General features: G+C 34.9%; 1 protein-coding gene, 1 long non-coding RNA gene and 1 pseudogene across 2 annotated transcripts; all 3 read right to left on the bottom strand.

The window, feature by feature from the left end:
* Positions 1-13,743: 13,743 nt before the first annotated feature.
* LOC113778661 lies at positions 13,744-16,352 on the bottom strand. The gene is made up of 3 exons (XR_003469305.1): positions 16,267-16,352; positions 14,831-14,894; positions 13,744-14,003 (listed from the first exon to the last, which is right to left on the bottom strand). It is a non-coding gene; the product is annotated as an uncharacterized LOC113778661 (long non-coding RNA).
* Positions 16,353-28,194: 11,842 nt separating this feature from the next.
* On the bottom strand, positions 28,195-28,848 carry LOC113777200. The gene has a single exon (XM_027322233.1). It carries the CDS (start codon positions 28,846-28,848, stop codon positions 28,195-28,197), a length of 654 nt encoding a protein of 217 aa, XP_027178034.1.
* A 16,756-nt stretch (positions 28,849-45,604) lies between these two features.
* On the bottom strand, positions 45,605-48,800 carry LOC113777199 (annotated as a pseudogene).
* Between the last annotated feature and the right edge of the window lie 18,178 nt (positions 48,801-66,978).

The raw sequence follows: 66,978 nt of genomic DNA, 5'->3' as shown, positions 1-66,978 counted from the left end.
GCATCTTAGAGTCTATGGTGATTCAAAATTGGTGATAAATCAACTTCTTGGAATTTATGATGTTAAGAAACCTGAATTAGTCCCATATTATAAGTATGCAAGACAACTCATGGGATATCTGGGCAATGTCACTATAGAACATATCCCTAGAAATTTCAACCAACAAGCTGATTCTTTGGCAAGGGTGGCGTCCATGATCACTCTACCTTCTCATCGAAATCAGATTTCAATATGTCAAAATTGGGTCATACCTCCGATGTTTGATGAAAATGATGATGGTGAGGAAGAAAATACTTATCATATTTTTGTCCATGAGATCGAAAAGGAGGATTGGCGTCATCTCATAGTAGATTACCTTAATCATGGGAAGTTGCCAGAATATTCCAAGAAAAGGGTTGATATACGTCGTCGAGCACCACGTTTCATTTACTACAAAGGGACGCTTTACCGAAGGTCATTCGATGGGGTGTTTCTACGATGTCTTGGAGAAGATGAGGCCATGCAAGCAATGGAGGAGGCTTACTCTGGGATATGTGGTGCTCACCAATCTGGCCCGAAATTACACTTTCGCATTAAAAGAATGGGATACTACTGGCCAACAATGGTGAAGGACTGTATCGATTTTGCTAGAAGATGTCAAGCTTGTCAATTCCATGGCAATTTCATCCGTCAACCTCCTGAACCATTGCATCCAACTGTGGCGTCTTGGCCATTCGATGCCTGGGGTTTGGATATAGTTGGACCACTTCCAAAATCTTCTGGCGGACACATTTTCATTTTGGCGGCGACAGATTACTTTTCAAAATGGGCTGAAGCGGTTCCTCTAAGAGAGGTCAAAAAGGAGAATGTAGTAGATTTCATTCGCTTGCACATCATTTATCGGTATGGAGTCCCGCGGTATATCATCACCGATAATGGTAAGCCTTTTTGCAATGTAGCAATGAACAAACTTTGCGAAAAGTTTCATTTCAAACAATACAATTCGTCCATGTACTACGCTGCCGCAAATGGACTCGCTGAAGCATTCAACAAGACCTTATGTAATCTGTTGAAGAAAATCGTCGATAAATCGAAAAGGGATTGGTATCTTCGGATTGGAGAAGCGCTTTGGGCATACCGAACCACTTTTCGAACTCCCACACAAGCAACCCCATATGCGCTTGTTTACGGTGTTGAAGCTGTTCTTCCACTTGAGTGTCAAATACCTTCGCTAAGAATTGCAATTCAAGAAGGGCTCAGTGGAGAAGATAATGTTCGCCTTCGCCTTGAGGAATTAGAAGCACTCGACGAAAAGAGATTGGAAGCTCAGCAACGGATTGAGTGTTATCAGGCTCGCCTTTCAAAGGCATTCAATAAGCACGTTCGACCCCGCTCTTTTCAAATTGGAGAGTTAGTGCTCGCCGTTCGGAGACCAATCATTCTCACTCATTGGGGACAAAGAAAGTTTACTCCTAAGTGGGATGGTCCATATGTCGTTCGAGAAATATATACAAATGGCTCATACAAGTTGGTTGCTGAAGATGGATTAATGGTTGGCCCCATCAATGGCAAGTACCTAAAAAGGTACTATGCATAATCGGAACCGCGCGATGCTCCTGGCCCGCATGAGCTAAAACTGTGGATGGCAACCACCAATAGTGTAGTATGTGGTTAAACTGCTGAAACACCCCACCAAATCTAAGGTGGTAAACAAATAGATGCTCCTGGCCCGCATGAGCTAAAACTGTGGATGGCAACCACCAATAGTGTAGTATGTGGTTAAACTGCTGAAACACCCCACCAAATCTAAGGTGGTAAACAAATAGATGCTCCTGGCCCGCATGAGCTAAAACTGTGGATGGCAACCACCAATAGTGTAGTATGTGGTTAAACTGTTGAAACACCCCACCAAATCTAAGGTGGTAAACAAATAGATACTCCTGGCCCGCATGAGATTAAAATGTGAACGGCAGGAACTACGTGTGACTTGATTCTCTTGTTGGGATACGTAGGCAGCTTGGAGGGCATCCTCTAAGTTCAGTTACACCGCTCTAAATCAAATCCTTGTCCCGTACAAAAAAAAAATGAAAAAGAATTTTCTCTTTCCAAAAAATAAAAAAATAAAAAAAAATGCTCCATTTGAGTTCTTTTCTCTTTAAAAAAAAAAAAACAAGAGATAAGAAATGAAAAGCATTTTATTATTCAAAAGAAAAACTCATTACATGGAAAAAATGAGTGATAAAATAATTCAAGGAAAAGAAGAACATGGTGGAAAGTCTAAATATCAAATTTGTATTCCACTACAGCTACTTTATATGATTCAAGTGCAGATTTCATGTCTTCAAGTTCCTTCATTGCGTCATCAGTCATGATGCTAGTATTTTCAATGGAAGATAGCTCATCATGCGCTTGGGTTATTTCAGCCTGGATCTCCTTGAAGGTCTCATGCTTTTGATCGATAGTCGAACTGATTTCCAGGCCTTGTTTCTCCAAACTGATGAGTTCCTGTTGCAGAACCTTCTTCCTGTCTTCAATGGACTGCAACTTTTCTTCAAGACTTTGCAAGTGACAAGTTAGTCCTTCTTCCTTTGCCTTAATTTTCTCGAGTTGGACGGTCGCGTTAGAAAGGAGTTCTGCATGTGTTTCTTTGCTCATCCTTTCCCACGATGAGGATGCCAGAACATCATATGCCTCCGCCTTGGCAAACAATTCCATCAAGTGATCTTTTAAAGGGAGACCATTGGTAGGATCCGTTCTTGTGATTTTCGCAATGATTTCCTCTGCACACTCTTTTAAAGAAGAGATCTGCTCAGTTGGAGTGTCAAGAATCTGTCAGCGAAAATCCATCCACAAACTCTGCAAGTACTTCCTTCGATGCGCCTGGATCAATTTTTGACCATGAAATTCTGAAACCAATGCTACCTTAGGTTTTTTCCGGATTTCGTGCAAATTAGTCAGCTCTTTCTTTGACAAAGCGCCTCCACTGGGGGCAAGTTGCTTTGGGATGCTGATAACGACTCCGTCACCTTTCTTGTTTGGAATTATAGCATCGGTCTCAAGTTCAATTGGTGAGTTGGTACCATCTTCTTGGTGGAATTCAAGAAGTGGGGGCTGAAGAAAAAAAAAAGTGTTATGAAGGTTTAAAAAAGAAAAAAAAGAAAAAAAAAAAGGAAGATATGATTACCTTAAGCGGCGACACTCCAACCGACGGTGGTGAAAAGGAAATTTCCTCCAAATCAGAAGATGTCCTCTTCTTCGATCGGTTCCAATGACGGTCTTGACTACTACTGCCACTCGCCAACGAATGGGCTTCTCTTTGGGTAGATTCGATGCCCCGAGCTTGAGTCCCTTCCTGTTCTATAGCCTCGAGAGAATCACGATCGTCCATCGTTTCAATTTCGACATCTTCTTCTATGTGAGTCACTGATAAAGATTTTGAAACCTTGGGCGGCATCTTCTCTGAGGGAATCACTGGTTGCGCCTCTTTGATGACCTGTCGAGAGTCCTTGGAAGACTTATTTCTTGTAACAACGTTTTCCAAGGGGCCGCTAATGGTTTTGTTCTTCCGCAAAGTGGATGAGGTAAGATCCGTTACAATCTCTATAACTCCATCATGATGCACTGGCTCATTGGCGGAGGTAACCTTACCCTTCTTCACTGATTGCTGAGGGATCTTAACGGTGAATTTTAAGGGAGTTGAAGAGACACTATTTGACCGAGTCGACCACCAGGCATCATAGTCTTTTGTGATCAATGGATGCTTCCTGTGCATGGGTATAGTCATCCGAGACCGCGTCTGAGTGCGAACTGAGGAATCCCATAGTTGAATAGCTTCACCTAAGGTATAAGTGTGAGTGATCTCTTTCAAGTTGTTGGGGATGTCCTGACAAAAATCGAATTGCCTGCTGAACCTGCAAGGATTATATTTTTCAGTAATGAAAGTATTGTCCTTACGTAGAGTTAAATGGCAAGAGCGTTGACTAATGAAGTAGCTCGTGAGTCTTGATGATAAGGATCCGTCATCGATCAACGCCTTTTCTTCATTCTCAGTCCAGCACGATTTAGGAAGCATCAAAGGATTCGTTTCTTTGAAAATTTCCTCAGCTTCCAATTGGCCATAAAATATTGCCATTTTCTCACCACTAAATCTTGTCATGCGCGCGTGGTGGCTACTCACTTGATGGTTTTCGTAGTATACATCGAAGTATTGGCCAATCCAAGCATAGACGTAATGGATTGGAAAAGTTACCCCACATTCTCCAAGGTTAGGGGCGTGGACGATCTCCCTCAACCCATGATATATGCTCGCAAGGACGGGAATTGCAAGACAAAATCTTTTCCCTGTAGCCATTAAGCATGCAACCTTGAAAACACTTGGGCGAATACGGTCGACCTTTTTGCTTGGCAAAAGGAACTTGCAAATCCAACACGCTATGAATGCCGCAATATAGGTTTCCTTTCTTAGAGACCCTGGGATACCCAGGGTGTCAAAAGGGACATTGAAGTCATTCGTATCGGCGAGGTCGTAAGGCTCCACGCTTCCAGAAGGGTTGTAAGTCATTTTTGGTTTAGATGTAGTCTTTCTTCTATTTGCTCTACTCGGAGGAGCCCTATACCTAGCCTCTCCTTTGAACCAGAAGCGAATCCAGTCCTTCATCCATACCCCTTGGTCATTCGTCCAGAGGTGGTAGTAAGCCGAAAAAAGATGCCTGCAACTCTCAGGGAGAAGTGGTTTCCCTTCTTTGTCACGAGTGAGGAGCTCCCGCGCCGAAGGAACGACTTCATCGAAAAACGTGCCATCGATTGAAAGGCCACCAAGTCGATAAAGGTCCCAAAGTGTGATGGACAACTCCCCAACGGGCGTATGAAGTGTGTTCGTCAAGGGACACCAATATTTGAAGAAGGCTCGCAAGATATTTTCACAGCGGTCGTAGGAGTATCTCGACGCGTAGACGGCTTCAAATATGCCAGCGCGTGTGAGTATGTCTTTATACCTTCCAAGCATGTCCTCAACCCACTCCCAATAATGGGAGGTGAAGCACGCCTCACCGAAGAATGACGAAGGGGTTTTCCATGTAGTTTTGTCAACATTGAAGCCCACGAACGGAAGCGTGAATTTGGCTATTTCTGGATCTCCATTGTGAAGTGACGAGTTTAATACGACCACTTCATCTTCCCTCGATGTAGTGGAGAAAGTCGACGGTGCCACCACTTCCTTGGTCCACTTGCTAGTCCAATCTTCGAGATGAAAGCATCCTTCAAGGGGAATGAAGGATTCAGCAAGCGGGCCGATTGCTGGTTTGTAAACATGTAGTGACAAGCTCTTTGATTGAGTTCTTCCCCGTTCATCCGTCAGTGAAATATGCGGCACTGGCACGGCGTAGTCCTTGATTTGCATGCTTGCTGAAATAGTGTAAGAGAAAATATTAGGTGACGAAAGGAAATCCTTACAAGACTTTGGTAATTAAATTACCTAATTGGTTGCTTTCTTCAAATCTCCGAAATGGTTCCAAGCTCCTTTTCAGGCACGAGGTGGGTTGTCTACAAGGGAGCAAGTTGGTAAAGTTGGGATATTGGCATGGACTGGTGAAAAAAAAAAAAAAAAAAAACTTTTGCTCAAATATCGTATTTAGTGTTAAGAAAAAAAGGGGGATTCAAATATCATATTTGGTATTGTCCTAATAGATTAGCAAAAACAAAAAAAACAAAAAAAAATGATTCAAAACAAAACAAACAAAAGGAAAAAAAAAAAACAAAACAAAAAAAAATGGTACGAAAATTGAGATTAAATTTTCAGCCCTGGGGAATAGCTCAAAACTAATATTTTGAGACAATCTTCATTCTCAAAGAAAAAAAAAAAGAGAAGAAAAGGAGCTTCAGGTACCTGGTAAGCAAGGAAAATATTTTTTGGAGCACAATCAACTTCGCAGCAACGGCTTGCACAGCAACTTCTGGTCAATGCAGGGGAGGCTATTTACGAGTCGTGGAGATCAAATTCTTGAATGTGATGTTTTAGCTGGTAGGAGGAGCAAGCAGATCAAATACGATGCTAAGTATTGGATCTGAAACAAATTGAAACCATGCCGCGAGATGACTGGAAGCTTATGTTAATCCTACGGGTTCAACATGCAACATGCGTAAGGTTGAAGCTTCATGCAAGAGCAATAAAAAGAGATGCATGTGATGCTTAGTATCTGGCATGAAGACAGAAGGAAAAAAAAAAGCAAAAGGGAAAGCATAGAAAGTGCAGTGCAAGTACCTCCAAGTCAACAATGGTGACTAGTTGTTGCGGGAAGACAACAAATTGGGGCGAATTAGCAGACAACGAATAGCTACAACAGTGAAGAAAGAAAGCGGCGGCAACCTTTGCTGAGTAAACTACAAAGTACCGGAGACAAGCAATAACTGAAGCTTCACAATTTTGGCCTTAGTCTTGCGTATTTTATAGTAGGGGTCTCACTGAAGGCTGACAAAAATTCAAGTCCAAACGCAAGTAGAGTTATGGTCTGTTCATGGGTTTTCTTCAATCTCGACTCCTCTACTAATAAGAGTTTGTCGCGGGCAGGTCAGATAATTCTTTTAGGTCGCACAGGAAGATGTGGCTATGGGAATTACACAGGCTTATTAGAACTCCAGTGAATAGAATTCAAGTCCAACATGTAGTCCTCCGGGTCAACTACAGTATGAGGTGGACACTTGCATGGAAAATCGAGTACTGATATAGCTCATATTTTTGAGGGATGAAGGAATACAAATTCCTTTTATAATTGAAAGTTTGCACCTTATCGGAGATGAGAATCCTGGTCAAGCCTTGAGCTGTCATGCGTGTATCCTCAGGAGCAAAGGAGAACCTGGCAGGTTAATATAAAGATATCACTTGGTCTTGGAAATTTAAAGTGTTGGCCCTACCAGATGATGCATGCACTTAATACTATAGCCGTGGGACTTAAAATGCCTTACATGACAATCTTATATTGGTTCAAAAGCCATGGCATGCAAAGCTTTAAGTAAATCCATCCGTGGGTTTTATTCCAACAATAGACACAAGGCTTTGGCATGAATTAATCCGGCCTCGGGATTAATTGGTGGTATTCCACGTAACTATCATATGTGATACAAGTAATTGATATGAAGTTTGCAAAGTTTGAAGTTTAGCCCGTTTATGGGTTTTACTTGAAAACAAATATGTCAACGGTGTTCAAATTAAAGCAAAAAATATACGTCAAAACTTGTCCGTTAAAAAATTTGCTCCGATATCCAGCATTCACGCACAAGTTTCGAGGGGGCATTTGTAGACAATGGAATTTTAATTAAATTCTAAAAAATACCATTGGTCTATAAATTATTTTCATGGCTTATTTTTATCCAATTGGATATTGCCATATGTCATGTACACTTGGAAAATTTGGTTGTTAAATAACCAATTATATTTCACCATGTGTTAAGCTGAGGTGTCCCAGATTAATTCAAATTGCAGGGATATCTCCACCAACCAAATCATATCATGTTTATTGGATAAATATCTAAATATTTATTTCTTATTAAAGGGATAATATTTAGAGTTGTTCAGTCCAAGTCTATTTCTTATATACTGCAACAGCCTGGCCAGTCAAACGGTGCCACGTCACGTGTCCCCACGAGTTTGGCCAATCGAGAAATTACTTATCTCTTTATTAATAAATATAAAATGAAGAGATAATATTTAACCGGCACAGTCCTAATATGACTGCACGTCTTGCAAGTAAAGTGGTACACAGGTCTTCAACCTCTACCCCTTGCTACAGCTATAAATAGAGGTCTCTCAACCAAATCAAGGACACACAGAGATATCAAGAAGCATCTCATACACTCAAGTATTGAAGTTTCAAGCTACGAAGGTCTGGGTCTCAAAGCTCCTCAAGTCTTCTGCATATCAAGGCTTGAGCCTCCAAATATTCTCAAATTCTTCAAATCTTCCATATCAAGATTTGAAAGAATCGGTGGTGGATCCAAGAACAAGCTGCGAAGCCCTTGGATTGGCGTTCGAGGAGAAGAATCGAGGGAAACTCTCCACAAGTTCGAGAAAACCCCAGAGATTGTACCTACATTCTTTTCTAAATTTATATATCATATATTTGTCGTGTATTTTTCGTGTCGTTTTGCAGACTCGAAATTTTTATCGCGTACAGTGAGATTATTGGATGTTTTATGAATAGGTGGCTCAAATGAGGAGGGAACGGGGTCAGAAATTATTGAGGATGTAATAGGGACAATAGCTTGTAATTGGTTACTCTTAGGTTGAGTGAGAGTCATATTTGGCAACTGGCTTGAGGTAGCTAGAAAAGCAAAGAATTTGTCGTGGAATATTTCATTTTCTGGTTGAACTGTTGGAGTGAAAGAAGCATTAGATGCTTGGTTTCGGGTGTTGGTTTGAACTGGTATGTTGTTATCCAAAGGGGCAGACGGTTTGGGTTTATTGCATGGGGTAACGGGGAGGAGAAAAGAGTCATCGGTGGGTTGGGTTGAAAAACAGAGGGTTTACTGGTTGTCCATTTAGATGTTGTACTCTTTGATTTGGGTTGGATAAGAACCAAATTATTAGAGGTAGAGGCAGAAGATTTACCTTTGACTGGGTCTTGATGTCTCTCCAGATCATTATCCAAAGCTTCAGATTGGATATGCTCAGACTTTGAAAATTCAAAACAGTCACGTGATGAAGATTCAGGTGATCTCTTTCCCTTATCCGTTCCTTGTGGCACGTGACTCCCATTATCGGTTACCGTTGCAGCTGGCCGTGAACCAATTTCATAGGTTGCTGCATCAAGCTTCAATTCACAATCCCGATCGCCATGGCCAATCCTTCCATAGTAGAAGCATAATATAGGGAGCCTTTGATATTGAAAAGACACCTTGTGTACTTTGCCTTCAATGAACAGATGCATTACTCGCTTAAGAGGAGATTCAAGGTGAATCTTCACATGGATACGAAGGAATTTTCCCCAGGCAAACAAGTCACCTTTTGATTCAAAGCCTTCATAGACCCCTAACTTATTGCCAAGGTATTCTGCTGTTTTGGCATTCATCCAACTCAATGGAAGATTATATACACGCACCCAAAAGGAGCAGGTGTCAAGCTTAATGTTGGTTGGCTGAACGTTGCCGATATAATCATTGATGACCAATAGATTATCATCAAAACACCATGGACCACTGGAGAAAACTTTTTTCTTATCAAGCATGTCATTAAATTTAAAAAGAAAAAGGTTATCTCCTAATGAAGTGTGGGTGAGACCTTTGGGTGGGTTCCAAACCTTCTTCATAGTAGCCATCAGCGCTTCACCATTGAATTGCTTTCTGGCAAAAAGTTTGCCTAAGATGCACAACTCGCTTAAGGAATCTTCAATATCATCCGCATCGCCAAGCAATAAATTTACTTCCTCTTCATCATCACGAAGACACAGTTTTTCACACATTCTTTCCAGTTCTTCAACCATGGAAGCCGAGACAAAAGATACAATCTCAAAAGGAGCACAAAACGTATAAGACTGCTGAATGAATCACGTTCTGTAAACCTGCATGATCCAAAGAAAATGAAAGACTTTATTTTTGAAAAAATAAAACAAGAACAGAGATAAAAGACATATCTATATGTATTAGAGAGCAGGTTTTTGACGAGAAGCTTCCACAAGTGTCAGAAATTTGAATGCCTTTTTACTATAATTTTAGATTTATTTTAATTCAATAACTCTTATCTTCTTCTTATCCCTTTTCACTCTTCAATTTACATGACCCACTAACCCACAAAATTAAAACTCCTAAATTTTAACTAATAAATAATAACCACCTCTACAAAATGATATCTGCAAATTCCAATTCATGTCTAACATTTACTACTGACACTTACCACATCACTGATAGCAACACTCACACTTGCCACATCACTGATAGCAATAACTAACTATTAATTTAAGAAACTCACAACTACGAAAGTCACATATCCAAAATTTAGGAACTTGTTTGAATTACAATTTTCACAATTCTACGTATCTTATTGTCATAATGTATCTACTCTCATAATCATTCACAAAATTGATGATCACTAACCCATTTTACTCATTTTCATTTGTCATCACACAAATTAAATACAGTGAAAACAAAGACTATGTATCATACTCTCACCATGGATGAATTCCACTTACAAGCATTTCAATCAATGACAAAGCCAAGATTTTTTTTCCTAGAGGGGCTAAAATTTTTCCTAATGTAATGATTTTTATGTGTTATGTTCAAAATAATTTTCATCTATTTAAATATATGACATCTAAAAATATCAAAATTTAATTTTAATTATAAACGGATGTAAAAAATAAATAACTTTTTTAAGCAAAAAATTAATTCAAGGGTAGTTAATTCACAAACACGCGCGCACACATATATACATATATATATTCTCATAATATAAACTAAAATTGTAAAAAATTAAGAGGGCCAATTCCAATTCACGTCTTACAATTACTACTGACACTTACCACATCACTGATAACAATAACTAACTGTTAATTTAAGAAACTCGCAACTACGAAAGTCACATATCCAAAATTTAGGAGTTTGTTTGAATTACAATTTTCAGAATTCTACGTATCTTATTGTCATAATGTATTTTACTCTCATAATCATTCACAAAACTGATGATCACTAACCCATTTTACTCATTTTCATTTGTCATCACACAAATTAAATACAGTAAAAAAAAAGACTGTATCGTACTCTCACCATGGATGATCCCACTTACAAGCATTTCAATTAATGGCAAAGCCAAGATTTTTTTTCTATAAGGGCTAAAATTTTTCCTAACATAATTATTTTTATGTGTTATGTTCAAAATAATTTTCATCTATTTAAATATATGACATTTAAAAATATCAAATATTAATTTTAATTATAAAGGGATATAAAAAATAAATAACTTTTCAAGAAAAAAAATTAATTCAAAGGTAGTTAATTTACACTCACACACACACGCACACATATATACATGTACATATATATATATATTCTCATAATATAAACTAAAATTATAAAAAATTAGGAGGGCCAACTATGTTTTACACAAATATTTAGACAATATGAATTAAAGCTTCTAGAACTTGGGGAGGGCTATGGTCCCTATTTGCCCCCATTGGTTCCATCATTGATTTCAATGACGTCTTAATTCCAAACCTGCAAGATTATAAAGGAAAAAATAACTAATCATAAAATGAATTTTATACCAGAGTGATTCCACTGAAATATTTTAGAAAGGTTCAATAAGTTCACTTCCAAGAAATACAAGTCTCACTGAACATTTTTTTTGTAGTATGAACTCCACAAAATTCAACAAAATCAATTAAACCATCAATATTGATTTTCATACTAAAAGTTGATTGATGTAAAAAATGTTTGCATCTTTGTGCAAAATTCTTAAACCGACTGCAAAATAACTTTAATTATAAAAAATGTTGCATCAATTAAACCACCAATATTGTAAAAAATGTTTGCATCTTTGAAATAATTTTCATCTATTTAAATAGATGACATCTAAAAATGTCAACTATTAACTTTAATTATAAAGGGATGTAAAAAATAAATAACTTTTTTAAGAAAAAAATTAATTCAAATGTAGTTAATTCACACACGCGCGCACGCACATATATACACATATATATATTCTCATAATATAAACTAAAATTGTAAAAAAATTAGGAGGGCCAACTTTGTTTTACACAAATATTTACACAATATGAATTAAAATTTTTAAAACTTGGGGGATGGGCTATGGCCCCCATTAGCCCCCATTGGTTACATAATTGATTTCAATGGCGTCTTAATTCCAAACCTACAAGATTACAAAGAAGAAAACAACTGATCACAAAACGAATCTTACACTATAGCAAGTTTTAAAACCCACTGAAATATTTTAAAAAGGTTTAGCAAGTTCACTTCCAAGAAATACAAGTCTCGTTGAACATTTTTTGTAGAACAAACTCTACAAAATTCAATAGAATTAATTAAACCACCAATATTAATTTTCATACTAAAAGTTGATTGGCATAAAAAATGTTTGCACTTTTGTACACGATTATCAAATTGATTGCATAATGTTTGTAAGTATTTCATTTTGAAATCAAATAAAACATGCAATTACATTATTTCTTTCCATATATCACTCATTTTCTAATATGAATTCTATTATTATTTCAATATCCATCTTCCGCAAAAACGCAATTCTTAAATGATCTACATATTTTGTCATACTTTGAACTATTATTAGATGAATCTTAAATTTTAATTATGTTGGTATAATTTTTTTAATTTTTTTCAAATTTACCAGCTCTTTTAATTTCTTTCAATAACGTAAGCACCGTGCGTTGCGTAGGTTTCCTAAGTCACTTGAACTTGTTTCATTGACTGAATTAGGAGGATCATATTTGTCTATATAGCACTTGCCCTATGTTGGCATAAAGTTGTCACAAAAGTAGAAATTTATGCTAGATTTGCCACCTTCAAATGCCCAAAAAAATCTCTTGGTTGGCCGAACTTTTTCAAACATTGCTTCGGACACTAATCTTGCACTCAGCCTATCCGAAAGGAATGCACTCTACTATCCAAACTCTGACTTTTCTTGGCCATTCGTTCATCTACTCGTGAAGATTATCAGCAGTTCGAAGGTCTCAATTAACAAAGGCTTATCTGGAGTTTTTGGCCAACTGTTTAGACACTTGATAAACATGTGGCCATCCAAAGCTAATGCTTAAGGCCTGTATGCAAATGTTTTTTTGATTGTTTGTCTAAATTTTTACTATGACTCATTTTGGAATTTGTAGAGTGTGTACAACCTTTTTTTTCTTTCTTTCTTTTTTCTTTTCTTTCCTCACTTCCTCTCCCTCACCCCACCACTGATCTTACTCTCCCTACCGTCGATTGCCGGTGCCGGAACCTCCACCGACGAATAGACAACAGCTGAATTTTTTTTTTTTAACTTTTTTCCCTCTTCCCCTCTTCTCCTATCTTCTCCCTCCTCTCCTTTCCCCTGCCACAAGATCGTGAGGGGAAGGGAGGGGGAAGGTGGCAAGGGGAGGTGGTGGGGATGAGGGGAGGAGAGGGGGAGAGGGAGGGAGAAGGAAGGAGGAAAGGGAGAAGAAAGACAGAGAGAGGAAAGGGGAAAAAAAAAAGAGGAGTCGTCGGCCAGTGTCGGTAGAGGTGCCGGCTGGCACTGGACACTACAAGAAAATTGCGTTTCTGTGACAGGCGAAAGTCGTCACTAAAAATTCAGAAGTCGTCACAAAAAAAGTCAGTGACGACTTTTACTGCTGTCACAGAGCTGTCACTAGTTCTATGTCACAAAAGGGGGTCCATGTGACGACTGTTGAAAGTCGTCACAAACGATTTCGCTTTTGTGATGACTCTTGTCATCACTCATTGTTGTACATTGTGTGACGACTTTTATTGTCACTAAGCTGGCTAAATTCTTGTCATAGTCAACCCTTGGAGTTGTCACATTATGCTTCCGTTCAGTGACGACTTTTGTTGTCATTGTTTTCCATCCATAAAAAGTGACGACTTTCTGATGTCACTAGTGAAACTTGTTGGCAGTGACAACTTTTTTATTGTCATTTATTTTTTTGTAAAAAGCAATAATCTAATGTTAATTACGCAACATAGCTGCCAACAATCACAAAACGTTCATTGAGTAGCAAGGAGAAAAAAAAGCCAACATACGAAAAGAAAGCCAACATTCATTTCCAATAGAAGATCAACCCAAATACATATATATATAAATGTTGCCTCAAATGAGTCATAAACCATGCACCATCCAAAATAAGCCATTCAGTTACAATACTAGTGATTTCCCATCCACAATAGAGAGTAGTAAAGTTCTATACAAAAATATGAGCACGATTCCCATCTAGAACAAAACATGAGCACGATAGGCCTTGTAGTCTTCAATTCAAAAACCATATTCACAGCAATGACTGGCTTCTTCTTCTTGGGAATCGTGTTAGAACCTACACGTTACCAAAATTGAAGCAATGAGCACTGGTGTTAAAACTGGAACTACACTTCTAGATAGGCACCATATTATAAAAACTAATGTCACTCTAATTTGAAATTATAGCAATCTAAGTAAATTGATTAACACAAAAATAAAGTGAAATTATAGCAAATAAGACATTGAATGTATATTCTGTGAAATATAGAATAACAATACAAACACAATAAATATCTGCATGTTCACAAATATATATGCAATAACAATAACAATAACAACAATGAAATCCCAAAATCATTGAGAGCCTAGATGATTGTGAACCACACAGTATATCAAGAAAAAAAAAACACACACACACACACAATCACAGGTGCCTCTTTTTCCTTAGCACAAAAAAAAAATTCTGATACAGAAAAATTTAGATGAGTTCGACAAAGAAAAAAGTGGAATACATCCCAACGTTCAAACACATTTGCTTTAAAAACACTAAAGTTTTGGTTGCAACATCCAGCACCTCAATGGCTGTAATTAAACATGAACAAGATTTCAAGCACCTAAATCAGCCTCAAGCAACTCAATTGCATTAAACAGGAATCAGATTTGGTGGAATCAGATTTGGTGGAACCAGATTTCAAGTGCCATCAAGCAACTAAATTGACATCAAGCAACCCAATTGTATTAAAAATGAATCTCTATTTTGTAGAACCAGAATTCAAGTGCCTCAATTGTAATAACTATGAAGAGCAAACAATTTATTTATACCACAAAAGAAATTAGACATCCAGGCAAATGATGAAATACATTCCTAAGCACAATATGCCAAAGTAAAGACCATATTCATACCTCTTGAACCAGCAATAAACAAAGCAGACTGAACAAAGAAAATCATGTACCCAGGATACAATCCCTGCGACACAACAGATACATTTAATTATGTAATGAGGTGATATTCAGATTATTTATTATCTAAAAAAAGGGGGAAAATGAAAGGTCATATGGCTAGTGGACATGTTGCGTCTCAAGGGAAGGGAGAAGTATTATCACCAAAATTGGGGTAACAAAGATGCATTTGCTTTCAGATGGCAATAATACAAAGGATAATGCAATTAGGAAGAAAATGACCTGGGGACTATTATCAAAGAATATAAGCATCAAACACAGGTCATCATAACAGCCCGAGATCAGAGCATCAAAGATATAAAGGAATGTGGAAACACATATTAAATACAAATATAAATTGAAAACATGCCTTCTTCTCTTTATTGCATTTGACAAAGTTTCCATGATGTTAAACATGGTGATAATCAGGAAGCCAAGAACACAACCAAGGCTTTATCCCATTCAATCTCACCCTTGTACATCAGCCCTTTACTTCTATTCTACCCTTTTTTGGTCATGCTCTTCCATAAGCAGCAAGACCACATATTAATTAAATTACTAACATTCCACTGTGGTTTTAGTCCATCTTTTCCTCCAGCCTGCAATTGTCGTCCTATAACTCTTTCCAACATTGCAACTTTTGATTATATGGAAACATCCGGATTTCCATATCAATTTGTTAAGTTATCTTCCAAAGATAACAACTATATTCTTTTCTTATATCACAATAAAATCAGTAAATAGGACCAAATGGATGGCACCAAAATGTGCTCCATGCAGCTCAAGAAACAACAACATATTGCATCGACCAATATTCCTGATTCAGGAAAGCCAAGTATATAGCCAAATCATAGAAGATGGCCAACACAAGCAATCACGTTTTATTTGCCAGTACCCTACAGAATCATGTTGTTGAAATTGTTAGCATGCACAGGTTATCAAAACTAATTAAACCATGCAAGAAAAATAAGTTGCCCTTGTTCGATTCAGCTTTTCTGAAGCTGATTAGAAAAGGTGAACTCCAAAAATTTGGAATTACGTTTCACTTTTTAAATTTCTCCAACCTAAAAAGCTGTTTTCAAAACTAACTAGAAGACTGCTCCTCATAAATAGCCTTTCTGCATAAAATCGATTCTGTTACTCAGATGCTTTTAGCTTAAAAGAAACTATAATTAGCTGATTTTAAGAAACCAAGAAGAGAACCTGTATTTAGCTAATTAATATATATTTTACAATAAGGACCCATGCACCTGTTAGGAACATAAATGTTTAACTTCCATGAAGACAACTACTACCAATTCCGATAGTGATATATGATCAGAAATATAATACTAAACTAATGAAACCATGTCTTCTCAAAAGAAAGGAAATGAAAGAAAAAAACTATAGCTCATACTTACATGCCATACAGCACTGACAGTTTGCGTAGCCAGCAACTGAAAGAAACCAGCTTTCTTACCATCCTGGACAAGCCGCTCATATACATCTAAAAAACAAAATGGAGATCAGGCACCAATGTTGCTTCTAGCTTTGCTTCCAAATTTGTGTAATACAAGATGGAAAGCATGACATGCATGATAATATGAGCTTATACATAGAGGAATTAGCTTACGAGATGGATATCAAGCTCATAAATTTGGTTCTTGCAGCAGCGAGCAAAAGAGTAGTTCCTTAATACTTGTGACCTCTCCAGAGGTCTAATTACCATGGCCTTGAAAAGTTATGTTCACTTAAAATGTTGTTGCATTTAACTCTAGTAAGGAGGAAAATTAAGGCATTATATTCTTATCATTGATGAAGTTCCTTGACTCTCATAGATGGTATTGAAGCCGATAACATGAGGAACAAGAACAGTAATCTGCTCTCAAGCGAAGCAGATAGCTCAAATATCCAACTCAATTGCAGATGATAAGAGTGCCTTTCTAAAATGTATCATTCAATCTCAACTAACCACATGATTCTTCATGACTAAAATTTAAGATATATCTACAATTTCAGCTCCAAACCCTTAGATAAAATAACTTTGTATATTAAGCATGTCTTCTTAAGTATCATAACCATGTAATTTATTAGATAAGTGCTACAAACTCCTTTCTCGATCTGGTTAAGTTAATAAAGTTCCAGATATAGTTATAAAGCCCTCCCTTTGATTTGCGCACTTCAAACCCCTTGCCAGCCTCCCAAAACCCCACGCCTCCTAAAATGCCCATGTAGATATATCATATGTCATATATGTCAAATGTGGGTCAACAGTAAGCCATAAGCTAGCTTTACTTCCACAACATAATACACAAGGTCTAGAAGAAAATTTAACTCACAACGCCCTAACACTGTTCATACTCCAGATCGCAAGTGTTTCGGATGCGATTTGGCCAAGAGTATTACCTTCCCCACTGCTAATTAACAATCTAGTTCATAAATTAGTCTTTACAATAGAAGGCTGAGCAGCTTTTGAAAGCAAAAAAAAAACACATACCGCACAATTAGCTGAAGAGGGGGTCGGAGAAAAGTCTAAGCTGAAGTCGCGGAACGAGGAGGGAGCTTGGAAGTGTTCTGACTTCGCTTCTTCGGCGAGCTTGACCTGAAGATTGGCACTCGTCAATGGTGCTTTAGAGGAGCATTTTGCGGAAGCAGAAGGTGTTTGAGGTCCAGAGTTTTTCGGTGTTCACCATAGGAAGGAAAGACTGAGAATGAAATTTGTCTAAGTGTTGGAAGAGAGAAGCGGCGAGACTTTTGTTTGTCTGTGAACAACCAAAAACGACGTCGTTTTGTAGAGATTTCAGCCACCCGCCTCGCGCCTCTTTCAGATTTCAGACTGGCGCTCTTTTTTTTTTGGCATCTAAGCACATCTTTGAGATTCCAGGATTCACACCTTTAGCTTCATACATTTTTTTTCTTTTTTTTTTCCCTGGTCAAATTTTTTTTTCAGGTTTCTTTTTTCATACTTAATCTCTTTTTTTTTTCCTTAATCTCATCTATAAATATCAAATAAATTATTTGATATTGGTTTCTTTTTTGTGCATGTATATATATATATATGTGTGCTTGTTTGTGTCTATATACATCTTTTTGGGTTTGGACAACTCAATATACAAATTATTTAAGAAATTACCTTACAATAAAACTTACACAATAAAACATGTTTCAAAAATTTAACATGCATAGAATTGCTTATATACAGTATAGCACTTCTTACTCATGCTTATCCTACTCTTTGTCTATTACTTAGTTTTTATAATAAATTAAAAGAAACATGTAATCAAATATTCTGTTAAATGTGTTACAACTCTCAATCTTATTGCACGACAAATATTTTACTGAATAATTTTAATTTTGTATATACCCATTCCATATGAAAATAATTATTACTTATGATGTATTACACGTTATACTAATCTTTCACAGTGCTAACATTAGACTACAAATTATATTCAATTACACATTTTCAAATTATTTCAGTTATTGATTTTTGGGGGTTGTTATAAGTAATAATAAACAATTCATGAAAAATTTTTTATGCTCAGACATGTCTATTATGTCAACTTAGCAAAAATTACAAATATCTAAAACTAGTTTGTTATTATATCATTTGCATTTTGCTAATACGTACTGAATAGGGGCTAAATTATAAAATTAGGGTGTCATATCTTCTGTGCTTTTGCTCATATAAAAGAATTGGGGGCTAAATAATAAAATTAGGGTGCCATAGTAGAATTAGTGAAATTTGATGAAAATACTATAGAATTGCTTATATACAGTATAGCACTTCTTACTCATGCTTATCCTACTCTTTGTCTATTACTTAGTTTTTATAATAAATTAAAAGAAACATGTAATCAAATATTCTGTTAAATGTATTACAACTCTCAATCTTATTGCACGACAGATATTTTACTGAATAATTTTAATTTCGTAAATACCCATTCCATATGAAAATAATTATTACTTATGATGTATTACACGTTATACTAATCTTTCACAGTGCTAACATTAGACTACAAATTATATTCAATTACACATTTTCAAATTATTTCAGTTATTGATTTTTGGCGGTTGTTATAAGTAATAATAAACAATTCATGAAAAAAAATTTATGCTCAGACATGTCTATTATGTCAACTTAGCAAAAATTACAAATATCTACAACTAGTTTGTTATTATATCATTTGCATTTTGCTAATACGTAATGAATAGGGGCTAAATTATAAAATTAGGGTGTCATATCTTCTGTGCTTTTGCTCATATAAAAGAATTGGGGGCTAAATAATAAAATTAGGGTGCCATAGTAGAATTAGTGAAATTTGATGAAAATACTATAGAATTGCTTATATACAGTATAGCACTTCTTACTCATGCTTATCCTACTCTTTGTCTATTACTTAGTTTTTATAATAAATTAAAAGAAACATGTAATCAAATATTCTGTTAAATGTGTTACAACTCTCAATCTTATTGCACGACAGATATTTTACTGAATAATTTTAATTTCGTATATACCCATTCCATATGAAAATAATTATTACTTATGATGTATTACACGTTATACTAATCTTTCACAGTGCTAACATTAGACTACAAATTATATTCAATTACACATTTTCAAATTATTTCAGTTATTGATTTTTGGCGGTTGTTATAAGTAATAATAAACAATTCATGAAAAAAAATTTATGCTCAGACATGTCTATTATGTCAACTTAGCAAAAATTACAAATATCTACAACTAGTTTGTTATTATATCATTTGCATTTTGCTAATACGTAATGAATAGGGGCTAAATTATAAAATTAGGGTGTCATATCTTCTGTGCTTTTGCTCATATAAAAGAATTGGGGGCTAAATAATAAAATTAGGGTGCCATAGTAGAATTAGTGAAATTTGATGAAAATACTATAGAATTGCTTATATACAGTATAGCACTTCTTACTCATGCTTATCCTACTCTTTGTCTATTACTTAGTTTTTATAATAAATTAAAAGAAACATGTAATCAAATATTCTGTTAAATGTGTTACAACTCTCAATCTTATTGCACGACAGATATTTTACTGAATAATTTTAATTTCGTATATACCCATTCCATATGAAAATAATTATTACTTATGATGTATTACACGTTATACTAATCTTTCACAGTGCTAACATTAGACTACAAATTATATTCAATTACACTTTTTCAAATTATTTCAGTTATTGATTTTTGGGGGTTGTTATAAGTAATAATAAACAATTCATGAAAAAATTTTTATGCTCAGACATGTCTATTATGTCAACTTAGCAAAAATTACAAATATCTAAAAATAGTTTGTTATTATATCATTTGCATTTTGTTAATACATAATGAATAGGGGCTAAATTATAAAATTAGGGTGTCATATCTTCGGTGCTTTTGCTAATATAAAAGAATTGGGGGCTAAAAAATAAAATTAGGGTGTCATAGTACAATTAGTGAAAGTTGATGAAAATACTGTAGTATACAGTGATGCAAAAAGTTGTCACAAAATTGGAACCGGGTAGACTTTCAATGACAAGAAGTTATGTTGTCACTGTAGAGAGAGCGTTTGTGACGACTTTACTTGAGTTGTCATAAAATCATTTCCCGCGGCATCAAATGAGATGCGCGCCAACTATTTCGTGACGAGTTGAGAATGACAACTTCCAATGTTGTCACTGATTATGCTTGTGATGTACTCATCTGTGATGACACCTAATGTCGTCACTGAATTAGGTTATCTGTAACAAGATTTTTGTTGTCACATAAATTTTTGTCACTGAAAAATATATTTCTTGTAGTGGGAGATGGTGGTGGGGGAGGAAGAAGAAGAAGAAAGGAAGGAAGATACTTTTTTTGTGCTTTTGGACATTTTGAAATAGGTACTTTTAAAATGTTTAGAAATTTTTTGAAATTACTGTAGTTAAAGTTGTTAAAAAACTTGTGGAGATTGTTGAAGTGAGTTGACAAGATATATACATACTTTAAATTTCAATAATTGGTTTTCAATTTGGGATTAGATTAGAGTAGTTATGGATTTAAATATTGTAAGTTCGTTGCACCTTATTTCAATATAAGTCTATATATATATAGGTCTTGTGACATAATAAAATGTTGATATGTATAGAAAATATTTCATCCCATATTTGTCTTCTATGTCATGTACAAGTATAGGTGTCAAACAAATCCATTTAGATAAATTTATCCATACCAACTTATGAATAATTGGATGTAGGTATCTTAAATTTTTATATATGGGAATGAATGGGTTACTCAATTATACCCATTTTACCAACATCAATTAACACATTTAGAATTATCTTCAACAATAGTATCCTAATTTCTTCATCACCTTTTGACTAAACATAGCATCAGAAAGTGGAGAACCTAATGAAAAGGTGGGAGAATCCATTGCCCAGTTTTCAACTTAAAGATAAAGAATAACTATAGACTTGGAGATTTTTCTATCATGTTTTCATTAGTATTTTCCTGATATCTAGTTTCAAATTCATAAGTTGGTCAATCATTGTTCAATCTCTCTTTTTCATGGTTCGGAATCCTTTCCCTATTGCATAGCAAAAATACCTAGATCTGTCAAAAGGTGCTGCTGAAAATTATCATCATTCTTGGTAGAAGAGACAAGAATTAATTGGTTCTTTTCTTTTTCTAGGCTCAATTATTCTCTTAATAAAAGAGACTATAGTCATTTTGTCATGATGTCCTACTTAATTTTTTTTCTCGAATTCTTCATTTTGTCATATTATTAACTACTTTTGTTTAAGTTATTATTATTATTTGTTAGTTTTATTTTATCATTTTACTTTCTCATAGTTTGTTAACGTGCTCATTTCTCATAGTTTCCTACCTTTCCAAAATAAAATTTTAAATTTACACACAAAAAAAATGCTAGGGGTTAAAAGTTTTTGGATTAAGTTTTTATTTAACTTTCATATTATTTAGTCCAAAATTTTATATTCTTATTGTTCAATTATTAAATAGTATGTAATTTTGCGACATAGCGCACGGATGGAAAATGATAATTAGACTTATTGGGTATTATAAATAAATATTTAAAATTAATAATGGGTGAAAACTATAAAGGGTGAATTGATAATTTAGTTTACAAAATGAATTTAGATGAGTTTGTAAAAAGTTAGAATAAATGGGCTGTAAATGAGTAATCTGGTTACTCAACTTATTTTTTGATTTATCCATTTACATCCATCTAATTAAATGAATATAAATGGATTGATTCACTTATATATATTACTCATTTTAACCAATCCAAACCCGTTCAAATCACCTATTTTGACACCTTTATGTACAAGCAAAAACAAACGTGGTCATATAAATATATATTAGTGGAATACCAAAATACCATAGATTTCTACACATCTTTGTTCATCAAGCAGCTCCTTCCATGCTCCGGAGACATCAGACGATGGGCACGTTGGATGGCCTACAGCTAGTATACTGACTTTTACAATTGCTCGTAATGTACTTTAATGTTTTGACAAAGTTTCTTAACCTTTTCATTTTTAACTTCATAAAACAATCATCATTCAAGAACTATTTTACAGCTCATTTATTCATCACTATGTCAACTCGTCAACTATAAAATTTCATGAAAACAAAATGGCAGCTTTATGCTCTAAAACAAAAGCTAACGATGCAAGAATTAGAATAACAAATAATGACGCTCTTTGACTTAATTTCGATAATCAATTGATGCTTCAAAAATAAAAGCCAAGAAATCGAGAATAAGCACACAAGTGCAGGTGGTCATATCAAATGATATTTAACTACTATATAAGATCGAGTTGCGCTTTGCTGTGGCAGCTCCAAGACCAACCATGTGGTGCAATGAGAGGCATGAGGAGCGTTCTTTGTTTCATTCTTTTGCTTTTAAGATTTTTGGGTCAATCTGACGTATAAACATTTTTCCTCCCCTCTAATTATTATCTATAGCAAATTAACTAGCCTATTCAAGGAACATTCAGGTCCATAATGGCTGATTGTTTATTACCTCTTTGGTAAAAAACAAACAATTAATTGAAAAATATTTGATACTAATATATTTTATTCGAAAAATAAATTTATGAATTATTACTTTGGATAAATATATAAGCATAACAGATTTAAGTGCAAATGCAAAGTTAATTATTCAAAGTGAAACCTCATTTATTTTTTATAGTTTTTTAAAATTATTTGGATTTAAGAGAAAATAAAATATGAAAAATGATTTTCTTTCAATAAAAGTAGAAACATCATGGAAGAGATTTAAGTGGTACGTTAATTATTGAGAAATCAAAAATATCTACATCGCCTAGTTGAAGGAGCATTTGGTTGAATAGCAACGGAATGTTTATTACTTCTTTAGTCATGAATAAACAATTAATTGAGAAGTATTTGATACCAATATATTTTTTTGAAAAATAAATTTTTGATTATTACTTCAAATAAATGTATAGGTGTAACAGATTTGAGTATAAATGCAAGGTTAATATTCAAAATACAACCTTATTTATTTCGTATAGATTTTTAAAATTATTTATACTTTAAGGGAAAATAAAATGCCAAAAATGATATTTTTTGCTAATGAGAGTAGAAACATCATGAGAAGGGGTTTAAATGCTAGGTTAATTATTTACAAAGAATTTATAAGTGTATCTCCTACTGGAATATGTAATTTATTTAATTTTATAAACATCCTCCTTATTCTTTGGGATTAGTGATAGGAAGAGATACAAAAAATTGATAAATTTTTCATAATACAGAGAGATTGGGTAAGAGATAACTGATGGCATAAAAATAAAAACAAATATGCTAGTTATGAGCTTTATTTGTTTTTAAAGTAATTTTTTTAGATTTTTATTTGTCTAGGATTTATTAGAAAAGACATGTTAAAACTTATATTTTACAGCGTGGGAAAAATATTAAGATGTATAAATCATATCTCTAATAAATACTGAAAAAGGAATATGGAGAAAACGATACTTTTTGCAATAAGACCACAAGTGTTGTGCTAGGAAAGATGTATATATTCTATTTTACATAATTAAAATGTAATAGTCAGTCTAAGAATTATCATCTTTAGCTAAGCCATATTTAATCACAAAGCAACTTTTAAGTTTTTTATTTATTTGAGATTTTTGCTTTTTTAAAATATTTTTAATATCTTGCTTAACTTTGGGTCACTGGATTTGCAGAGGTTAATTGCTTTCCTTTTGTAACCATTAGATCATTGAATGGTAAAATTCAAACAATCTTTGGAAGTCATAGGCCATTGTTTTACCTCCTTCTATGACTTGCTATGATTGGATGCTTATTATTTGCTAATAGTTTGGTTGTCCTTTGTATAAATTTTATACACTTGATCAATTGTTCATTGTACTTTCATCATACATTCACCATTAGATTGGACTATAAATCAATGGAGCAGTTTACTTACCATGAACTATTTTTTTAGATGAAATTTTTGACAACAGTAAACAGGAAGGCTACATTTGACGGAGCAGATCAAAGCTCAAAAGCTTTTATTTATTTTGTTTGTTCTCGTAGCTTCCTTCCTGGTGATTTCCGTAAAACCGAGAACAAAAGGTCTGCAGCTTCTCCTTTTCCTATTGCTTGGTTGTCTGCATTTCTCTTCTGTTTAGTTAGTTATTTAGTTATTTGTTGGTTTTGTAATATGCTTCTTTGTATGTATGTTTAATGCTTTATGTTTGTACATTCCAGCTCATTATTCTGCACCTTGAATTTCCTGACTGTTTACTACCAAGGAGTACATCCAATGGGCACTGGATGCTGCCATTTTGCAAAGGGAATCCGGAAGGACGGCTGTGTTTGGATTGCATTTTCTAGGATTTTTTGTAAAAAGATTATTATAGCGATTTGATATATGTGAGAAAAAAAGATAATAGAGATATATAATCACGAAAAACGACGCAATTTTCTAGCGAAAAATGACTGTCCAAACGAGGCTGAAAATTTTATTTTCAAATGAAACAAGTCCTCTCGGCTTTATTTGAATAGTTACTATCGTGGACCACCTCTGAAACAAGTCTGCAATATATCTTGGGGCCCAATTGTGAGAGCTTGTCTTTGGGGATATTTGTTGTGCTAATTCTCCGTGGAGAATTCTTTGTTAGAGCCCATATAAACACACTAAATTCTCCGTAGGAGGGATGCCTCCAGCCTCCTCTGTATGAGTTCAGAATTCTTACATAAATATCTCTGCAGCGTCAATTAATTTTTCCTTCGGAAAATGGGACGAGCTCGGTTGAAGTTGGTGGCCTTGTTTCGTTTATTGTCAAGAAGTAGGTGAACTGCATTTACAGTTCATTGCGCACAATAGTTGAGTTTTTATATTCCATTAGAAAGTTGTTGAAGATGAATTACACCTTATTGAAAATGTAATACCACATTTTTTTTGAGGGATAATACTACATTATTTCACAATGATTGTATTAATAATCATTTTGGTCCTTACTCCCAAACTTTGTGAGGCACCTAACATACTTGCCTAAACGAACAATTGTATTTCTGGTCCATATAACACTTTTTTGAACAATTTATAGTTTTATGTAAATTATTTATAAAACTTCGTAACAAATATGTACTCCCTCCGTCCCATTGTTAATGTCATGTTTTCACTTTTTTATTGTCCCAAAATAAGAGTCTTATGGCAAAAGTCAAACAACTTTCACTACTACTTTCCTTTTATACCCTTAGTAATAATGACAAGATTCCATCAATTAATAATAAACAATTACATATGACCCACCACAACACATGCACACTTTCACCATTCCTGTGACCTTTTGCTTTTAGATGGCTATTTCCGTGTGTCAGACAAGGGGTAAAACTGGAAGAATATGAAAAGTGCAGTCCACCATTTTACTGTGCATAAAAAGTGCTACTCCCGAAAAACGTCCCAAATTTTGGGACGGAGGGAGTAATTATTATATATGAGACCCACAAACAGTTATAAAATATCATGCTTTTGTTGTAATATTGTGCATGTAGTTAAGAAGAAATTACAAGTTATTTAGACGGTGTTACACTGCTCAAGAATGGTTGTGCTCACCACCGTTATTGTCCTTGGTCCTTTGAGAGTAGGGATGGCCAATTGAAGTAGTTTACATTTATTAACTGGATGGGCTTCTGATTCGGCCGGCATTTAGCTTGTTTTGAATATCAAGTCTAACCAGTTCCAGCTAATTTCAATCTAGGTCTGTAATGAATTAAGATCACCAAGTACCAATTTCACAATATTTTGTTAGTTTTGAATAACGTTTAATTCACCCTTTAATTGACAAACAGTTTTAAATCATAGCGGATGAGACGCGCTAATCGCACAAGAACATGATTCTGGACAATTAATTGGGCTCAGATGGCACTATCACTTGGAAAAACGTTACTACGGGACAACTCTTTTAAAAAGTGGCTAAGAAACTTTTAAAATCCGTTTTGGTTAATTATTTTTTGGGGTGCTTTTACAAAATTTTACTGTAATTGTATATATAAAAAACATTACCGTTGATATTGTTAGGAGTATTTTTGCAGTATTTTTAGGGATTTTTTTTGAATATATTTTAAGGTACCTTCAGAATTTATAAAATCTTGGTATATTTTTTTAAAAATTTGCACAACCGATCACCATTACCCATTGGCACCACCCCTCCCTCCTCTCTTCTCTCTCCTTCTCTCCCTCTCTCTCTCCTACTCCTCCTCCTCTCTTGGTCTCCTTCTCCCTCCCCTCTCCTCCCCTCTCCTCCCCCAACCCCAGACCCTCCCTTAACCTCAAATCTGGTTGATTGCAACTAGAAAGGCAGCAACCAGTAGAGGTGGATGGGGGTCTAGGGGCGAGGAAGGGGAGGGAAGCAGAGTGGCAAAGGAGGGGAGGGGAAGAGGGAGAAAAGAGAGGAGGAAAGAGAAGGAGAGGGAGGAGGAGGGAGGAAGGAGAGAAGAGGAGGAGAAGAGAGAAGGAGGGCAGAGGGTGGTGGCGGTGGTGGAGGAGGGGGGTGGTGGCAGTGGCAGTGGAGGGTGATGGTAGAGGTGGCAATTTGTCCCAAATTTCAATGGGCTACCCATGCCCAAAAGGACATTGGGCGAGATGTGTATTGTAATTTGATATTGGGTTTAATATGGGATGCATCCCAATTGTATCCATTATTTGATGGGAAATGTTAGGAAATACTTGGGTACCCATTATGTCCAAATATCTTTCCAAAAAATTTCATTTATCCAAAAATTCACCTCTGATTTTTTTTTTTCTAAAAATCTGATTTTTTTTCACTTCCATTTTCTTTCTTCACTTTCCTACAAAAGAAAACCAATTAAATAAAAATGATTTCATTTAAACAACTTTAAAAAAATAAAGATAACAATAAAAATAAAATGAATTGATAAAATTTTGGTGTCTACAAGAATCAATGCTTTACTAACAACTGTTGGCACCCTTTATGTTGATTTTATGCTAATTGTTGAACTATCTACATAGATTTCTATATGCAACCCTGTTATCAATTTTTAATCAGTTTCTTCGTTTCTATGCTAGCTTTATTTAGCATTTAATGAGAATTTCTTTTGTATCAAATTTTGGAAATTTTAAGAATGTCAGTAAGAATGAATTTGGTGTTAAAAAATCTTGTTTCTAGTCCTTGTGTCAGACAACATTATGGGTAAGGTTGGAATATGACTGTATATCTATCTTTTCCTTTATTTGTTAATCCAATTTTTGGTTTAATCCAGGGAGAAGATATGTTCATTCTTACCAAAATGTTATGTCTTTTTAAAGTAACCGTTGATCGTTTTAGAGTGTAAATGAATTTAGGAAAATATAAATTCACAATAAGATCAAAAGAAATTTAACAAATAAAAATATTAAAGTTATATAAAAAATAAAAAAGAATTAAAGAAAAAAATATAGAAAATAGATTTAGGTATTGTGTGGGATCAATCTAAACCCATTCCAAAGTGATCCCGTCTAAGTTAGTCCCAAAGCACATATGGGTAAGGTTAAACCCAAACCCATATGATTCGGTTCCATTTCGAACCCAAATAAATCCCGCTCATCCCGTCCATTTTGCCACCTCTAGGTGATGGATGGTGGCTGTATATAATTTGTGGAAGGAAGATGAAATTTTTTTCATAGTTGTTGTTTTTAAAACTGTTTTTGGAGTTTATTACTGTAGCTGTAAAACATAAAAACAGTTTTTCAAAAACTTGTTAAATCCAAACAAAAAATATAACTGAAAAAAGAATCAACTACTATCCCATATAGTTGAACCCAAAACAGGGTGATAGAAAAAGAAACGGATAATCAATTACTATTTTAGAATGCTAAAAATAAGGCATCTTTCTTTGAGGAGGCATTTCTGCTGCTGGAAAGACTCCACTGATCCGAAAAACCAATGGAAGAGGTAGAGAAGCCATTCCTGCATTTAGCCACAGTTCTGACACTCTCGATCAACTCTTGGGTACGAGCCTCTTGTGCCAAAATCTCCAACAAGTGTTGGGGGCTAATGACCAGCTTAACTTTCCAAAAACCACCAAGCTGATCATTATTGGTTCGTGGAAATACTTCGGTATGTGACCTCTTCAGAAATCCTTGGCTATCAAACGACATCCTATACGGCACTGCAGGCATCGATTGGGGAACGCTGTTTGACCTTATGTGCCCTATCTGAGCAACCTGCCCAATTATACTGTTGTACACGCTACCTTTCTTCTTGTCGTTGTCCTTGTCATCCAGCGGCAGGAGGTAGTACTCACCTGCTTGCAAGACTTCGTGGTGAGCCAACGGCTTCCAGAAGAGATCATGGCTTCTGAAAATGCCGTGTCCCGGGAACTCATCGGTGATGAATTCCACTGTGATGGGAGCACAAAACTCCATGATGCCACCATTCCCAGTTACCACTTTGATTAGCACTTCATTCACCTCTCCTACACCTATACCTATACCTCCTCCAAACAAGCAATTCCCCATTTCCTGGCTAGCTAGTTACCACAGACAAGTACTAGAAAGAACTTGTACTACCCATTGACAGGATCCCTTTGCCTGCCCTTTAAAGCTTAAAAGAACACTTGGTCGTCGGTGTTACGAGTCTTTTACTCTTTATTTACAACTTTGCTTTTCTTGATGCTCCAGCCAGAAGTTCAAAAAGACAAGTATTAAATAGTAGTAGTATAAAGAAATTCGTATTCGCGTTACCTCAATACTGCTAGCTATTACCATTTCTTTACATGCCAAACTAAAGCAACAAAGAAACCAAACGATATATGGTCCAACTTGCCCATTCCATGGGGTCCATTCGACATTTATAGATTTCCAAAAAGAAAAATTGCTGCCCCATGATTTCACAGTCATATTGCTCCAGTCAAATGGAAAATGCTTAAAGTGCAATGAGATTATAGTTTAGTATAGGGAGAGGCGCCTTTAGCTTTTTTTGCTTTGTTGGTGGCCCAATTATTTTGCCAGTTTACATATATCTTTTGCTTTTTTTTTCCTCCCTTTTTAAGAATGGAAACTCGAAGGTTCAAAGCATATCGATAATGAGAATTAACTCTAGTTCTTGCAAAAGTGAGGCTTTCAATTGGTCAAGTGGAGTTTCATTAGGGAAAAACATTTACAGCATCCTTTACATTTTGCCAAATAAATATTCATTTTTCACTTTTAAATAGTAATTTTATATCCCTTGTAAAATCAAGTCAGTAAAATTTGGTTCCAACTTAAATTTTCGACCATTATTTACTCTGAATCCATCACGTGATCCACACATGATTATTTTTTTATGGGCAAAAATGTTAGATCCCATTTATAGTTAAACAAATGACTAGATTCATTTTATTTTTGTCCCTAAAAAAGTAGAATCTGATTAGAACTACAGTCATTTTTCCCTAAAGTAGAATCTGATCCAAACTACAGTCATTTTTCCCTAAAAAAGTGAGATTTGACCTAATCTATATTTGTTTTTGCCACTAAAAAAAGTGAAACTTGACCTTTTTGTACATAAAAATTATTGCATGTGGGTCTCATGGTGATTGCATACTCAAAAAGTGGTAAAAAATTTAGGTTGAAACAAAATTTTACAAACTTGAATTTGTGATGGACATAAAGTTAACATTTTAATAGTGAAGGATTGAAAATTTTATTTGGCAAAATGTGAAGGATGTTTTAAACAATTTTCCGTCCATATTATACCTTCTTTTCGTATGGAAATACAATTGATGTAGATACTAAAACAACGAACTATCATCTGCAAGGAGAGCCTGGCATCTTCAATTAATGTAGATACTCAAACAATTAAATAAACTGTCTGCTATGGAGAGCCTGTCATAACTCATTGGCATCAAATGATAATCTCATGAAGTGTGGGATAACTTTGGATCTTACTTGCGCTGTTTGCAAGGAGATCTATGGAGATTTGTCCCACATTTTCTTTTGCCATCCATCATCGATACAAATCTAGGCTCTTGCTTTCCTAGAGCGAAAAATTCAAAGATGCCACCATTCCAGCTATGAGCCATGGCATAAAAAGGTTATTTGCTCACTATCATCTGTAGATTGTGAAACTTTTGCTGCATTATTGATAAGTGATTATTTTGTGTACTTTTTTGCATTTAAATATGTATGTTTTAGTGTGTTTTTAATCATTTTAAAGTTTAATAAATAGGTTTATAGTCAAAAGTTGCATTTTGTAAGAGAGTTTATGGTGCTAAGTGGAGAAAACTTCATGTTTTTGCAGGTTTTAATATTTCAATCATCAAATGGAGTTACATATGGAGTGTTTGTATAAAACTTGATGATTTGAAGATAATTTCAAGTAGACATGAAGTACAAATGATGATATAATGCAGAAGCAAAACGAAGAAAGATTGGAGGACATTACATTTTGAATTTTTTGCCATAACTTGAGTTACAAAGATTGGATTGAAATGATTTTTGATTCATTTTGAAGATAAGACAGTGTTCCACAATTCTTATGAAGATATCAAAACCCAGTCCTTTTGATTTCATAGCCAAATATCTGAATTACTGAAGCAAATTTTTGTCGCAATGCTCATCCAACCAGTCTCAGTATTTTGAGCATATCTTAGCATCTAGAACCAATTGACCTGATTGTTACACCATTGGAAAGCTATCTCAGAGAGCTACAAGTTTCGTGTTTTGCATAAAAGCTGATTCGACCGTTTTCAAGGGTTAAAATATAAGGGATTGAGCGGTTGTATGGAGGTAGAATGGTTTTGAAGCTAATTGAGATTTCTTGCCAAAGAAGAAATCACTTCTCTAGACCAATTCTTGTTCAAAGTGCAGTGTCAAGGTCTATTTTTGATAAGTATATATTTTACATGTTTTAAGTGTGTTTTATTAGTTAGTTTCGGTGTGTTTTAACTACTTTTATATCTAATTAACTAGGATTTTAGTGAAAATATGCATTTTGTGGTTTAAAGTGTGAAAATTGCATTTTTATAGATTTTAAGGGTAAAAACTTCATGTTTTTGTAGATTTAAGGATTCAATCATCAATTGGAGAGATTTGAGAAGATAATTGGATGATTATTGATGATTTGAAGTGGTTTAAAGAAGACATGTAGTGCAAAACATTCAAAGGAAGAAGTGCAAAACATTCAAAGGAAGAAATGCAAGTGAAGATAGTTTCAACATCTTGTGGTATTTCGGCTATGTTTGGAGCTACAAGCAATGGATTCAGGTGATTCTTATACCATTTTGAAGCTAAGAGATAGATCTACATTTGGTATGAGAACATTGAAATCCATTTCAGTCGTTTTCATTGTCAAAAAGTCGAAATACAGAAGTGCAACTCTGTTGTCAAAAGCTGAAATAGAGATCTGACCAGGCGAGAGTAGTTTGGTCATTGCTTGGTCCACAGAGCTCCAAAATGGGATGATTCTTGAGGTATTGAAAATCTAACTCAACGGGCTACAATTTTCATGTTTTGCAAAAGAGCTAGTTCGGTCTCTATCATTGAGAAAATAGCAATTGACGTGGTGCCAAATGCACAGAAGCAAAAATGCGACTTGATGAATATGTGGCTTGAAGTCGCGTATTCCTCAATTTTGGCTGTAACTTGCTCTACAACTTGTGTTTTGTTCACACAAGCTTTTTGTCCCATTTTCCTGCAAGAATATCGGTGGAAATAGCCCAAGACAGCTGCAAAAGAAGCTTTACAACTCACTTCTAGCTTGTTTATGGGCTCAAGGCATGATTAAACACTTTGTTTCCTACATGAATTCTCTCTATCAATAGCAGCCTTGGAGGATATTTTCACATCTTTGGAAGGCTAGAGAAACTCCACAAAAATGTAGTCTTCACTAGTTTTTCTTAGTTCATTAGTTAGGGTAGATTAGTATAGTTAATGTAGCTTTTCCTTCTTGTATTTGTAGTTAGATTTAGATGAAGATTTGAAGAGCAAAGATGGAGAGTTATAGCACATGTGACAAGGGTGACTTCTCTCATAACACTTTTTCTTTTGTATTTAAGTTCATATTTAACTATAATGCAAGTTTGGATCTTGTTCTTTATGTTTAGTTAAAGTGTATGCCTAGAGTATGGATGAACTTTCTACATCTTGTTAGTGATGTTTATTTGGTTATTTGATGATATTATTTTGAGCAAGTTATTTATCACTTTTGCTTTTCTAATCATGATTAACCGGCCATTAGTTGTGATTATCTAAAGGTGTTAAGTTTGTAATGAGAATTGGAATTTAACACTAGTTCAAGGAAGTGATAAACTTAGGGAGTTCACTCATGAGAGTAGAGGAGCACCTTTGTGGCTTAAGTGACTTGTTTCATGTAATTTCATAGAAGAAATGTACTTGTAGTTAATTTCATAACGACGAGAGTAAGTATGGTTTTGCTACAAGTATAGTTGATTCACTACGAGAGTAGGTTTCACATACATTAGGAAATTACACCATAACTAACTAAGATAATAGCATTCACTTAACTTGTAATGTCATTTGCAAGAGTAGTAAGGAATTCCATATCTCTAGGAGCTTTCTAGTGTTATTTTCATTACTTTATGTTTATGATAATCTAGATAATAAAGGAGTTCGAAAATCACCAGTAATTGAAAATCTTCCCTGTGGGATCGACTCTTAATACCCTATACTCGCTCTCGACTCGTATACTTGCAAAAAATCATGTGTGGGGTATTTAGGATGTTATAAATGTAAAACTTGATTGTGGATAAACTAATTGTATATGTATACCCTGTGCGTGTTAGTTTTCTTATCCGAAATGCTATAATGTAACTTGCACAACTTGTGCAACTTGATCCATCTTGATGCATCTTTCTTCATTTCAATTTGAGCTGGAAAATCAACTTGAAAGAAAGGTTTAAAGCTCAAGCCAATCACTTTTGTCAACATTTAATAACTTTCATCAATTGGAATAAACTTTTAGCAACTTTCGTGGATTTTTTTGGAGATTTTTTATCAATCTTTCACATTGGAGATGAAGACTTTTTGGTGTATGAAATGTTGGAAGCTTGTAAAGAAATTCTTCTATAAATAGGGGCTTGTTGCATCATTTAGGAGCTAAGTTTAGAGGTGTAACAACGCTTCTTCACTTCAAGATGTAGTTCTTATATTTTAGATAGTGTAGGATAGTTTAGGTTAGTGAGTTTATCCTTCTGTATTTATTATCTAGGAAAAGATGAAAATAGAGGAGTTGAACTCATGTGACAAGAGTTCCATTTCTTTCCAAACTTTTTGTTTTTTGTATTAGATTCTAGTGTTTAGTTATTATATAAATTTGGATTTTATGTTTATTATGTATTGCTAGAGTGTATGCCTAGAATTATGAATGAACTTTCTATATCTTGTTTGTGATATTTACATGGTTATTTGATACTATGATTGTGAACAACTTATTTAGCACTTTTGCTTAATCTAATCATGATTAACTAGCTATTAATTGTGATAATCTCAAGGTGTTAGATTTGTAATGAGAATTAGAATTTAATACTAAGTGTTAAACTTAGAGATTACACTTATGAAAGTAGAGGTGCATGTTTGTGGCTTTGGTGGCATTGTTCCATGTAATTTTATAGAAGAAATGAACTTGTACTTAATTTCATAACCACAAGAGTAGGTATGGTTTAGCTACGAGGATAGTTGATTCACTACGAGAGTAGATTTCATATGTATAAGGAAATTACATCATTTTTAGCCAAGATAATAATATTCAATTAACTATTAATTTCACTTGTAAGAGTAGTAAGGAATTTCATAATTCTAGATGCTTTTTATTGCCATTTTTACTTCATTTATTTTCATGCTTGTAGCTTAGACTTACTTGATTTAACTTGTGGTCGTTTAAATAATAAAAGAGTTTGAAAATCACAGGTAATTGACAATCTTTCCTATGGTATTGACACCTAATATCCCCCATGCTTAATAAACAATTTGTATCTTTGCCGAAAATGGGGTATTTGGTTTTTTAAAATTTAGTGTGAAGTAAAATTCTCGTCAAGTTTTTGGCGCTATTGCCGAGGAAGATTTGAGTCAATGTCAGTGCTAAAAAAGACACTATTAGTTTAGCTATTTTATTTATATTTTTGTGTTTCTTTTGTGTGTTTGATTTTAGCTTTTGTTTGTGTCTTATTACGTATTCTTCTTGACTGATAGTGCTTTTGAGTTTGTCTGAAAGCATGTTTAGCGATTCAAGAAGGATAGCTCAAATGGTGAGGGAAGGAAACTCAACAATGGATCCCTATTACTTTCAAAGTTTCAACAATACAGGTAACCGAGCAAGACCCATAGGTACAAATGACTTTGGTGCATTAAATGCTAATTTGGACATGTTGACATCTATGTGTGAACAAAAAAGAAATGTTAATACTTTTAAATCTAATCATGTGAGTTGTGGCTTGTATTGAGGATATCATACTACTTATGAATGTATGCAAGCACAAAATATGGATTATTAGTGAATTTGGGCATTATAATTCTTGTTTTGATCAATGCAATCCTAGTTGGGATAATTCTTATGAATATTGTTGGAATAATCAATGTAGTGAATCTTTAATTTGTTATGATTACCAACCCTACTATGTCCAATATGAATTAAAGTCATCTTGGGAGTTTGCTATTGAAAAGTTCGCTAATGAGATTTCCGATCGTCATGATGTTATAATGGGTGAATTCACTTCATGCTATGATAAAATACAAGATCATTTGAATGTTATACATGAAGCTATTTCATGCAAGAATAGTGAATTCAATCTAAACATGAATGATTGGAATGTCACATGTGAAAATAGAATGCATTTTGATGATAATGAAGCATCTAATGTGAGCTCTAATGAGGAAATGTCTATTTCACATGATAATGCCTTTGGAATGGATCTTGAACCTCAAGAGGCATGCATGAATGATTCATATATAATCCCTTTTGAGGAGTATGTTGAAAATGAAAGTTCTAAGAACATTATTGCCCAAGAAAGTCATGCGGAGATTCCTTTGGTAGGTTCTCAAGTGATGCAATTGCATGGTAAGCTAATTTGTGACGCCCCCACTTCTCCCTAAGGCGAATCAGAGGGTATCCGCAGGACGCCTGCCCAGTTGTCGCCAGGACTCATGGCAATATCCGTTCAAGCTTAGCACAATACTATTCAACAACACTAGATAAGTAAGAAAGTGCGGAAAACTTCCAAACTTAACAATATATATAACGATTATCCAATCCTTACATCAAATTTCCAAAAGTTACATCAATACCCAAAATATACAACATCCAGGTACATCAAATATCCAAATCATACATTAGGTTCCCAAAAGTACAACCAATAAGAGGTCTAGCCCAAAATACATTACAAACCCTAAGCCAAAAGTGCATCAAAAGGGTTCCTCCAAGTCTCATTCCATGCCCAATCCTGTTAAGGAAAACAAATCTACAGGGTGAGCAAAACGCTCATGAGGCCAAGAACACACATGCAAGCACATAGTCCAAATAACAAACCCAAATAACAGGTCAAAGGATAAAGTACAAGTAATTGACAATTCCAATGAAATGTAAACTGAAACAATTCAAGGATATGGTAGCTCTCAGGAGCTAAGTTCCACATGCTTTGTCAGGGTCATTCGTATACCTTCCCGTGATGACTCTTCGTCAACCGGGTCGGTATTTCCAATCCGTAGATCTCCACTTACTTCTCATGTCCGTCCACCGTATATACCACACCGGGCCCGCACGATATTTATAGGGCGATACTCCACGAGTATGCCAAGTGAGATCTTTCAAATAGATCAAACTTATCATGTAATCTCATGGCTCACCGAGGTTCCCGACCAAGCCCATGCCAGCTCGAGTCCCAAGGTCGGCCTATGAGTTTGGGCGTCCCCCATGTATCATGTGAGCGTCGAGGAGATTCACTCCAACGACGTATGCAGCCATAGCATATTATTTCATGTTATTCAAGCATTTGATAAATCCAAGCATTTGATAATTTCAAGCATTTGATATATTCCAGCATTTCAAGTATGAGTTATTCATTTCAAATGAGAACGAGTGCGATAAAGTACACACTCGACTCCATTTTCAAAATTTCAAGTCATGGATAACAAGTAAGCATGTATCAAGTTCACAGGAGTTCAAGTAATCATGCACTTGACACTCACCAAGTAAACAAGGAAGAAGCGTCACTTGAAGTTAGGCGTTCACCGTGGGATCATCTTGAAGGTCCTCGTGCTAGCCTGAGCAATTAATTGTGAACTATCATGTATATATCCCAATTATCACGAATGATCGTACACTTGTACAATTTAAAAAAATTTCACGAAAATGAGCTTAAATTACTCGCGAATCAAGGTTCAAAAGTGGGGTTTTTAAAGCACAAGAGAAATCGAGTTTTCATCTTTGAAATCAAGTGTAAAATGTTTAAGTGATATCGAGGGAAGAAGGAGAATTCGAAAAACTCCATTTCCTTAAGTTTCGAAAATTTCAGTTTTGGTATGAGATCTTTGAAAAATCGTATCTCACTCTTTACAAGTCCAAAATTGGAAAACTTGGTACCGTTGGAAACTTCTTCCAATGTACTAAAAGTCCTAGAATACACTTTCCCATGATTCCAAATGGAAGGTATTCAAGAATTGTCTCAAAGTTGCTGTTTTAAGCTTGCTAGACAGTTTCGGAGTTGGTTTTTTGCCAACTTTGGAAATTTAGTAAAATTCACAGAATTTGAATTAGCCTGTCAAATTTGAAACTCAATTAGAGTTTCATTCAAAGTTTAAAACAAATAAGCGGAACAAGAATCGAAGTTTTGAGCACCAAGTTATAGTAGCTCAAAGTTGCTGAAAAATTGAGACGTTTGGGCAAATTTCCAGATTTAAGTTACAAACTTTGGGACTTTGTTTGAGCATCGAAATGGACTCAGAATGGCACCAAATTTGGTATGATTATATTACCATATAAGGCTATTCCTCTATCAAATTTCATAGAAAAATAAGCACGGGAAGTTGGTTAACCAAATCACTAAAGTTTAAAAAAATTCCAAGGCAAATCTGCCTTGTACATTCTGTTTTCAGTTTTCAAAACGTTTGGCCAACAAAGTGTCTCAAACACGGTCCATCTATGTAGGTAATGTCTAGAAAACATCCAAGATACATTTGGTAGGTGATTAACACCAAGAATTTCAAATTAACAAGTCCCAACCAAGATTTAGGCTTTTACTAGCAAAAAAGAGGGTTTTCAAACACCGAGTCAGTTTCGAAATACGGCCACAATTCACTCAATTCAACTTGGAATTGAGCGTGGTTGGTGGCGTTAAAAACTAGATTCATAAAGCTACAATTTCTCAGAAGAAATCGGTTTCAAAATCTGTCCAAAACTAGCTCATATTTGAGCATCAAATTGCTGCTAAAAACAGAGCTTCCAGTGAACTAGCGAAACAGAACAGTCATGTTCAAACAATTGGTATGGATTACTCAAGTGGAATCAGGACATGCATTTTATACCGTGAGAAATTTGGGAATGTTTAGTTTCCAGTTCCGCAAACGGCGCTCGATTTCGACGCGGAGCAAAAAGTTATAGCTAAAACAAAAACACTGCTAGAGCAGTTACGGGAAAATTTCCAGTTTTGCCACAACATTTGGCCAACCAAATCATGAAATTTTTTGATGAAACTTTCTACGCAACCCACACAACATGTATACATCATAAACAAGTCAATAGAACCACCAAAAATTGCTCCAAGGGCCACGGCATTCACAGGGGCAGAAATGAAAAAATTTTCATCTTCACTCCCTTTGAGCTTTCATCCATAATATCACTCATTTCTACTAATATAAGCACTAAACCAACATTAATAACATCACAACTCATCAAATCAGTCCATCCAACCATAGTGGGAGTTCATAGAGCCCACACAACAACTTTCCAACATAAACAAAGCTACCCACATGAAGATATGAACTTATAAGTGCTATATTACTTCCATAAAACAAAAATTTCAAGGTTGATCATCACTTACTTGCTTAGATGAACCAAGCAGAAATTTTCAGTCCTATATGCTCAAGAAAAACCGTGGAAAGCAGCCACTTTTTCCTAGCTTGAGTTGTTCACCAAGTGATTAGCTAAGTGTAGTTAAAATTTGAGGTGATTTGGTGGAGATTTGAAGCAAGAATTGATGAAGGAAAATGGAGAACTTGGTCTTGTTCTTCCTTGGAGTTGCACGGCTGGAATGAGGAAGAAGAAAGTGACATTGATGAAGAAGCTTCCTTGTGAAGCTTATAAGTTTGTGGACAGAAATTGCTTCAAAAGTCAACTCTCCATCGCCTGCGTACGCGCGCGTTTCGTGCTCGATTTCACTCGAGTTTGTTTCACTAGTGCACTAACCCTCTAATGCACTTCCATTCATACTATTATTATTCACTCTTAATAATCTAAAAATAATGGTCTATAGTCCCTCAATTAATCGCGCGCGTAAAAACGCGTACTTCCGATTTAAGCGCGATAAAGTGAAATCTCCAAGGATTTCTTATAACGATGGTATAACTAACTATCACTTGAGTATTTAAACATAAAAAAATACCTATTTTAGGACTAATGTACAAGTTTCCCATTTTTCAAGCTTATTGTTCTCTCAAATCGGCTATAGTCTCCAAACGCGTATTCACTATTCTCATTTAACGAGTTTTCGAAAAAATAATTTTCAAATCAAGTCATTTTAAAAATACACTTGAGACATAATTCCATGTAATTGAGTATGAAAGGTTGAAATAAAATATTCTGAGTAAATAGCCAAATAAATATTTAAATGAGCTAGAAATAGGAATTTAAAATAAGAAAATTTGTGAGTCCTCATATGAGTCGAGTATTAATTTCTCAATTAAGCTTTCTTAATCTACCATTGATCATTCTTAACTCTCCAATATTAATACACTCCCGATTCAAGTATAGTCTCGAAAAACGTGTACTCGTTGTTCCGAACTAAACAAATTTTCGAAAAGTGAATTTTTCAACAGAACGCTTTAAAAATATAAAAGAGGCGTCGTTCCATATAAATGGATTTTAAATGGTCGAAATAAATAATACGCAGAAAATGAGTAAAAAAATATTTAAATAAACTTGTAATATTCGATAAGTAAGAAAATTTTTGGGTCCTCCGTCCTCGAAATTCACACCTAGGACAATATCATTCTCTTAATGGTTAAGTCTACTAGATCAATCATTAACTTGCGTTTTTCCAACCCATACTTCACAATTTCTATTCATTCAACTAGCAATCAAACCTTGATTTTCCTCATTAGATATTTTAATTTCTAGGTCATAGGGCAACATAATCGGCCTTATGTCTACCTCACATAGGTTACGCCTTCACTCTTAATGCTACTATTACCGCCACTAACTCTAAATCATGAGTTAGCTATTTCTCTCGTGATATATTAACTTTCTAGAGACATACACAATCGTCTCATCCTGTATTGTTAGTATACATTCTAATCCATCCGTTAAAGCATCTAGATAAATCACAAAGGTACCTCCACCGCTCGGTAGGACTAACACAAGTGCATCGGTTAAACACCCTTCACTTTTAAAATTCTTCCTCACATTTAAAATCCCAAATAACTTGCCAAGTCTTGCACTCTTGGAAAATTCCTTGATCAAACCAAAGGAAAGGTTCGACTACCTCCAGGAACTCCAAATTTCAGTAGAATTTTCTAGTCATTTCCTCTTAAACAACGTCCACTGTAACTGAGTCAATAACAATTCCTTCCTTAGATATTGTATAATCTAGAAAGGCTATTTTCTTCCAATCGAACTCACATTTATCGAACTTAATGAAAGTTGGCGCTCTCTCGAGGTTTGTAAAACTATCATCAGGTGTTTTTCAATGATTTTTTTCTAAACCATAGAGTTTACCGATATATCATCAATAAATGCCATCACAGATTAATCCAATTACGATTTAAAGCCTTGATGCATTAAGACAATAATTGCTGCTAGTGCATTAGTCAACCCAAAGGCATAACTGAAAATTCAAGCATCCCCATCTGGAATTGGAAGTGGTCTTAAGCACATCAGTTCCTAGATTTCCCGGTTGGTAGTAACTCTACTTTAAATCCCTTATGCGTTGCTCCTGGCCCTTGATTATAATTCTCGTTTATGTGAGGTTACGGAATATTTGTTCCTAATAGTCACATCGTTCAAGTCTCGATAATCTATATATATAGCCTCAAACGTCCATTCCAAATATGATATCCGGTCCTTAATCGTTAGTCTCATTCAATCCATCAAATATTTCCTTTCACTAACCCAAATCTCACCACTTTTAATATCTCAAATTGGCGATCAAACATTGGATCCCAACTTCAACACCAAGTTTTGGATTTGGTCACGATCCCTGGTCGCCTCCAAGATCTCAGGGTGGTCTATATTCTCAAGCACAATCTCGACTACGTCTAACACCGTTCGTGTCTTATTATAAATCTAAAAGTGTGGGGCAAGATTTGAACATACATGTAAGTCATAAAACCAATCAAAAGTGGAGTAAAGTTTCATATGTCATAAGGATCACAATAGGTACATCAAGTTGGGATAGGCTTATCAAACCATTTCAAAAGGGGAAGGGAAACAACGGGATTATAGCAAAACGTGCCGAGTTACCAAGATGCAAAATAACAAAAGACTTTCCCTTATACAAAAGATTAAATCTCCAAAAGTGCCAGTCTAGTCTAGAGTAAAGTTACAACCTCTATCCCTCTAGTGGAGTTATCTACCCCCACACGAAAACTTCTAGCACTTAGACCCCGATCTGACACTCGATTGTTTTGTGGCGAATCTAGCGGGCCGTTGAGTATTTCCTCTTTTTAGATGCACTGGGACAATTCGAAATCTTATGCTCGATACTACCACACCTCAGACACTTTTCTTGCTTTATCCAGCACTTATCCTCGGTGTGATTAATCTTGCCACAGTATCCACAATTTGCGTGAGAAGTGACGGCTTGACCAGTTTGAGGATTTTCCTTATATTCCTTCTCCAGTTCTACATTCTTATGTAGCAACTCAGTTTTCTCTGCATATTCCTGTTTCCACCGTTCTTCCAGTTGTCAGCCTATTTCTTTTGAAATTCTACTTCGTTTCGAAGAATGTTCATCTTTTTATGCATTTCTTCCAAAGTTATCATCTTACCAATTGACTTAAGTCAAATACTAACCTGCCAGGCAAATCAAAGGATCAAAATGAATAGCTATTCATAATGGAAGCTTGAGCCGTATTACTCTTGCATTTTTTTTCCATCTATAGGTTACCCCGGCATATAAATCTTAACTATTCTTTGCTTAATACGGGCAAGTTCTTAGATTTTCACAAGATTACTATCATCATTTACAAACACAACAAGATACGGGGCTTTATTCTTTAATATGGAGGTTCCATGTCTTAGTTCACTTTCCAATATTTATCTACAAAGTTGTTTGAGAAGAAATCATAACCTCTTGCTCTCACTAGTGTCTTATTGTATCCTTTCAAGTCAATCTTATTATTTCGAAGTTAGGTTCTCCGTGAAGCCTAGATAGGCAAACTTCAAGAATCATTCCATTTTCACATCTCTCTATTGGTCCCCAGGCTGGTTGATTGGTTTAGAGTTTTAGTGCTCCACTAATCGTGCTAGGGCATCAATCGTCTGGTTAATAGCAATAACTACGCGATTATTTTCCTTCATTTCTAGGGTTTTGGTTCAGTCTAGCAGTCGCTCAATAATCGCCCCCTTGAGTTGGGAGTTGCTTAACCCCTCGCCCTCGATCCTTTTTCACTCATTTGGCCACCCATAAATTTAGCATGTTTAAAGGCATGACATACAGTGAGTGCACATAAACGGAGTTTGAAAAGTGACATCTTTATCACGCCAAACAAATACAGGAATAAAAGGAAGACATCGAAATAATCGCAAATGTGTACAACTCAATCATGAATTTGAAATCATGAAGTAGTAAAGTCAAGCATGTCATGAGTAACATTTAATTGCATCAAAAGGTAGGAAACATAGTGAAACAAGATACAAAATGCAATGGCCTTTAAGCGAGCGCCACCCCGTCTATCTTTGGCAAAAACTATTAAAATAGTTTAAATCACTAGCTTAGTGATTGGTGGAGCCAAAAATCTTCACTACCTCCGTAGGATCATTTTCATTTCCAGCACTAGAAGTTTTAGATCTCATGTCCCTTATCGAATATCTTGTCAGTCTCCACTTGTTTAACCAAGGTAACACACCCAACCATCGACTTATTTATCCTGTCTTTAATTTCGGGTACTACCCTAACAAGTCGAGTCTTAGTTTTTTAAACCTTCTGACAAGGAGTCTTTGTCTTCCTCGCTCCTTAAGTATCTTAATCTCCACTTCAGGAATTCTAGTAGTCTAGGCATCCGCAATTGCCCTCAACGCTCGATTATCCCCTCGAATCACCCTAGTTTTCTCGGATAGCCACTTTTAATGATCGACCACTATTAACACCTCGTTATTTGGGCACGAGCAAGACCTTTGAAAATCACATAAAATCCTAGTTCTGTGAATTGGATTATCTCTCCAATGCTCCCTTAGGTCTTTCTCGATAATGGACCACCGGAAGGCGTCCCGAGACCATTTAATATCACCATTACCTCCCATAACTTACCCTTAAAAGTAAAAGCTCATGTAGGTCCAGGTATATTCAATAAACTAGATCTGATCATTTCGTACAATCCCACATGTATCACACAAGAATCAAGACTCCTTGTCATCCACTAATTCAAACCTAGGTTCTAATTTTCTTTTTCACAAGCTGTCACTTAACTCCCTAACCAGTTCCACAGTCCGGCATTCTAAACTTTTAAACCTAGGACACACTACAGAGATCTAAAGCCTAAACTCAGATACCAACTGTGACGCCCCCACTTCTCCCTAAGGCGAACTAGAGGGTATCCGCGGGACGCCTACCCAACTCTCGCCAGGACTCATGGCAATATCCGTTCAAGATTAGCACAATACTATTCAACAACACTAGATAAGTAAGAAAGTGCGAAAAATTTCCAAACTTAACAATATATATAACGATTATCCAATGCTTACATCAAATTCTCAAAAGTTACATCAATACCCAAAATATATAACATGCAGGTACATCAAATATCCAAATCATACATTAGGTTCCCAAAAGTACAATCAATAAGAGATATAGCCCAAAATACATTAGAAACCCTAAGCCAAAAGTGCATCAAAAGGGTTCCTCCAAGTCTCATTCCATGCCCAATCCTGTTAAGGAAAACAGATCTATAGGGTGAGCAAAACGCTCATGAAGCCAAGAACACACATGCTGTGACGCCTCCACTTCTCCCTAAGGCGAACCAAAGGGTATCCGCGGGACGCCTGCCTAGCTCTCGTCAGGACTCAAGCAATTCCATTCAAGCTTATTATCGATCTACACAACACAAGTAAATAACTTAAATATAGTAAATGTGGAAGCGTTCAAACTTAACAATAGTCATCCATTATCCAACCCGCACGTCGGGTGTTCAAAGTACATCATGAATCCCAAATATACATCATGCCCCAAAAGTTACCTTTCAATTCCAAAAGAACAACCCAAAACCAGGGGCATAGTCAAAATATAATAGAAATCCTAAACAAAAGTACATTAGGAGGGTTTCTCCAATATATCTCCGAGTTCAATCCTGTTAAGGAAAATAAATCTACAGGGTGAGCAAAACGCTCGTGAAGCCAAGAACACACAGGCAAGCATGCAGTTCAGATAACAGTCCCAAATAACAGTTCAAGAGATAATTACAAGTAATTAATAAAGCCAGTGAAAGTAAGCAGAAAAATTCAAGGATATAGTAGCTCTCAGGAGCTAAGTTCCACTTGCTTTGCCAGTTCATTCGTATATCTTCCCGCGATGACTCTCCGTCAACCGGGTTGATATTTCCAAACCGTAGATCACCACTTACTTCTCATCCGTCCACCCTACACCGCTTCGGGCCCGCACGACATTTATAAGGCTATACTCTACGAGTATGCCAAGCGAGATCTCTCAAATAGATCAAGCTTATCATGTGATTCTCATGGCTCACCAAGGTTCCTGACCAAACCCATGCCGGCTCGAGTTCCAAGGTCGGCCTATGAGTTTGGGCGTCCCCCTTGTATCATGTAAGTGTCGAGGAGATTCACTCCAACGACAGTCATAGCATACCATGTCATGTATTCAAGCATTTGACAGGTTTAAGCATGTATTTCAGGTCATATAAACCAGGCAAAACATGTTAAGCATGAGTCATTTGTTTCAAATGAGAACGAGTGCGATAAAGTACACACTCGACTTCATTTTTCAAAACCAAGTAGGCTAAGCATGTAATCAGATAAGCCAAGCACGAATCAAGTCCATAGAGTTCAAGTCACTACAAGAAAATTGATCATCAGTGACAACACAAAGTCATCACAGAACATACAAATATCGTCACAAATACCTTTTATTGATGACTTTTTGATCGTCACAAAGTCGTCACTAAATCCCCGTCGGTAAAAGTAAATAGTGACGACCTAAAATGTCGTCACTAAATAGTTGTCATTAGTGACGACTTTAAGTAAAGCATTTTTGACAAAAGATCAAGTCGTCAATAAAACACTTCCAGATTGTCGTCACTAATGACAACTATTTAGTGACGACCTGATTGTCGTCACTAAATAGTGGTCATTAGTGACGACAATCCGGAAGTGTTTTATTAACGACTTGATCTTTTGTCAAAAATGCTCTACTTAAAGTCGTCACTAAAAAGCACCGAAAGCCATTGTATATAACTATTTTACTGACAACAATTGTCATCACAAATGTAGCTTAGATTTAGTGACAATCTCTGTTGTGACAAGGAGTTTTTATTTTCTATTTTGTGACAACTTTTTTTTGTCATTAGATAATTTTTCAATACCTTAATAGTCATAATTTGGTCTGTAATCATTGCTAAATCGTTGATTTTAAACAAACCATACAAATAAACATGAACGATTGATAACCAAAAGTATTTGCATTAGATTACATGGTAATAATATAGCATTCTCAAATGCCAAATTCAAGTGTACATTACCCAACTAATGCCTACAAAAATAACATTTGTCCAAAATATCACTTGTACATAAGGTACATTTACAAAAGCAATCACAGTTTAAGAAATTGAAGAACATCTAAATGAATCACTCCATGAGCAAAAGGCAATTTTGTCTTCAACATTCTTTAACCATAACCATAGATATCTTCCAAAAGCTAGTATGAATAGCATTTATCTGTCATAAAAGAGTAAAAGAAGTAGGTAAGGGGAGGAGTACAATAATAAAGAACAAGTAATGAGACTTAGATTATTAAGACAAAAATTACAATTCATTAAGAACCTCATATAATTTGGGCCCACATATTACAACACCAGCAAGAAGTTAGAAATCACAGTCCAATCTATACAAATACAACACTACATAAGCTCAACTAAAGAGCTCTCTAAAACAGTTTTTTTTTATTTTCTTTCTTCTTCTTTAAATAGCTCAACTTATTGAACAATTAAATTGGACTCTCACAGTAATTATTGTTTACAACTAGAATCGATGCCTGCTTGCAGCTTTTCCTGCCCCTTCTCATACATTCAAGGGAATGGGAAATGATTGTGGAAGTAGAAAAAGTAGACAACTTTCCTACAAAACATTCATAACATACCGCTTTGACGCCAGCTTCTTGCACGTATGCAATATCAGCAGGTGTAAAAAGTCCAGACTCACCAACGACCTAAAGATTTTGAAGACAGGAAAATGAATACATTGGTGATTAGACAAAATAATATGTAATGAGGCAGTCATGTGCCTCTGTCAACAATTTAACAAAGAAGGAGAAATCTTAAAGGGCATGAGAAAAGTGCAGAAATAGGATACTCACAATTATGCCTCTTTCTCGGATTATTCTCCCACGTTCTCCTTGAAGAAGATTTTTAGTATTGCTGATGTCAACCTTAAATGTTTCTGCAGATAGACAAAGCTAAATTAACTTGCAAGACTCCAACAAATGACTTGTACTGATTCTGTAAGCTACTCATTGCTCTTTTAACATTTTTTCTAGGTTGTGCATTTTTTATCATCTTCATCCTTGTTCTTTTCGGATTTATAGCTTGTTTCCACTCACCCATCCTCAAGATGAGCACCTTTACCCATTGTTACCTAACTCATTTTTTCCTGACTGACTGTTTACGAACTACCATTCTAAGAGAAAAAGGTTATATCATGCAACCATATTGAATATCAGCACTAAGCAAGATGAGATATAACTAGGAAGAGTATCCAGCACCAGATTTTGGCATCTAGCAATTGGTGCCGTGCGGAAGTATGTCAAAGAAGTTAATTCCTAGAAAGTTAAAAAAAAAAAGGGTAGTAGGGGATTGTCATAACAGAATTAATTTGTTGGTATTATTATTTATAGCATCACAGTGCAAATGATATACACTTCAGCAAATGATTAGCTACTTGAAAATATTTAGGCCTTCTCATCGATGTTAGTAAGAATACAAGGAACTAATTTTTGTCCAAATACAGCTACAATCGAATGTAAACTTGATAGCAGCTTCAGAATCAAAATATCAAGGTATCAAACTTTAAATGCACAATCAAGAAGGAGAAGATTTAAATGATCGATATAGAATTTTCTTTAGAAACATACCGAGGTTACGGTTGTTTATTCCAATAAGTTCAATCCCATCAATCCCCAGAACACGATCCATCTCCCTCTCATCATGTACCTAAAAAATGAGATATGACAAACAAAGGTCAAAATCATTGATACTTCAAACGTTTTACTTGACAAGAAAAACAAAATAAAACCAAAATCAGGAAAAAATAAAACCAAAATTGCTTCAAGTAAAGTACCAAGATAATTATTAGATAGCCTTCATGAGAACAGAAGGACCACTAACCTACATATGTTTAAAAAAGAAATTTTTTCTTCATGAAGAAGACGAAAAACAAACTTGAGATATCATTACAGATTTTTGTTGATATTCCGATTTTTGTACAAATCACAAACAAGAAAATGAAAATTACCCTGACTTAAACGTCCTAAATCTAACACTAAAAGTGAGGAGGGAATTGAGTTCTATTAATTGTTAAGACAGCAAAAGGAAAGAAAGAAGAAAGCAATAACCATACCTCCACAAGTGGTGTTAAACCAAGCAATTTGCAGATCTTAGTCATGTATTTGATATCAAGATCTGGTAAAACAGCAGCAATTAACAGGATTGCATCTGCGCCTTTTGTGCGAGCATAGTATATTTGCCAAGCGTCTATAACAAACTCTTTGCATAACAGAGGGCACTGCACATGTAAATTGTTTCAGCAATCACTTTCAAAAATAATACTTCGAGCTAATATTCAGCAGAAATATGCATCAAGAAGAAAAAAAATACCTTCACTCCTGAATTCCTTATCTTCTCCAAATTCTCAAAGCCTCCCTTATTTTATGGAGCACAGAAACAAAAAAGTAGTGATGATAATTAGCAGTAAGAATTAACTTAAAAACAAATACATTGACTTGCAGAGACAGGCTTATATGACCCTGAAGAAAAAAGTCACCAAACGACTGAAGAGTTTAAATCCTTACTTGAAAGTATTTCTAGTCTGTTAATACACTGAGGCATGCTGCTCCACCTTTTTCATAGGCCTTAGCAATTTCAACCTGTTATAATAGACAACCAAGAATTAATGCAAACAGATAACACTGTCAACATCTTAAGAATTGTATTCAGATATTATAACCCACAGTAACCTATTCAATTAACCACTGATAGAGGAATAAACCAGCAAACAGCTATAGGACCAAAAGATTCTCTAATCAAACCAGAACAAGGAGCTTTTATATAATATAACTAAGTCTCCCTGTATGAAGCTTCCAACTTATTGATAACTGTAATCTGCCATACAAGCCTTTTAAATTCTTACAAAATGATTTAGTTCCAGTTCTTCCTTATCTAATTCTCTGCTTTAGTTCCTCACATACTGACCAATCTACTCCCATTATACTTACAGAGCCATATAAGATCAATCTTTTTTGCACGGCAAAAAAAGAGCATGCAGTCAAAACTCATATGCTCTATTTTTGTACAATCAAACCTCGTAACATATACAAATTTTGACCATGAAGATTGTAAGTGTTCAGTAATGCACATAATACATGGGATTTCAAGGTCAAAGAAAACGTTACAGGGGAGGGAAAAAAAATGAAAAATAGAAGCAAGGGCAATGCACAATGACAACTGCATACCACTGAACAGGTACTTCTAGCTTCTGTGCACCACTCTATTGGCAGCAGAAAAGTCTCGCAAAAAGAGAAGAGGGGGCAAAAAGGAAAAAAGGCATGCATCTGTAAGGACTTGAATACAAGGCATAGACCTTCTCCACCAGCATCTTTAACATCCATTAAAGATAAATTTAGCATCTCCTTTTAACAAACTTAGAATCTGGAGTATCTTGAGGAAAAAGGGCACTTTGAGCATAATCAGTTTACTAACAAGAAAGACAGGTTTTCAAATTGCTCATATCTTTTAAGGAATACGTGACTTTGAACTAAATATGAGAACATCCAATTCTAGGTTAGTGAAAGTCCTTAAAGCTTCCACTGATGGCTATGCGCTTTACAATTAGCCTGAATTGACTCATCACAGTTCCTAATGTCCTACCTGAGCTCGGTCAAGTAAATTGAAAAACAAACCATAGCTAAATGAAATTGTGGTCACCGGCTAAGATCAGAAAGTCATTTAGTGATGTGATAATATGTAGGACAGCCTGGATTAAAAATATTGTAGAATATGTATATCTAATATCTCCATAGAGAGGTTTAATAGTCTAGTGCCACTTAAATGTTAGAGTAATCAAACGAGGACCATTTATTCAAAAGCAAAACGTTAAACTTATTGTAGAAAAATTAGATTGTTAGCTTATCTATTTCTTCAGTGATTTTTAGAAAAGAACAAAAATTAGATTGCTGGTTCATTTTTTTTCTTGATCATCCTAACTGGTATTTTTGGGAAAAGAATAAATATATACACTGTTTAACATGCATACTTCTGAGAATTATACTTGAATAAAATATGACCGATTTGACTTTATCAATTTGTCAACTAAATCCATAGCTTATGCTCCACTTCGGAGGATTAATGCTGTACATAATCAATATAACTATGCTACTTGTTAAGCCATCAAAAGTGTAGATTTCAGATATAGGGTGTTAATTTAACCCTTCGATCCCTATATACAAAAACCAGAATTTTCTTTTTAAAAAAACAATACCAGAATTTATTGCAATGCAACTGAAAATATTAGACACAATAGACCCACTGAGACTAGAGTCTTGGTTGCTGCTAATTCACAAGAACTGGGCAGTGGACATAAATGATTCCTTCGTCCATTCCCTCAATTTCTGTCCCCTTTCATGGCAACCTTATCGGATAAGGGGATATATACCCAAGAAAACGAAAAAGATTTTGGTCACGGTTACACCTAACTCTCAACCAAGACATGTATTACGTAATTAGCAATAGGGCCACAAAAATTTAATATATCAGTATTTCCAACGACAGCAAACCAAAACCATGGAAGCTCAAAACTTCGCTTACTGGGTAAGCCTACAAAAATTAATTGCGCTGTCAATGAAATAACCTTGAACTACTCACCTAATTGGCCAGTTATTTAAACAAAACTCGATCCCTTCTCTCGGAATGCCCAACATAGGCTTCCATTCCAATTTTCAACAATTCTGTCTCCTCCCTCTTTAATGCATTCCAGAAAATAAGGAGCACTGGCTCCTCGGACCATCCTAAACTACCCTAACCTGTGGTCAGATAACCCGAAATATTGAAGCTAAAACAAGTAGCTACACAGCTTAATCCAGGCGACTCAGTAGCGATAACAAAAAGGATCTTACATATTAGGGATTTGGAAAAATTGGGGAAAATGTATAGGAGAGAGAAAAACGAACCTTTCCAATGAAAACCTTGTACTTTAATGCTGGACAGCCATGGTGATGCTAGTGAGAAGCCAGAGAACGGATTTGTTGTGTGGGTGAAAGTATCAGGCCGTGCGGAAGCTCTGTTTTGGTGCTTAGTGCTCTGTTTTGCGGAAGCTTTTGTTTACTTCAGCTCGGTGAAAGTTTGTCTCAAGTGTTCCGTTGCTTTAAGTCAGACCAAGTGTTCCGTTGCTTTTGTTTTCAGAATGTGTTCCGCTGCTTTGGTCTTTGCTTTGCTTTGGATTTTTTTTTTGTTGCGCGGCACTTTCACTATGATTTGATCAAAATTTTGACTTCACTCATTTTCCCTCCATTTGATACCAAAAATCATGTTTTTTTCTAGATTTGTAATATGGTTTGAACCATAGATTTTAATGCTATAGTATTATTCTTTATTTTTTAGCAAAAAATAAAAATTTTCATCAACATAGGTGGCAAAAATTGTTAATTTCATATAATTGAAAATGTACTTTTATAATTTGCTAATATTTTATACTAATTTCTTATAATTGCAGCACTAAAGAACATCTTGTAATTGAAAATAATTAAACTCAAATTATATGGTTATAACATAGTTTCAATAAAAATAATCATTTTCCCAACATTTGAGACCAATCATCATGCTTTTTTTATTTTTAATTTGGTTTGAAGCATAGATTTTATTGCTATAATATTATTCTTTATTTTTTAGTACAAAAACACAAATTTTCATCAATATAGGTGGCAAAAAGTTGTTAATTACATATAAGTGAAAATATACTTTTATAATTTGTAAATATTTTAGCCCTGCAATTTTTTATAATTGCAGCACTAAAGTACATCATTAATTGAAAATAACGAAAGTCAAATTCTATGGTTATAACAGACTTTCATTAAAAATAATCAAATGCTATTAATAAGACATTATTGTTAAGTCAAAATCAAAGAAAATTTAGTGATGACATAATGTTATCACTAATTTATTCAAGATTATAATGACAAGAAAAGCCGTCACTAATTAAATTGCTAGTTTTTAATATTGTCAATTGCTAGTTTTTAATACTTTTGTGAAAATATTGATAATGGTTGAGAAAATTTTGTTACATTACTGCAAGTGATAAATGTACTTTTGTTCTTTTTCAAACATTTATTTTAATGTTTAATTTTGTTTAAAACTATTGTACTAGTATAGATTTGCATGACAAAACTTAAGTTCTCAATAGTTAAAAAATTCATTACAGAGAAAACACAAAGTAGTAGTTGCAAAATGTGTATAAATTACAGATATTTTAATGTGTATAAATTACAGTTTATTTTAATGTTTAATTTTGTTTGAAACTATTTTACTAGTATAGATTTGCAAGACATAGATTTATGGGTAATTTCTTTTTTTTTTTGCTTTCACATATTTAATTTATGTTAAATACAAAACCTACCAGTTTCCCTTTCATAAAAATATTAGTGCAACACTTTTTGAATTTTACTTACAAACATTTATGTATTTAACATAAATTAAATGATTCAGAGTGAAATGCCCATAAAGAGCAGAATATTTGTTCATGTAATGGAGGAAACCCACAAAGAGTTGGTACTTTATGGGCCATTTCTTTTTTTAAAAAAATTTAATTTATGTTGAAAAGATAACCTGCCAGTTTTCGTTTTGTAAGAAATCAGTGTAACACTTTTTGAATTTTACTTACAAACATTTATAAATTTATCATAAATTATATGTTTGAGAGTAAAATGCCCATAAAAAGTTGGTACTTTGAATAGATAATGCTCATTTGCCCATAAACTACACTCCCTGAAGGCTATTTTGTTAATTACTTTGTAGTACTTTGTTATTCCTTTGCTAATACTACTTGGCACGTAGTACAAAGGATAAATCTGGCATAAATTTCTTATTCCATTGATAAAAAGACCTGGCTGCCTTATAACTATTGTAATGAAAGATATATCTTTAGAGTTTATAACAAATTATTACTTAAGTTTGAGAAAATTATAAAATATTTATGCATAGTTTATCAAGATACCATTCGCAATTTCCTAATAAAAAATAGGGGCTAAATTGTAAAAGCTAGGGTGCCATAATAGAAATAATAAAATTGGTGTATTACATATGGGGGTTAAATTGCAAAAGTTAGAGTGCCATAGTAGAATTAATGAAATTGGTGAATTACATATGGGGCTAAATTACAAAAGTTAGGGAGTAATAATAGAATTAAAGAAATCGGTGCACTACATATGGGGCTAAATTGTAAAAGTTAAGGTATCATAATGGAATTAATGGAATTTTTTACAACATTTGGGGCTAAATCGCAAAAGTTAGGGTGGCACAATAGAATTAATGAAAGTGACTTAGAAATAAGTACTTTAAACAGTGACGATTAATTCTTGTCACTAAATCCAAATCGGTAGAGTGACAGTGACGATATTAGAAGTTGTCACTATATAGATCATTTTAGTGACAACTTTTTCAAGGTCGTCACTGAAGACTTAATTGCTTTGAGCAATTATGACAACTTTCCTTGTCGTCACTAAACAACCACGTTTTGTGACGACTTTTGTCGTCACTAAAAAATGTTGTCACTAATGACCATATTTCTTGCAGTGTAGTTTGTGACGAAAATAACGGGTCGTCACTAAACATTTAGTTGCTTTGATGCAATTGTGACAACTTTAGGTGTCGCGACTAAAGAAACTCTTTTTGTGACGAATTATGGTCATCACTACAAAATGTTGTCACTAATAACTTTTTTTTTTAGTGATCAGTGACGACAACAAAAAGTCGTCCATAAATAGGCCAAGCAATAGTGATGATGTTCTTAATGTCGTCACTATTGTGTGTTCTAAACACTCCCGCGCTCTTGCTAAATCTTGGCGGGAATTTACTAGTGACGACTTTTCTAAGTCGTCACAAATGAGTTGGCTCCCATTAGAGGTTTGTGACGAGTTAGAAAGTCGTCAATAAAGGATCCACTTTTGTGACAACTTTTTTTCGTCACAGAGAAAAGTTGTCACTGATGACCAATTTTCTTGTAGTGAGTAGCCATACACTTGACACTCACCAAGTAGAAGTAGTCTCAACCGAAATTTAAGCGTTCACCGTGGGCTCCTCTTGAGGGTCCTCGTGTGCGTTTGAGCACATAATAGTGAAGTATCACTCATATATCCCAATTATCAAGGAAGATTGTACACTAGTATAATCTAAGGAAATTTCATGAAAACGAACCTCAATTACTCGTAAATCGAGGTTTAAATGGAGTTTCTTAAAGTACACGGTAATCGAGTTTCATTTTGGGAAATCAAGTATAAAACGTTCAAGAAATATTGAAGGAATAAGGAGTACTTGAAAATTCCCTTCCCTTGGAATTTGGGAAAAAAATTCATGTTTGATACAATACTTTGAAAAATCGTATCTCCCATTCTACATATCAGAAATTGGAAATTTGGGTGCCGTTGGAAACCTCTTTGAAAGTACTAAAAGTTCTTAGAATACACTTTTCTAAGATTCCAAATGGAAAACATTCAAAAATGAGCTCAAAGTTGATGTTTTGATTCATAAGGCAGATTTAAGTTGGTTTTTGGCCAACTTTGAAAATTCGGCAAAATTCAGTTGAGTGAAACTATCCTTTGAAATTTGAAAATATAATAGTGTTATAATCCTAGTTTACAACAAAACAAGCAGAACAAGAAACGGAGTTTCGAGCACCGAGATATGGTGACCCAAAGTTACCAAAATTTCCTTGATAAACAAGGGTTTTTCAGCTTAAATCATGAACTTTGGAAGTTTGATTGAACATCGAAACGGCTTTGGAATAGCACCAAATTTGGTATGGACATACTACCATATGAGGGTTACTCCTCTACCAAATTTCATGAATAAATATGCACCGGAAGTTGGTGAACTAAATCACAAAGTTTCAAAGTTTCCAAGGCAATTTGCCTTGTAAGTTCCGTTTTGCCGTTTTCAAAACGTTTAACCTCGAGGGTACCTCAACCACGGTCCATTTACATAGAAAAGGCCTAAGGGCATCCCAAAACAACATTTGTGGGTGATTAACACCAAGAAATTCAATTAGCAAGTCTACACCAAGCCTTGCATCAATTCTGTCCAAAAGTAAGGGTTTTCAAGAGCAGGGCAGGTTCCATATTTTGATCACAAATCACTCACCTTAACTCAGAATTGAGCATGGTTCATGGCGTTGGAAAATAAATTCATAGAGCTATAATTTCACAGAAGAAATCATTTTGAAATTCGGCACACAACTAGCTCGAATTCGAGCCACAAGTTGCAGCCTCAGCATTTCGTTCCAGGAAAACAGAGAAACAGAACAGCCGACTTTAAATGGTTGGTTCGTCTCACATACACGGAATCAGAAGATGAATTTTATACCGTTGGAAAGGTGAGAATGTCTAGTTTCAAATACCGCTGACAGCACTCGATTTTGATGTCGGACCACAGAGTTATGGATGAAACAAGAAAGCTGGTTTGAGCATTACGGGAACAGTTTCCAGGTCTGCTACCTTTACGAAAATAATTCATTTGACCAACCAAACCTCAATATTTTTCAATGAAATTTTGTACACCATCTATACAACATATAAACATCATATACAAGCCATTAAACCCCCAAAATTCCGCAGAAATAGGTACGTTCAAAGTAGGGGCAGAATCGGAACTTTTTACTCCATGCACCCCTTGAAGTTTCTACTAATAATACACCATTAATCTACCATTTTGAGCACTAAACCAACATTAAATCCATCATCAAGCATGATATCAGTCCCCAAGACAAAGGTGGGAGTTCATAGAGCCCACCCATTTCATTTTACACCATAAACAAGCTAACCAAAGGCATGCTAGAGCTTAATCATGCTATATGACTTCCAAAAGACAAGATTCTATGAGTTGATCATCACTTACTTTGGTTTGATGTTCAAGCAGAATTTCGGCCCCCTTTACTCCAGCAAAACCGTGATTTTCAGCTCCCCTTTGCAGGTCAAAATGATCCTTAAGTGTAGAGCTAAGTGCTGTGAAAATTTGGTAGGATTTGAGTGAAGTTTGATGATGATTTTGGTGAAGAGAGTTTTGAAAGAACTTGGTGTTCTTGTTGCTCTCCTTGGCCGGCTGACATGAGAGGGAACAGATAGGGAAATTTGATCAATTTTCAGCTTCCTTGAGAAGCTTCAAACGTGTGGCCCATGTTGATGCAAAAGTCAACTATTCTACACGCGCGCACTCGCGCGCGTTTCGTGCTCGATTCCTCTCGCATTTGTTTCACTAGTGCACTAAACCTCTAGTACACTTATATTCATACAAATATTATTCACTCTTAATTGTCCCAAAATAAGGGTCTAAAGTCCCTCAATTGATCGCGCGCGTGAAAACGCATATTTCCAATTTAGGCGCGATAGAGTGAAACCTTCGAGAAATTCTTATAACGATCGTACCACTAATTATCACTTGAGTACTTAAACCTAAAATTACCTATTTTAGGACCATTGTACAAGTCTCCAATTTTCCAAACTTATTGTACTCGATTCAATCATGTACTCCAATCGCGTATTTACTATTTTCACTTAACGAGCTTTCAGAAATTAAATTTTGAAACGAGTCACTTTAAGATTATAACTAAGCCATAGACCCCTTTAATTAGGTCTAAAAAGGTTAGAAAATAATAATCGGAGCAAATGGCCAAGTAAATAATTAAATGAGCTAAAATTTGAAGTTAAAATAGATAAATTTTTTGTGAGTCTTTACATGAGTCGAGTATTAAATCCTCAATTAACCTTTCTTAATCTACCATTGATCATTCTTAACTCTCCAATATTAATACACTTCCGATTCAAGTATAGCCTCGAAAGACGTGAACTCGTTGTTCCAAACTAAACGAATTTTTGAAAAGTGAATTTTCCAACAAAACGCTTTAAAAATATAAAAGAGGCGTTGTTCCATAGAAATGGATTTTAAATGGTCGAAATAAATAATTCGGAGAAAATGAGTAAATAAATATTTAAGTAAACTTGTAATATTCGATAAATAAGAAAATTTTCGAGTCCTCACACATGCAAGCACATAGTCCAAGTAACAAACCCAAATAACAGGTCAAAGGATAAAGTACAAGTAATTGACAATTCTAATGAAATGTAAACAGAAACAATTCAAGAATATGGTAACTCTCAGGAGCTAAGTTCCACATGCTTTGCCAGGGTCATTCGTATACCTTCCCGCGATGACTCTCTGTCAATCGGGTCGGTATTTCCAATCCGTAGATCTCCACTTACTTCTCATGTCCGTCCACCGTACATACCACACCGGGCCCACATGACATTTATAGGGCGATACTCCACGAGTATGCCAAGCGAGATCTCTCTAATAGATCACGCTTATCATGTAATCTCATGGCTCACCGAGGTTCCCGACCAAGCCCATGTCGGCTCGAGTCCCAAGGTCAACCTATGAGTTTGAGCGTCCCCCATGTATTATGTGAGCGTCGAGGAGATTCACTCCAGCGACGTATGCAGCCATAGCATACTATTTCATGTTATTTAAGCATTTGATAAATCCAAGCATTTGATAATTTCAAGCATTTGATATATTCTAGCATTTCAAGCATGAGTTATTCATTTCAAATGAGAACGAGTGCTATAAAGCACGCACTCGACTCCATTTTCAAAATCTCAAGTCATGGATAACAAGTAAGCATGTATCAAGTTCACAGGAGTTCAAGTAATCATGCACTTGACACTCACCAAGTAAACAAGGAAGAAATGTCACTTGAAATTCAGGCGTTCACCGTGGGATCCTCTTGAAGGTCCTCGTGCGAGTCTGAACAATTAATAGTGAACTATCATGTATATACCCCAATTATCACGAATGATCGTACACTTGTACAATCTAAGAAAATTTCACGAAAGCGAGCCTAAATTAGTCGCGAATCAAGCCTCAAAAGTGGGGTTTTTAAAGCACAAGAGAAATCGAGTTTTCATCTTTGAAATCAAGTGTAAAACATTTAAGTGATATCGAGGGAAGAAGGAGAATTCGAAAAACTCTATTTCCTTACGTTTCGAAAATTTCAGCTTTGGTACGAGATCTTTGAAAAATCGTATCTCACTCTTTACAAGTCTAAAATTCGAAAACTTGGTACCGTTGGAAACTTTTTCCAAAGTACTAAAAGTTCCTAGAATATACTTTCCCATGATTCCAAATCGAAGGTATTCAAAAATTGGCTCAAATTCGCTGTTTTAAGCTTTCTAGACAGTTTCGGGGTTGGTTTTTTGCCAACTTTGGAAATTCGGTAAAATTCACAGAATTTGAACTAGCCTTTCAAATTTGAAAATCAATTAGAGTTACATTCAAATTTTAAAACAAAACAAGCGGAACAAGAATCGGAGTTTTGAGCACCAAGTTATAGTAGCTCAAAGTTGCTGAAAAATTGAGACGGTTGGGCAAATATCCATATTTAAGTTACAAACTTTGGGACTTTGTTCGAGCATCGAAATGGACTTAGAATGGCACCAAATTTGGTATGATTATACTACCATATAAGGCTATTCCTCTATCAAATTTCATAGAAAAATACGCACGGTAAGTTGGTTAACCAAATCACTTAAGTTTCAAAAATTCCAAGGCAAATCTGCCTTGTACATTCCGTTTTCCGTTTTCAAAAATGTTTGGCCAATAAAGTGTCTCAAACACGGTCCATCTGTGTAGGTAATGTCTAGAAAACATCCAAGATACATTTGGTAGGTGATTAACACCAAAAAGTTCAAATTAACAAGTCCCAACCAAGATTTGGGCGTATACTAGCAAAAAAGAGGATTTTCAAACACCAAGTCAGTTTCGAAATATGGCCACAATTCACTTAATTCAACTTGGAATTGAGCGTGGTTAGTGGCTTTGAAAACTAGATTCATAAAGCTACAATTTCTCAGAAGAAAACATTTTCAAAATCTGTCAACAACTAGCTCATATTTGAGCATCAATTTGCTGCTCAAAACAGAGCTTCCAGTGAACTAGCGAAACAGAACAGTCATGTTCAAACGATTGGTATGGATTACTCAAGTGGAATCCGGACATGCATTTTATACCGTGGGAAATCTGGGAATGTCTAGTTTCCAGTTCCGTAAACAGCACTCGATTTCGACGTCGGAGCAAAAAGTTATAGCTAAAACAAAACCACTGCCAGAGCAGTTACGGGAAAACTTCCAGTTTTGCTGAACTTCCGAAATCACAACATTTGGCCAACCAAATCATGAAATTTTTGGATGAAACTTTCAACACAACCCACAAAACATGTATACATCATAAAAAAGTCAATAGAACCACCAAAAATTGCTCCAAGGGCCACGGCATTCACAGGGGCAGAAATGGAAAATTTTTCATCTTCACTCCCTTTGATCTTTCATCCATAATATCACTCATTTCTACTAATTTAAGCACTAAACCAACATTAATAACATCAACAACTCATCAAATCAATCATCCAACCGTAGTGGGAGTTTATAGAGCCCACACAACAACTTTCCAACATAAACAAAGCTACCCATATGAAGATATGAACTTATAAGTGCTATATTACTTCCATAAACCAAAAATTTCAAGGTTGATCATCACTTACTTGCTTAGATGAACCAAGCAGAAATTTTTAGTCCTATATGCTCAAGAAAAACCGTGGAAAGCAGCCCCTTTTTCCTAGCTTGAGTTGTTCACCAAGTGATTAGCTAAGTGTAGTTAAAATTTGAGGTGATTTGGTGGAGATTTGAAGCAAGAAATGATGAAGGAAAATGGAGAACTTGGTCTTGTTCTTCCTTGGAGTTGCATGGCTGGAATGAGGAAGAAGAAAGTGACGTTGCTGATGAAGAAGCTTCCTTGTGAAGCTTATAAGTTCGTGGACAAGAATTGCTTCAAAAGTCAACTCTCCATCGCGCGCGTACGCGTACGTTTCGTGCTTGATTCCTCTCGAGTTTATTTCACTAGTGCACTAACCCTATAATACACTTCTATTCATACTATTATTATTCACTCTTAATAGTCTAAAAATAATGGTCTATAGTCCCTCAATTAATTGCGCGCGTAAAAACGCGTACTTCCGATTTAAGCGCGATAAAGTGAAATCTCCAAAGATTTCTTATAACGATGGTATAACTAACTATCACTTGAGTACTTAAACATAAAAAAAATACCTATTTTAAGACTAATATACAAGTCTCCAATTTTCCAAACTTATTGCTCTCTCAAATCGGCTATAATCTCCAAACGCGTATTCACTATTCTCATTTAACGAGCTTTATAATTTTCAAATCAAGTCATTTTAAAAATACACTTGAGACATAATTCCATATAATTGAGTATAAAAGGTTGAAATAAAATATTCGGAGTAAATAGCCAAATAAATATTTAAATGAGCTAGAAATAGGAATTTAAAATAAGAAAATTTGTGAGTTCTCACGTGAGTCGAGTATTAATTCCTCAATTAACCTTTCTTAATCTACCATTGATCATTCTTAACTCTCCAATATTAATACACTCCCGATTCAAGTATAGTCTTGAAAAACGTGTACTCGTTGTTTCGAACTAAACGAATTTTTGAAAAGTGAATTTTTCAACAGAACGCTTTAAAAATACAAAAGAGGCGTCGTTCCATATAAATGGATTTTAAATGGTCGAAATAAATAATACGGAGAAAATGAATAAATAAATATTTAAGTAAACTTGTATTATTCGATAAATAAGAAAATTTTTGGATCCTCACATAATTCCTGTTCTTATATCATTTGGAGATAAGTCTCATGAGGTGGAGCTACCATTTATTGATCCACGATATCCAAATTTGGTGGATCACTCATTAATGAAGCCATCATGAAATTGATTGAGTCAACAATAGTCAAGTTAGTGACTATAAATGAGTGCTTACTGGGAGACAATCTATTGTTTTATGTTAATTTACCTTATTTTAGTGTGGTTTTATGTTTTTTCTATGTTTTAAAGTATGTTTGTTTTTATAGGGTTCAAGAAAGAAGGCAAAAGTCACTCTCTGAAGTCAAGGAGGAAAAGGAAGATCAAAGAACTTAACCTCTCATTTTATGATTTAGATGTTTTTGATTTATCATGAAGGGTTGGATTGTATGCTTGGATCATTTTAAACTTACGTGAAGTGTTAAACTTGAGAAAGAATGTTCCAAATTAAGTTTTGCAAAAGGGTAAATAACAAAAAAGCCCATTGTGGTTAATCTAATATACAGAAAAGCCCCCCATGATTTTAAATCGTACAAAAACGACAGCCAATGCTTTGAACTAAATTGTAAAAATAACAGAATCCGTTAAAATTACCGAAAATGACTTATTGGAATCTAAAAAAAATTTATATTTAATTTTTAACAAATATACTTATTCTACCCTTTAGCCCCCAATTCTCTTTTTAGAGAATGAAACAAATGATTTTGTTAAGTTGTCTTTTGCTTAGTTATATCAGGGCCTTTTTGTCAGTTCATCCATCCTCGTTAAGTTGAACGGATTCCGTCATCTTTACAATTTAGTTCAAAGTATGAAATGTCATTTTGTACGTTTTGAAATCCCGGGGGACTTTTCTATATATTAGGTTTATCACAAAGGGCTTTTTTATTTTTTACCCTTTGAAAAATGGTAAGTTTTGTGGGAAAAAATGAATGAAGTGCATAACCCAAGGATTTGTGACGGAGGATCCATGAGCAACACCTCGTGGATCATGCCTGGGTAGCTTACGTCATGGATCCTGGCATCTTTTCTTGCATATAGCTTATATGAATTTCATTTCTTCATTTTTCTCTTCCCCTTCCTTAAGGACCCAAGTTAACACACATCTCATCTCTCCAAATCTTCACTTTTATCTACTTTTCTTGCTTTATATCATCCTACAAACACCTCAAACATCCCTTTTCACCGATCAAAATCATCCAAAACTCTTCAACTTTTGGAATGGAGTTCTTGAGCCTTGGTTTTTCAAATCTTAAAATTGATCATTTGAGGACTAATTTGGGTAAAAGCTTAAGGGTTTTTGCATCATTTACATCACCAACCATCACTCTACCAATTTGAGGTAAGTTTCTTAAACTCAACTTGGTATTTTAAATTTCACCATTCTTATGTTTCTTGAGTTTCTTGGCAAACTTTTAGTAGTGAATTTGTGATGTTGTTTGTTGATGTTCATGAGTTTCATTATGCTTATTTAACATCTCTAAATATGTTTATATGACAACTTGTGGGAGTATAATGATGTATGCGATGTTTCAATTTTGTGCATAATCCTACATTTTGATCACTGTGAAAATTGGTTTTGGAATATTACTAAGTATAATTGGATGATTCAAATAACTAAAATGTGACTTGTTTATGATACTTACATGTATACATTCATTATATGGTGACATTTTGGAATTTCGAATTTGTGAAATTTGGATAAAGACTAGTCTAACTAGCTTGGGAATTTGTGCATTTGACTTGATGTTTGGGTGTTATAATGAGCTTATTATTGCTAACTCTCCTCTTGAAGCATGATTGGATGATGAAATTTGGATATTTGAAAAATTTTGCAATTTTTGTGGACTTTAGGAGTTTAAACTAAGCATGTGCATAATGTATATTTATTGATTTAATTTTGCCCGAAATTATTATGATATGATGATCTTTATAACATGCCTAGTTTAAGATTTATGTCTTACATTTACGATTTTATGCATTTTGAGTAAAAAGGTTTAAATGTATAGAGATTTGGGCAGTGAAGCGTTGCCTTTGTACTTTAAGTAGTTACTTGTCTATTTTATTAGGTACATGATAAGAAAAAGGTAAGTGATTATTTACAAGAATTCATGCCTTTATGATTTTTGCATTATTCGAATCCAATTAGTTTGTTTTTTCATTTTAAGTTTGACACTACTAATGGTTATAAATGGAGCTCATGAAGTTTCTCTTTGTAGAATTGTGGCGAATGGTTCATAAACTTCACGATGGATCGAGAAACTTCATGGTTGTGTTACTTCAATCACGTCAATAGGGGAGTTTTCCTTATCTTGCTTGTCTCTTTTACACCATGAGGGCAATATGCATTTTAAATGTTGGGAGGGAAAAACTTGGACATATTGCTATTATTTATGATTGATTCTTGATTGGAAAAATTGGACTTGAGCTTGGAAATGTTATTGTGTTTTTAATTTGTTAAAAATTGGGTTTTTTGGTAGGGAGTTTCATCCAGTTATAAGAGAAAACTCTGCCAAAATTTTTTCAAAATATTGTCCAAAATTGCCCCAAAAATTTTTAAAAATTTTTAATTTGGTGCAAGGGCAATATGTTCCAAAACCATTAGTATTCAAACTCCCTTGTTGAAATAAGTACATGTGCTTTGAAAAATTGATTTCTCATTTAACTTGGAAATGGCTACTATGTGATTATAAATTTTGCTTTGTAAGAAAGTATATCTCTTAAAGTGGAGAAAATTATGTCTAAATTTTGCATGTTTGATAAATTTTGCATGTGATTCTTCTCTTTGCTTGATTTTACATAGTTGAGTGATAAATATGGTCAATAAATGCATTACTCTTCCTATGATTAATCTTTTGAGGGAATGTTTATTTATTATTTTTATTTAAAAAAAGAAGAAAAAGAAAAGAGAGAGAGAGAGAGAGAGAGAGAGAGAGAGAGAGTTATTCTACTCTAGTGGTTCATATGCATAGTGACCGGGAGTTTCAACTACAAATATCGACTTTCGCGTGAAACGGTACTTGAATTAAGAATATGGAAAGCAATTTGAAAATGTGAAGTGTTGAGTGAGCAGGAATTTCATCTAAAAATGTTGATACTCATGTGAAAAAGTACTTTCATAACTTGAGTAAGTATTTGTATATATTTGAATAAATCCCCCTTTTATATCGAAAAAAAATGATCATGGGATTAGCAAGCTGCTTATTGACTACATGACTTGCTTGTGAAATTGGATAATGATGAGAAATTGAAATGATGTATTGAAATCATGGTCTAATAGTCTCTTCTTTACTTGATGTTATGAATACTTGAGATAAAAGGAATAATTGTATAATGGTTGTTTACTTGGCTTTGAGGAATTGAATTTGAAATGCGCATAGGTGTTATATCAACATTTGAATCATTATTTACATTGTAGTTCTTATTATTTGAGGACAAGTAATGATTTAAGTGTGGGGGACTTTGATAAGTGATTAATTTCTTTGTTTAAGTATGTATGTTTTAGTATGTTTTTAATCATTTTAAAGTTAAATAAATAGGTTTATAGTCAAAAGTTGCTTTTTGTAAGAAAGTTACAATTCTATGGTGATAAGTGGAGAAAACTTCATATTTTTGTAAGTTTTAATATTTCAATCATCAAATGAAGCTACATATGGAGTATTTGTATAAAACTTGATGATTTGAAGATAATTTTAAGTATGCATGTTGTGATACCCCAACTTTTAGGATACTATTGTTGTTTAGTCTCAAAAAAAAAAAATTACACTTCCTTTAGTTTATTTTTATTTTAAGACATTGTTTTGTTTTAAAAACTAGAAACCCTAAATTCTAATAAAAAAAAACCCTAGTTTTACCTGTGACTACTCGGTTTTCTCAAATCTCTCATATTTTACCAGAAACCTTAACTGGAATCAAGGGAATTGTAAAATTCCGCACATTTTCTTAAAATTCCCTTTACTTGGAAATTATTACTTTATAATAACCTTACTACCCAACCACCCCACAATAAGTGCAAATGAACCTAGAAAGTAGGGTTTCACTTTTCGTTTTTTTAAGTTAGCGTGAATTAGGGTTTTACGCCTATCCGTAGTGCGAACATCCGGTACGAAGTGTGGATCAAATTTGGTGATTAAAAGTGAGTTTTAGATGATATTAGGTGTGGGATTAGAGGTGATGATAATAAGTTAGTGAATTATAAGTTAAAACCCTAGTATACGCGATTTAAGGAAAATCGGCTCGAACCGACGGATATCGATCACTACCGATTGAACACACCACTTGACCACCACTTCCCTACCACCACATACTCTTGATATTTTTGCAAAATATCCCCCTCATCCTCAGCCATATAACCGAAATATGTGGCCAAAATGCAAGGAAAAGAAAACAAAATTTTAGTTGGTTTTGGTGATGACAAGTGTCAACCACCTATGGTTCCTTGACCAACCTTTTGTCTTGCCTTCTTATCTTCCATTTGAGCTCATTCTTCTTCATTTTTTTTTCTGGTCAGCCGAGAGCAAGGAGAGGGAGGAGAGTGAAGAGAGTTTTCAATCTTCAACCTTGAATCCAACCTTTTTAGTGCAAACAAGAAAAACTAAACCGATCAATCACTAGTTTGGAAGCTTGGGAAGCTTAAGGAACAAAAAAATTTCAAGGAGAGGTGGAGGATCATTCTTGCAAGCTCTTGTCTTGAGGTATAATGGCTGATCAACCTTTCTTTCTCCATTAATCATGATTAAGTTGGGTATTAATGGTAGTATTGTGCTTGTGATGCTTGTTTCAAGTGATTTTGATGATTAGATGGATGACTTTTGAGTTAGGGTTTCTTGTGGGTTAGGTGTTGTATGATGTATATATCTGGTATATAATCTTGTAAAGGAGAAAGTAGTGGTAGTTTTAAGGTAAAAATGTGAATTATAGCTTGAATATAGCAAAATTCCAGATTTCTGGAAATTGTAGTTTCAGTTCTGCCCGATTCCATTTCATCATGTTAGAAGCTGAATTAGGCTTAGCACAAAACATGAAAGTTGTAGAGAATGACATTTTATGGTTGCCTACAAAATTTCAGCTCAATCGGAGCAACATAGCATGTGAAAAGATGAAAATACCCTGACTGCCCTAGGAGTAAAATCAGCGGACAGTTTTGACAGTACACTAAGTTGGTTGCATTTGTTCACCTGGATACGTACTGAACTAGATTTTAGCCAAAACACGAAAGTTTTAGTACTTTGTCTTAGCTCTTCAACGCCTCCAAGAACGTCTTAAACGGACTTTGGTAGCTTGAGATATGGCCATTTGAAAGTAGTGCGGTTAACTGGTCTATTAGTAGGAGTTTGGTTCTATGAATTGGCAATTTGACTGGGTTACACTGGAAATTGGACTAAGTGATCTTCATCAAAATTGTAGCCATTTGTCTTAGCTTCGAAACAGTATAAGTTGCACCTCAATCCGATAAGCGTAGTTTCGGTTGTGTCCGTTACGTAAAACAACGTCAAATCTATATTTTGCTAAATTTCATTTCCGTACATGTCGTTAGCTTGATTTTGTACTTGAATGACCTTGAGTGTGATACCCCAAATTTTAGGACAATGTTTTTCCCTCATTCTTTTAAAATTTTGATTTATTTCTTTTGTTTTGTTTAAAAACATTATTTTTTTTCTTGGACACTTTAAATTTAAATCAAAACCCTAGTTTTATTTGTGACTAAAAGGTTATTATGTAATTGAGTTTATGTATGACAATACATATTTTATTAGAGGTAATTATAGTGATTGGGTGACTAGTGGAGTAATTGAGGTGTAATTAGGTTTTTGGAATATATCAAGTATGTAAATTGTGGAGTAAATTGGTAGGATTGTGAATTTAATTGGGCCATAGTGTGACTTTTGGGTAATTACAAGTTGCTAGACTTCCTAAAGGTTCCATGATATTCCTAAGCTTAATTTTGATTGGCCAATAAAAAAGGTAGTGGACTTTGACCAAGGGACTTAGTATTAATCTTCTTAGCAAGACAAAAGCCAAAAGAAACAAGCAAAGTTTCGGCCAGCTTGTGGAAGAAATGAAGAAAGGAAAAACCGAGAGACATAAGAGAAAGAACAAGAGAAAAATTCTGGTTTTGTGCAACCCATCCAACAAGCTTGGGAGTTAGAGCAAAAGAAAGCTAAGGAACTTGGTTCTTGAAGTGCAACCTTGTGAACCCATCTTTGGAAGGTAAAACAGCCTTGAACTCTTGTAAAAGCTTATAGCAATTGAGTAGAAATGTTGATTTTGATGTTGTAAGATGCTAATAAGGGTTAATGATGGTTTATATATCACTTTTGTGGGTTTGTGTGGAAGATTTGGTGATTTCTATGGTGGTTTGAGAAAATTCCAGAATTGAGATTTCTTATGGTTCAGTTCTGCCCGTTTCTGTTTGAGTATGTTAGAGACCGAATTAGCCTTAGTTTAAAACATAAAAGTTGTATAGAATGATGTTTTATAGTTTCCTACAAAATTTCAGCCTAATCCGAGAACTGTATCTCGTGAAATGACAAAAATACCCTGACTGCCATAGGAGTAAAGTCAGTGGACAGTTTTGACAGTGTACCAAGTTGGTCGCATTTTTTCACCTTGATACGTACTGAACTAGCATTTGGTCAAAACATTAAAGTTTTAGTGCTATGTCTTAGCTTTCCAACACCCCTGAATCACCTCGGTTGGACTTTGGTAGCCTGAGTTATGGTTGTTTATGCATAATGCGGTTAACTACCCCGAATGTGAGATTTTGGTTCTGTAATCCGGACTTTTGACTTAGATACACTACAAAATGGACTGAGTTGTCTTCAATAAAGTTGTAGGCATTTGTCTTAGCTTCGAAACGGTATAAATTTCACTCCA

This window comes from Coffea eugenioides, chromosome 7 (genome assembly GCF_003713205.1).
Source record: "Coffea eugenioides isolate CCC68of chromosome 7, Ceug_1.0, whole genome shotgun sequence".
Taxonomy (NCBI): Eukaryota; Viridiplantae; Streptophyta; class Magnoliopsida; order Gentianales; family Rubiaceae; genus Coffea; species Coffea eugenioides.
The sequence above is the reverse complement of the archived record's forward strand: the minus strand, read 5'-3'. Positions and strand labels throughout refer to the sequence as shown.

What these genes read in the sequence shown, in the direction of transcription:
- LOC113777200 (XM_027322233.1), bottom strand. Translation starts at nt 28,848, where the DNA reads ATGGGGAATTGCTTGTTTGGAGGAGGTATAGGTATAGGTGTAGGAGAG.